The 60,948-nt window shown below is 40.0% G+C and overlaps 2 protein-coding genes across 2 annotated transcripts; both read right to left on the bottom strand.

Moving 5' to 3' along the window:
• Positions 1-1,270: 1,270 nt before the first annotated feature.
• Positions 1,271-3,105, bottom strand: LOC128744321 (uncharacterized). Its single transcript, XM_053841216.1, has 2 exons — positions 2,425-3,105; positions 1,271-2,368 (listed from the first exon to the last, which is right to left on the bottom strand). The coding sequence occupies exons 1-2, from the start codon at positions 3,103-3,105 to the stop codon at positions 1,271-1,273; spliced, it is 1,779 nt and encodes a 592-aa protein (XP_053697191.1).
• A 630-nt stretch (positions 3,106-3,735) lies between these two features.
• Positions 3,736-52,817, bottom strand: LOC128741747 (band 7 protein AGAP004871-like). The gene is made up of 4 exons (XM_053837750.1): positions 52,599-52,817; positions 17,896-18,046; positions 4,483-4,848; positions 3,736-4,413 (listed from the first exon to the last, which is right to left on the bottom strand). Exons 1-4 carry the CDS (start codon positions 52,711-52,713, stop codon positions 4,089-4,091), a joined length of 957 nt encoding a protein of 318 aa, XP_053693725.1. The 5' UTR covers positions 52,714-52,817; the 3' UTR covers positions 3,736-4,088.
• Positions 52,818-60,948: the final 8,131 nt, after the last annotated feature.

The following is a 60,948-nucleotide window of genomic DNA, read 5'->3' as shown; positions in this document are numbered from 1 at the left end:
GAGCGATCGACGATGACGGCATATTAGATGAAGGTGTGTGGGGCAGGCGCATGAATCATAAAATATACCAAGTGTACAAAGATACGGATATTGTGAAGCGGCTAAAATACGGCAGGATACAATGGGCTGGCCATGTAGCAAGGATGCCGGATGAGAGACCAGCGAAAGCAGAGTACCCGACAGAGGCCGACGACTTCGAGACAGACCCCGTACTCGTTGGATGAGCGCTGTGACGAGGAGGCTAGAACAGCGGGTGTTAGGGACGACTGAAAAGTGGCAGCCCAAAACCGAGTAATGTGGAGACGGCTCGTGAATTCGGCATGGATTCGATAAGCGGATTGTCGCCGAAAAAGTAAAATAAGTATTATTCACAATGGTTCGTATTATACTTTTCCATCACTCCTTATCAAGCAGAATTAAAAAAAATTAGGAACTGCAAAAAGAAGGATCTGCATTCAAGTATTTGAAAACAGTGTTCCCAAACTTAACGTACGCAAAAATAAAAGAAGATATAGGCGTGGGCTCACAAATTAAAGAACTGCTCAACGACCCATCACTCAATTGCGTTTTGACACCGGCTGAGGTAGAAGCGCGGAAATCATTCTTAACGAAACATTGAACCTATTGGAACTTGATGTCCTGAAAGTAAGCCGATTAAAAAAAAGAGCTCAACCTCCCCTTTTCTCATAAACTATACGTATTCCATAACGGAAATGAATGAAAGTTATATAGCTGTACTAATGGAAAGCGTGTACGTCTGATTTACATTCACTTTTCATTATTAACATAAAATTGAAAGACCTGTGAAAATCAATTGTAACAGATGGGAAGCCATAAATAAAACGTTTAAAATTTTTTGAGTGTTGTGATATTTTCCAGCATTTACATAAGCGTAAATTAGGTAGTTTAAACACATTTGGCTTTTCTCTGTAAACAAAGAAATATTTATTAGACGGTAATCACTATGCTAAAATACTACAATCGGAAAACGTGCAACAAAACCAAGAAATAGTGTGATGTAGCTATTTTGTAATAGTTTGAAAAATAAATATAATCTTAAAAACTAGCACTGAAATGAGAATTGAACTTGTCATGTACGTTGATTTTAACCAAATGGCATTAACAATAACGAAAAAGAATGCAATATAAATATCGGTAAATGCTAAAATGCTCTCGCTAAAAAGTGTTAGCAAAAAATTTGGTATCGATTTTTTTTCATGTAACTGATTTGGTGCCAATACTTTAATAAAACATATGTGAGAAAGTATACTCAATCAATCCCCTCCGCAGTCTTGTTTTTGTTGAAAACACTCTTGATCATGTGCTTTTTCATATCTTTGGTCGACCTACGCAAGCTGCTGCGTAGCGTGGTACCAACCTTATCGGTTGTCCCGTTGCCGATGGTAATCGGTGTGTACCCGTCATTCGAAGGTTGCTTAAAAACCGCCCGTGGACCTTCGGCTATGATTGACATTTCCAAAACAGATGGCTGCTGCTGATCGGCCTCATCCTCCGGTTGATCCTTTGCCTTGGTGCCTCGGTGAGTTTTGCGACGCAAACTGTGCCGAATGCTAGCCATCAGCCCACCGTGTGACTCTTCCGGCTTGGGCGGTTTTTCTGCAGCTTCTACAACCAGTTCCTGGTGCTGTTGCTTGGGATGAATCAAGCGACGGAAGCTGCGTCTGATAGCGTCTTTAACTTTGTGCGATTTAGTTGCGCTTGGGCCTATTGCCTCCGGCAATTTGAAGTCCATTTGCTCCTGTTTTGGATCCTCCTTCTTACGGTAGGCTCTTTGGAAGGGGGCCGGGTTTGCGAACAAATCCACATCTTGTTCTTCATCCTCGAAGTCGTCCACTTCTTCGAACTGTACATCCGGGTTGGTGATGTTGATACGGATTTCTTCCTTTATGGAAGTTTCCTTCACAACTGTGAACGTCGCTTGAGTTGGAGTTGATATCTCAATAACTTGAGCTTGCACTTCAGGCTGTTGTTCTGAAATTTCTTTGCTTTCGGTTTCTTTCTCATCCTCAAGCTCTTCCAGTTGTTTCAACTTTACTGACAGATTACTGATGTGTTTGCTGTCAATCAAACTGCGACGAGTCTTGTGGGTATTACTGCTTGAACCTACAGTGCCCTTTTGTTTTAGTACTTTTGCTTCGTTTATGCTGTTTTCTAACTCCAGCTGGTAGCAGTCAAGTTCCTCACCAATGTCAAGCTGTTCCTCACTAATCACCGAAAGAGATTTACGCTTTGTGATGGTGACATTCCGCTTTGGTGTAGTTAATCTTCCCTCCTTAGATGGATCAGGACTGAAAACAAGGTTTTTAGCAAGCATCTGGCATGGCGTAAGTGCTGTCGGCGGCAATTCCTAAAAAATAAATTAAGTTTAAAAATCTCAAAACTAAAACAAACCTAAAAATTTACCTGAAAATTAATTCTATGATTAACCGAAGGAGTAAATGGAACGGCCAAAGCATAGGTTGGCATTTCCAGTGCCGGATTTTCGATTCCCTTCAACACAGTAGGCTCACTTGGCTCCGCCACTTTCGTTTCCACTTGCGCTGTAGGACGAACGATCTCGAACGGATTCAATCCTTCTCCGTTATCCTTTCCCTTGATATTCAGCCCTCCGTTCACAAAGCAACTATCGTTCTCTCTTTGTGCCGTTTCTTCGCTTCGGCATACTTCGAACGGATTTACCGCAGGCTTATCAGCCGCTGCCAAATTCAGGCCCGGATTAACGAAACAACTATCCTCGAAACTGGCATGCTTTTTCTTCTTTTTCGGTGGCTTACGAATCACTTCGAATGGGTTATCACCATTTCCGACAGCAGCCAGTTCCGCAATCGATTTGACCTCCATGCAGGAGTCGGAGAAAATGTTGTAATTTTCCTTGTTGCTGCTATTATATCGGAAGCTGGGATTTTCGAACCCACTTCCATCGATCTGCTTGTTGTGAATCGGAGTCGACGATGGAATGCAAAATGTTTGATCGGAAAACGAAAGAAACGGATTGGTATCAGCGTTCCGCTTTCGTTTCTTCCCTGGGGTTTCCACTGCCGGCGGTGGCAGTTCGTGCTGATTGTTGTCCACTATCGGTGCCATCGTTGGACGATGTTGCAATTCTCGCAAACGATATCGCAAGTGCAATCAACGGTCAACCGAATGCAAAAAAAAACTTCACGGTTTTAACTCACAATCACTGTCACTTTAAATAGAAAAACAAATCACTTTGAAATAGGTTCCATCAGGAATATTTTGATCAAATTCTGTTCAATATAACACACGAATTTACCTGAAAATAATTTTAGGACTAAATTTCAGCTCCTTGCACTAGCTGCAGTTCAATTATTGTTTGTAACTGTTTTTTTGTTTTGAGCGGCACGACGATTGGCAGTTCCGATTTCAAGCGAGAATCATTTTATAGCGAACAAGATGCGGCATATATACTAGCGCACCTAGGTGTCAACAAGTGAAACTCCAAAAATTGCACGTTCAAATGTTTCTAATCAATCATTGAATTTAAATTTTGAAATTCGATAAATTAAAATTAATGTAAATTAAAACAAATTTAATTTAAAAATTAAAAACAATTTAAAAATTTTGTTTAACATTGATACTCTAAATGAGCGACCAATGATGGGTATTGAATCGAAGAAATTCTCTTTTCCGTTCATTCCACACAACCAGGAATCAATAGGTAAAAACTTTTATTTACAAAAACATCTACGGCGAACAGACGGCGTGACTATTTTTTATATATATTATATATGTGGCTTATTATTTCTCGGCAAACCATCGAATTTGGCATCGAACTTCAAGTTAGATTAATTTTACTTCCTATAATAGCATACAATTCTGTTGTAAATTGGTGTACTGTTTTGTTGCTTTTTCCTTGCATGACGCGTGGCGACGACGTGCGACGACGGTGCGGATCATATCATTATGCGGGCGAACTAACTCTGAACAACTACCATACCATACCATACCATAACGTACCATCCATCCGAGGACCCATCCATTTCCCCTGCCAGCTTAGCAAGCTAGATGGAATTGATACGGAACATTCTACAATCCAGCTGGCAGTGCTATTCAACCGGAGCAACCGGCGGTGGGCTTTGCGGTCGCGCCGGCATACAGCTGGAGGTCATATTCATCAGCGGTCCGATCAGCTCGATTGGCAGTGGGAAGATGATGGTGGAGTTCTTTTCACCGGCGATACTGCTGAGCGTTTGCAGGTAGCGCAGCTGCAGCGCGGCCGGACTCTCGCACATTATGTCGGAAGCTTCCTTCAGTGCACGGGACGACTTCATCTCACCCTCGGCGGCGATGACCTTAGCGCGGGCTTCACGAGCGGCTTCCGCTTCCGCGGCCATCGACCGTTGCAGCGATTCCGGCAGCGAGACGTCCTTACTAAAATCGACAAAACAAAAATCATCTTACAGAACTTTTCGTCATTTTGAATCACAATAAAAATCTTACATTTCCACTCGCTCAACTTGAACGCCCCACGGATCGGTGGCTTCATCCAGCGTAACCTGCATCGAGTGGGAAATGGTTTCACGTTCGGACAGCAGCTCCGACAGGTTTCTGGTACCGAGCACATTGCGCAGCGTGGTAGCGGCCAGCAGACGGGTCGAGTGACTATAGTTGGCAACCTGGACGACGGCGTTCAGCGGATCACGGATGCGATAGTAGACAACGGCATCCACCGATACGGTTACGGAGTCACGCGTCAGAACCTCCTGCGGCGGCACGTCAAACGAGACCGTACGCAGGTCCACCTTGCAGTAGTTGTCAATACAGGGCAGCACAAAGAACACACCGGGACCGCGGGCACCGCCGGATCTGCCGAGAAGAAGGAATAGATATTTTGAAGTTGTTTTTTTATACGCGGGAAAGAAATCCAGGCAATGATTTTGTTAATTTGGGTGACTTGCAGAGAATATTTGTTAATCGAGTGAAAAATGTACAAAGTGTTGAAAATAAGTTTATTATTCATATAAAGTTGTTCATAGACGAAATCTTAAAACTCGCTTTAAACTATACTGAACTATCGCCGCGCAAAACAGAACCACGAAAGCTTATTTAATTAAATTCACGCTGAATTGATTTAAAGCATCATAAAGGTAACGAAGGTAAAGGATATTGGGCGTACCTTAGTAAGGACTTCCTCCGCCTCTAACTTCGCCAGCGAGGGACCACGCTGATGAACTAACACGTGTGACTCCATAAAAAGAGTGAACAAGTAATGGGGAAATTGGATCGGCACCCGATCTGTCACAACTGTTTGTCACAAGCCAGGATAAAGGAGGAGTGTTGAGATTTGTCTTTCGGTGTGCAGTGCTGGATGGCTCCACGACAAACATGTGATGGATCCATCTAGATCTGCACACCGAGTCTCTTCCGCGGCAAATCTTGTAAAAAACTTTTGCTCCCAATGTAGCAAGCAACATTGGAGCATGCTGCATTCTGAGTAAATAGTGGAGGAGGACCCCAATCCTCGGTGTAACGCGACCCGTGCCTAAGGATGAATGCTTGGGGGGGTCTAATTAAGTTTCCCAAAATCGAACGGAGCCTGCATGGTACCAGGGCACCCCGTGCAGTAATTTGCTCCCTCTTTTCTAAGCTGGTAAGAGACAGCTGATACTTTCTCCCAGCAAATTGAGACCATCGAAACCATCGAGACCATTGAGACCATGGAAAAAATTAATGAAACTTATAATATAAATATAAATAACAAATCAAGTGGGGGATCAGCACTCAGGAGGGACCCTGACATCGATAAGACCCAAGAGGAAACTGGCGATGCTGATATAATCAGTCAAATCCCAGGACCCAGTTGTGTCAACGGTGCAGGACTAAACCCAAAACAGCCCGGTCGTACCACAAATCATATAAAATTACAAAGGAAAAATGTTAAATTTGTCCAGGTGAATCTTCACCATGCAAAGAGAGCACTCCGTTCTTCTGTACGCCGCCGAAGATCGTTCTTAGCACTCGTCGTTCGAAGACTCCGAGCACTCGCAGGTCCTCCTCGAGCATTGTCCATGTTTCATGCCCGTAGAGAACAACCGGTCTAATAAGCGTCTTGTAGGGGAACTGTGGGTAAGACGAACAGGGTGGGTAAGACGGACAGGTGGTTGATTCTACCAGTTAAGCATTAAAATTCGTAAATGTTTTGATGGGCATCCAACCATCTTGCTATCTCATGATGTCTGAACGTTTCAATCATCATTTAGAACTTTCCAATTTTGATGAAGTACAGAAAAACTAAAAATTGGACATGATTCTGCGTTTGGATGTAACTTTTTTTCCATCGGAATTAAGCTTTTTGAGTGGTTTAATTCCAAAATGTTGCCCATAGCATGAAGTATTTCGATTTAATACGTTTTCAAGTAACGTCTGCATTGAAATAATACGTAATTTCATTTGCGTATGAAAAATTGTGAACGCTTTAAAAAAATGTATAATGATGGGGTGAAATGGACAACTGCTAGTGTGGGTAAGATGGTCAGTGAACATATTATAATAAAATTGTTGATTTTGCTTCTTAGTGATATCTCAAGCATATAAATGAAAATTTAACCGGCAAACGTGAACTTCAAACAAATTAGCAGCGGCCAAGCATGAAACAGTTTTTGGAATGCTTGTTCATATTGCCGCTGCCAAACAACTTTCTATTGGCTGCCTCTAGTGGGAGGGGGTGGACTGCCCCCTTCATTTTTTGAACGCTACACCACCATATTTTACGTATTCAATTTGTTAAGGGTCAAAAATAATAATATGCGCTCAGTTGGGGCGATTTACAATACCTGTCCATCTTACCCCCACACATTGTCCGTTTCACCCGCAGCACTAAAAAAGTTCACTTTTTCGGACCATTTTTGAAACTCAAAATACACATTGAAAAACATTTTTTGATAAATATTTCACTAGCTGCTTCTGAAAACAATATGTTGAACTTAAGTAAACTGTATTTAGGTTTTATAAATCATAAGTTCTCTGTATTATATTAGCTGTTCTTCTTAACCTGTTCGTCTTACCCACAGTTCCCCTACAGGGTGCACTTTGTACGGGGACTTAGTCTGCTCGACCGCAATTGCTTGTGAAGCCCATAGTAAGCACGACTTCCGCTGATAATACGCCTCCGAATCTCACGGCTGGTATCATTGTCCGCCGTTACCAGTGAGCCAAGGTAGACAAATTCATCGACTACCTCAAACTCATCGCCGTCGATCAATATACTACTGCCCAAGCGGTGTCGTTCGGCCTCGGTTCCGCTGGCCAGCATGTACTTTGTTTTAGACGTATTTACCTTTAACCCAATCTTTTCTGCTTCGCGCTTTAGTCTGGTGTACTGTTCAGCTACCGCCACAGATGTTCTGCCGATAATATCCATGTCATCGGCAAAGCAGACGAATTGACTAGATATGTTGAATATCGTGCCCCGCGTGTTGATATCCGCTCGGTTCATAACACCTTGTAGCGCTATGTTGAACAGCAGGCATGAAAGACCATCACCTTGACGAAGCCCACTGTGTGATTCGAATGAACTTGACAATCCACCCGAAATCCGAACACAGCATTGTGTATAGAGCTGTCTAACCGGTAGTACCGGTAGTACCGAAACCGGTAATACCGACCAATTTTTGGATACCGAAATACCGGTTTTGGCAAAGCAAAAAACCGGTATTTCCGGTATTTTCTTATATCTTAGTTTTTTCAAACTCCTTATTCGAAGAAGAGCTAAGTTTGATGGAAGATTGTAAAACTCATAGAAAAACAACTTGGTGTTAATGCTGACGAGATTTTGCGACTACTAACAATGAAGAAGGTGAAATTGTGGGTCAAATAATTATAGCTCTTGAACCCGTTTAAGGCACAGTAGAGCATCTTTGCTGTAAAAAAGTTTGATTGTATGAGCTAGACGTCACGTTTCAATTTATTTTTAAACAACTTTATATTTAAAAACCACCAAATTATTCTCAATTCTCAAATAACGAATTTAGGAAACAAGATCAGGGCCCAACAACGTCACTTATAAGTAAAACACTACTCAACAATGAGTAATGAAGCTTTAGTTTCAACTGAAGCAACGCCGCTTCGTTTTAAAACTGGCTTCAATCAGCCTCAATAAAACGGTTTTCACTTCATCATGTCGACCGATTTTAAAGTTTCATTTGTCAAATCAAATGTCTATCAAATATTCAGTAGAAGGCCAGCGACTTTGAATGCAATTGAAATGAATTTAAGTAACATTTCCTACAATTTAGCGCATATTATAATTAATCTACTCAACATCGACAAATCGAGCCTGACTGTCAATCGTCGTCATTTGAAATAGTCACTAACTTCAGCTGAAGCTTGCTGAAACGTTCTGTTCATCAAATGAAGCAAATCGCTTCATGTATAAAGCGAAGGTAAGAGAAAGTCAACTTCATTTATTTGTTTCGAGGATGCCGAGCCCTAGTCATACGGGAATATTTCCGGTTTTTGGGCATTCATGCCATTAAAGGATCTGCCAGGTAAGACTTTGAAATATTTTTCAACTAGGTATTTCGAGTAATACATTGATCAAACAAGCAGATAAAATTTCCAAGCTCTGCGAGTAGTGAGATTGATAATAGAGAAGAGAAGATATCTCTGAACGATGATGAAGAGGATGACGCTATGCAAGAGTTCTGCTCTGGGGATGCAGGAAAATTCGGGAAGAGACAATAGGAGACCGGGGCATTTAATATACTGGAAGCTACAATACCGGAAAATTTAAAAATAGTTTAAAGCGGGTTTCTCTACCACAAATCTGAAGAAATGAAAGGAAAATTCCTGATGCGCTTAGAGCCGTTTGTCAGACTTCGATGAAAGCAGAAGTTTTTTCAATCGTTGGAAGCGCTGGCAATAAAATCTAGCAAGGGAAATAAATCACTAAGCGTATTATATCTGCCTTAATTCTCCTTTGCTAAGGAACTGAAATTAAAGTTTGAAAATAGAGACATTTACTGAAAAACATCGACATTTCTATTGATTCCGAATAATCTGCCAATACCGGTATTTTACCGGTACTACCGGTATTTTCTACGCCAATACCGAAATACCGGTTTTCACCAAAAGCACCCAATACCGACAGCCCTAATTGTGTACCATCCATCGTAGATTTAATCAGTTTGATGAGCTTCCTAGGGAAGCTGTTCTCGTCCATGATTTTCCATAGCTCTTTCCGGTCGATGGTATCATATGCGGCTTTAAAGTCAACGAATAAATGATGCGTGGGAACTCTGTATTCACGGCCCTGTTGGAGGATTTGCCGCAGTGTAAATATTTGATCCGTAATAGACCGACCTTCGACGAAGCCGGCTTGATAAGTTCGCACAAGTCTATTCTCAATTGGTGATAGACGGCGGAAAATGATTTACGACAGCACTTTATAGGCGGCATTGGGAACCGTGATCGCTCGATAGTTCTCACAGTCCAACTTGTCGCCCTTTTTATAGATCGGGCAGATAACCCCATCTTTTCACTCCTCCGGTAGCTGTTCCGTATCCCAAATTCTAGCAATTAGTCGGCGCAGACAAACGGCCAGCTTTTCTGGTCCCATTTTAATAAGTTCCGCTCCGATGCCATCTTTTCCAGCTGACTTGTTGTTCTTTAGCTGCATGATGGCCTCCTTAACTTCGCCTATCGTTGGGGCTAGCACCTCTTCCCCGTTTGTTGCACCGTCGAAATCGCTTTCCCCGCCGCCATGGTTCTCCGCCTGGGCGCCATTCAGGTGTTCGTCGAAGTGCTGCTTCCACCTATCGGTCACCTCACGATCGTTCGTCAGAATACTGCCAGTCTTATCCACACATTTCCGCTCGCGACACAAAGCCTTTGCGGGATCCGTTCAGTTTCCGGTAGAACTTTCGCGTTTCCTGAGAACGATGCAGCTGCTCCAACTCTGCATATTCCTGCTCTTCCAGGTAACGCTTTTTCTCCCGAAAGATTTGGTTTCGCTGCATCTTCTTCTGTTTGTGTCTTTCCACGTTCTGACGTGTAGCACTGCGCGGAATGTTATATAATCATGGCGAATATTTTAATGCTATCCGCTTCATTTTATCACACTAAGCAATGGGGGGAGTTGTTTTCTACTTTACTGTGAGGAAAATTTGTATAATAAAGCACCCATGAACTCCTCAGAAACTTGCAATACTCAACAAAGGTCATCCGAGATTCACGATTTATGTACAACACAGTTTAATTTGTGACAATACGAAGTTCGTCGGGTCAGCAAGTTTAACACTAGATATACCAGCATTTTAAATATACCTATTTATACCAAAACCAGTCAAAATGACTGGTGGATAAGACACGGTTGGTGAACGACTGAATAATGTGCAACACAGACCCTATAGTGGTCCTTAGCCTCTTATCCAACAACTTTTTTCTCGACCTCCTCGTGGTAGGGTAACCAACCTGTTTTGGACCTCATCTGCAGCTGTACATAATTTGGACACTTTCATTTGATTTTGCTGTAAGTGTCCAAATTATGTACAGCTACAGATGGGGTCCAAAATAGGTTGATTACCCTGCCAGCCGGAATACGAGCAACCTTAGCAGAGGTGTGGTAACCAACCCTGGTGGAAATTAAAGTCGTATACCGATAGGCAAGGAGGCACTGTCTTGTCTCGGCACTATACGATAACAGCCCCATCATGAGACTCGGCAGCATAGCCCTAGTAAGGCAAGCTTTTTATATCTAAAATATTACGAAAAATCAAGAAAATTTAACTCGAAACATTTAACATGGGCAGGCGATGAAACAAGGATTTGGAATGGATGCTTTCTACCTGGAATTGTAAAACCAAATTTCGTGGATGGCGACAGAATGTTGCTCGTTCAGATAGAACCGCAAAAGTTTGGCATCGTGGCACTACAGGAGACCTGTCGCAAAGGCGGAAAGGGTGATGGGCAGAATGCAGGATCGGAAGAGGATATGTGTGTTGAGGATAACAGGCCGCTTCTTCAACTACACCATCATAAACGTGCACTGGCCACACGAAAGTAGACTGGACGATGAGAAAAAAGCGTTCTATGTCCAGCTGGAGGCAACATACGATAGCTGCTCGAGCGCTCGCCACGGGATATCATCGTCATTGGGGACATGAACGATCAGATCGACAGGGAAGCAATGTATAGTGATAACGGCCAGCGATGCATCAACTTTGCAGTTTCCCGAGGCCTGGGGATCAGAAACACATTCTTTCCCCACATAGACCTACGAAACCACCAGGAGATCACCTGACCAACTAACATTGAACCTAATCGACCATATTCTCATCGAAGGTCGGGTTTTCTCGAACATCATCAACGTACGCTCCCTACGGGGTACGGATATCGACTCAGATCATTACCTAGTAGAACCTAGAACGTATGAGAGCCTAAGGGCGTTTCGACCTCCGATCTCAAAGAGATCCGGCGAGAAATCAGTCAGCTGAAGAATAGAACCGCCGAAAAGGACCGACTCTCGACAAAACTACAAAAATGGCCAAGAACCATTAGGAAGGGCATTTCACTGAATAATTTCATGCTTCGGACTCACCTTTCTCCCGAAATGCGACATTTCTTCATAGAATCTTGCACCAGTCATTTTGACTGGTGATGGTATAAATGGCAAAAACAAAAATTATATTTGTTACTAATATATATAAAGTAACATTAAGTTCATAAAATGTATTCTCTACTTATAGCTACAAAAGTCATAACATCGTTTCTAAAATCAAATGTTAGATGTAGTAGAAATTTCAAATCGAAATTGCACGACCAGTCAAAATGACTGGTTTGGTATATCTAGTGTTAAGATAAAATAAGTCTTTTTCAGGCATAATAAACCGGTTCAGGAAATGACGTCTGGGCAAATGGTATGATGTTCTGCAAGTGTTTTTCCAAGGGGAGAACCATAAAACCATCAACACTTGTGATGTTTTTATTTTCGTTTTAAGCGACTCTTGGAACTCATTATAAAGAAATGTCGATAAATGTTACAAGTAGTAACCCTAAAAACGATGCGACCAAGCTAATTGTCGCGACAAACGGTATGAACAGCTCGGTGCGTCATCGTGTATCATCGGTATCGTCTAGATTCCGACCACGTTCAACGACCTGACAGCTGATTATGGTCGGTCGTCTGCAGTTAGGTAAGACTTGGACGATTCTTTGTGGTTGTAATTTGGGCTTTGCAAATGGCGATCATGATAGGACAATTTCTGCTCTTACAGAAACCAACTAATTCATTTCTCAAGTTTTTTATTGTCTGTATTAGAGAATCGCCCTGGAAATCCTGCAGTTTAAAGGGTGTCCCACATCAAATTGCACCACGGAAGATATGCTGTAGAAAATTACCTAATTGACTGATCGTTCAAACTTTCAGACAACAAAATATAACCCATTAGTAAGCTCATGGCATATTTATTTTATTTAACTTTAATACTCTAACCGTATGGTCGAACATTACGCTTAACTCCACTCAAAAAGTTTTGTGCAACCTGGCTGCAGCTTCATCTGTATGGAAACCCACTTTTTCTTCATATCTTCCTCAGATTTGACCTCCTTGGGATGTTTCCGTAAAGTCTGCTTAATAATAGCCTGGTATTTTTCGATGGGCCTTAGATCCGGTGCCTTGGGGGGGTTTATGTCCTTGGGTACGAAAGTGACCCCGTTGGCTTCGTACCACTCCAGGACATCTTTTGAACGGTGGCACGAAGCTAGATCCGGCCAGAAGATCATAGGGCCCTCAAGTTGCATCAACAGAGAAAGCAGGCGCTTCTGTAGATACTCCTTGAACTAAATCTGCCCGTTTACAGTCCCGGTAGTCACGAACGGTGCACTCCGTTTGCCACATGAGCAGATCATTTGCCAAATGCTTATGCCAAACCTGTGCTTGCGCAAAATAAATTCGCGACGTCGCTTTTCGGGTGACGCCATTTTTTCCAATTTTCGAAAAACTGACCGCGACCAGAAAAGAGTGTAAAGAATACACTCTAAACTACTTCTACTCAAATTTTCAAGAGAAAATACCCAATGGGTAATTTTCTACAGCATGTCTTCTGTGGTGCAATTTGCTGTGGAACACCCTTTAGGAGCGATGCTTAACATTTTTCCAACCACGCCGGGTAAACTGCGGACCTAAAAATATGAGGCGTGAAAGTTAATTATTTGGATGATATAGGGTATGCTTTGTCGACTGTGAAATTCACTATTTTATTTTTATCGGCTGTCAGTCTTATTAAATCAGAAGAGATTTCATACTTTCTCCGACGTTTAGATTATATTTTGTAGTCTTTGTCAAGGATTTCTACGATACATTGGGTGTTAGATTTGATACAAATTTTGTAAATTTTTAGTTTTATACGTACAATACAATATAAAATCTGTTCTGATTTAATAAGACTGATAAAAGACTGATTAGCCGATAAAAATAAAATAATGGATATATTTCGATTATAACGCCATTGCAAATCATTTTCAAAGTTTTTGTCACCCTCTCTTGGAAATTGGCTTGAAAAATCGGGGGGGTAGAAAAACAATTTGTAGGATATGAGTCAAATTTTTTTTATAAAATCAATTGTCTGTGGGTTCTACAGTCTGAAAAACGCGAAAAACGAGTTACAAGTTGAGTTAACGCTTCTAGCACCAAACAAAAATGGAAATTCGAACAATGGAATCGTAAAAAAAAATTTCTTTCGTTTTTGTCTATTTTTCGTAAATTTTTACATAGAAAATAATAACGTATATATTATAAGCAAGAATAGATTCGGTTTTCACGTTTCAACCTTAAATAAAAATGCTTAAGGGGACATGAACGACTGAAATTTTTGAAAAATTCATTATCTTTTCCGCTTATTTTGATACTAATTTTGTAATGATCGGACCACTAGAAGTGGGTGAAAAACGATCATACACATAAGCGTTCCAGTGCGTCGCTCGCTATGTCCGAAGGCACTTATTATTTAACTTTCATGCACCTCAGATTTTTCTCAACAGGATGTTAGTATTGGTCAAAACGATTAATTTAAAAAAGGTTTTAAAATATTTTATCTTGGTAATCGATAATCGACCATCTCCAATATCAACCAAATTTGGAATAATGACTCATTCCGACCCCACTTTCAATTTCTCAAAGTTTTGTACGGATTGATCAATCCTCCTTGCAGTGTCGCTTCTCTATTTTTCTAAGATTTTCGAGAGAACTCATTTTTCACTGCATGTCACTGCCAGGGGGATGGATCAATCCGTAAAAAAAACTTAGGAAAATTAAATGTAAGGTTGGAATAAACAATAAATATCTCCTAATTTTGATTTTGATCAGTCAACTTTAAAAATTTTGAAGATTGAATCAAAAACCATAGTTAATGAGAATCCTCATAATCATAACTTGCCCTTGAACCAGTTGTATTCAAGCTTTTGAAAATCGGCTACTTTGGTTGAGTGATCGAAATTAGGATCTGATCGGAATTACCTGCGTTCACGGTACCAGAAAAGATGAGAACTTGTACTTGAATGAGTGAATTTGAAGTATTTTATCCTAATGAAGGGTGTCCACGATAAAATGGCAACAAACATTTTATTCATAAAATTCGATTCGATTGCCATCAAATTTTCAGGGTATTAAATGAATCAATTAAACTTTTGGAGACACTCTTTCAAATATACTACACCTTACCATTCATGGTATCTGTTGCCACGAAAGGTGTATTCCGCTTTTAACATAAACAAATTGCTTGCCAAATCAAAAATTTCTTGGAAAATTTCGATATCTTCGGCTTTCGGAGGTTCTCTGAGACATCAAACCGAACCTTGGTAGTGAAATATTAGTTTCCCGGAATGTAGTTGAAGTCCGCTTCTATGTAGGTCGCGTCGTCTATAACGCAGCACTGTGGTTTCGTCAGCTGTTGATTGTATAACTTCCGGGTACGGCTTTTCGTGGCCGTACTCTATTGGGGCCTTCTGAACCTTGAACGTAGGTACGTAATCCAGCTCGAGTTTTGGCCTTCTGAATGAAACTTTGGTTCCGGTTTAGTTTTTTTTGCCACATCTGGAACGGAGGTGTTTGGTTTCCCGTCGAAAGCTCCAATTACATGAGTGTGATCTTTAACAGTATACAGATGACATTTCTCTTCGCATCTTGGCTTACGATCGACAGTCGGACGTTCTTTGAACCGTTTTATGACACGAGAAAGCGTAGAATTCGGGATTCCCAACTTTTTACCGATGGCAATGGCACGATGTGATAAATTCTCCTTTACGTTGTACCTGTGCAAAATTTTTTCTCGAGTGAGCTGTTCTTTCGAAACCATTTTTCAGATCTTTCCACATCTGATGACAAAACTCACACAGTCTAAATAATGCACTTTGAACTATCTCCATGCCAAATTTCAATTATTTCATCCAACGGTTCAAAAGTTAGAGTAATTTGAGTGTGTTGCAATTTTACCGTGGACTCCCTTACGGATACGTTAAGCTGGTCGGTCGTGTAATAAAAAAACTTCGGTCTGAGCGAATAAAAGTGAAATATTTTAATACGTTCATTGTGTAATTAAATATATGGTTCGGTACAACCATGAATTATTTCAATGGTTCGGTACGATCATTGTTAAATGAACTAATTGCTTCGGTATGACCATAGATGAATTAAATGATTTGGTTCGATCATTGTTGAATGAAGTACAGTAATGTTCCGAATTGGTCAGCCCCATGTTGAATTTTGAGTTTCCCGAATTTAAATTTTGGTTAATCCCCCTAAAAGTGCAACAAAAATTTTTTTTTCAGTTTTAATATAACACATTGATGTGTTCTGCAAAGTTTTAAAGCATATTATTACAAGAAATTTTGTTGAAGACAGTAACCTCTTCAGCAAAGATAGAACAATCATATATCTTATATATGAAAAATCGTTAAAATCTGTTTTTTATTTCAGCTGTTTTTGTAGTTAATGTACGACAGTTTCATGTTTTATAAAGTTGTTCAAATAGTGAAAATACACAACGTTGCTAAACATAGTATACCTCTATCTTCGCTTGTTTAGGAATTGTAGAACTTTTAATAGAAGAAACCCAAATTTTTACACCGAATTACGCGCAAAAAACGCATCATTTCGTTCAAAAACCCTCCCCAAGGAATGAAAATAGTTTCATGCAGACTGAAAAGTTTTATAAATCATGTTTAAAAGCACAAAAGTTAAACACAATTTATAGGTTAATAAAATCGGGGGTAGACAATATCGTGGATAGACAAAATCGGGAGCTGACAATATCGGAACATTACTGTATATCGGTCGGTACGACCATTGATTGCTAAAACGGCACAATACGATCATTTATAAGTGAATTTATTCGGTGCAATTGAATGAAGCGTATTGTTCGGTACGACCATAGTTAAATGAAAATGTTTGGATCGGTAAAACCATAGACGAATGAAATAGCTTGATTCGATTTGATTGATAAATAAAATTTGTTTGTACGTAAAGTTTTGTACGATCATTGTCGAAAAGATGGCTTTATTCAGTGTTTATCAAGTACTAGATTATGTACATAAGCAGTTATACAGGTTTAAGGTATTGATTTATCTGCATTTTTAGTAGATAAAATGGTTGATCCGTTTTCAACCGATTTTTTAATACTGCATTGGACGCTGAAAAACTGCAATTGCCATCTATAGTGAATATCGTAGAACTATTTTTTTCCTTTTCTGGTATTACCGCATTCAGGATGCCACGGCAAATATGTACAGAAGTAGAGTAACATGTTAAGTGCAAATGGCCCAGAATTAGACGATCTTTTGCTAGGAAATTTAGTAGCAAAATCCTCAAGTAAAGAATACCGACTATAGTGCATCTCGGCGGGCGATGAACCTCTGAACTTTGAATGAAATTAGTTGATGATGAGTTGGAATCAACAGCTTCTGTTCCATATATACATACACTTTGCCTTCTAATGGGCTCACTATTTAATCCTGATTTAAACATTTTAATCAAATTTTAATCTACACAGCGTAGTTGTTTGGCGGCTTATACACTGAATTTCGTTCCGTTGTAATAATTTATGTACGCTAAGTAAATGTGTAATGTAGTGACTGTGTCAGTATGGTTCTCAAACTATATTTTAGGTGAAAAAACACGCCATAAATTTCTATTACCTTCTAGTTTTCCAGGTATCACAAGCAGCAAGAATAACAAAGAAAAGCCATATAAAGTTATTTTTATTTATAATTGTTTTAATTGTTTATAGTAAGAGGATGGTCAAACGTTCACTTTGAAATTTATTGCACATGTTTATCTGAACAATGCATAAAGATGCCGATATTTCTTTTCCTATTTTTTAGTCTTTAGTCTTAAGTCTTTATAGAAGAATGTAAACGTTTTTTAAGGAAGTTCTAGAAAGCTTATTAAGGTTCGTCACTTTATGCTATTAGCTATTACATTCAGCCTAAAGCTGGTTCGTCTCCTCCATACATAGCACTGCGAACTGTGAGTGTCAACAATACTACATGATACAATTCGAAAACAAAATGATCAGATATAAAAAAACTCAAAGAAGGGAGGGTCATTGAAGTAACGCTTATGAAGTTGTATACCGTTCCTTTGTATCCAAGCTGGGAAATCCGCGGATCGAACCAAGCTATAAACGAAGCCTATTAAAGCCGGATTCGAACCCACATCTCCTCCCAGGCCCTGTGGGTCGGAGGTGGTAGTGAACCTTAAACCACAGTGGACTGGACAAATGGAAGAATCCACAACCCCCTTATTAAGCGTGCGACGTATTTCAAACTTCATAAATTGTGCCTCTTTCTCCTTGTGCTTACTTCCTTTTATCAAATTCACTTAAAAAAAACATCTACAATTCCAAAGCATTTTAAAATTACCTCAAACGACCCAGCCGGAAGATGACCGCTCGTTCGTACTCCTGGACCACCTTGAAGCAGAGGAAGATAGAGATGGGCAGCGTCAGGAACATCAGAATGGTCGAACAGACCGTCGCCATCACCTCCACGCATCCTATCGATTCGGCTTCGGCTGCAAAGAAAGCACAGAACCGGTGGAAAACCGGAAAGAGACAGTTGTTTATTTTTGCACGATTAGCTGAATTAAGTTTAAAATAAGTTCGCAACTCGACAGCAAACTGGATTGGCACTGTTCCAAGGATAAATTTACTGCGGAGAGAATCCGCTTGGACCTCTATAAATTGTTAGTTGTTCTTGAAATGGATTCGAGGCGCATTTATTTGTGACTAATTTCTCAATGCATAGAAAGCCATAAAACGTATTTTGTAAATTAAATCAGCCGCAAACGTGTTTCACTAGGGACTAGTAACGTGAAACGGATGCAAGTAGTTTGAGAGCAGAATTTTAATCAGATGACCGTTCATGAGCAACTGTTCAGTAGTTAGGGATAGGATTGCGTCAATCAGATGCAGGCACTCATGTGAACGGAACCAACCAGCAGCCGTCGTTTGGCACTCTTCGTGAATATTCCGGCACTTTTTCTCGAACCGTAAGGCATCCACGAAACTAATTGAAACAGTAAAACCACTAAAACTTTTCTCGTTCGTACAAGTTTACCGAATCGAATTAGGGGCAATATAAGGGAAGGGAATAAAACATAGATCGCTACTCAACTTTCAGAAAATCACCGCCAGATGTTTTCAGCACCACCTTCATGTGGGAAAATTGGTCCGCCCGTCCGGCAACTGCCTGCCGCAGAGTTCTAACCTCAACACAAATTAGCACCACGTTTGATTATTTTCCAAATAAATTAAGGAACTGCACTGCACTGAATCTGAAACCTGCTGCTAACAAGTTGCTTCTCTGTTTCGAACACAGTTCAAAGAATCGGCCGGACAACACGTTTTTTTCCCGCGAACCCTCTTCAAACGATTCACTTAAATTAATATTATTTTTCCATTTTTTACTACCTCGGTGCGATGTTTTGCCTTCACACTTTCGATGGTAGCCTACTTAGACTGCGAGCGGTGTTTACTGTCCGGTCCGGTGTGTCTGGCTCTGGCCAGCAGCTTCTGTCTCATTTTCTCACAGGTTCTCACGCAAGTGGAGCGCTCACAGTCGGTGGTCAGCCGGTTTATAAAAGCCAAATATTGTTTATACACAGCACAAAGCTTCACTATCCATCCGCCCACATTTTTCCTAAAACGTAACGTACGTGAAGGCCAACAATTAGTTCACCTATCCTTACGCCACCCCCTCAGTTATCGTATACGTAACGTAAGCGGTTAGTTTATTTTCGCATGTTTTGTACTGATTTTCCAATTCTACACGAGCCGAATTGCGGTTCCCTCTGTTTAAGATATTTGCAGCTAACGCGATGGTCACTAAACTAAACCAAACTAAATTAAACCGTATCGCTGTACGTTGATCATAACCTCCTCGGTCAGTTCGGCTCGCTGCTGACGTGCGAACCGAACCGAGTGTGAAGGCATTCCACAGCCCGTGGGTGAAGAGGTCCAGCAGCAACGGGTCACTTTTCTTTCCACTTTCCCGGTGGTACCGCAGGCGGCGAGGGTAAATTTTCATAACCATCATTTTGGCGCGATTAGTTGGACACACGGACGGACCTGTTCGGTCGAATATGTCTGTATGCATAAATAATTGGAGGCCACAATGTGCCGGCTGCCCCTGGCGTTGCCAAACCGACCGGCCCGATCGGCCGATGACGTGACAGGAGAAGGGTTTTCTTTGTGAAACTAAATATACGGAACATATTGGACCGAAACATACTGGGACCGCATGCAGTATGTAGGCCGTGTGGCACGATGTGACGAGATGAGTATCGGTGCATAGATTCTCTGCGGTTATTATAATATAATAGAGCTCCTGCCGGCTGTCACAGGTTGAACACGGCGGAACGAGAACAATTTGGGATATTGCGGTCGGAACGTAAGCTAAATTGTATATTTTCTGCACGGCAGTTAGTTGATACTATTAATTGCTATCTAGACGATTTTCATTTCGATGCTGCTACTTTTATGAGCATGGATATTCCGAAAATAGCTGGCAGTTAAACTAATTAACAATCGAAACCACTTGGGACATTCGACTAAATGACATGCCATCATTTTGCAGGTCATTCCCGTATACGGGTATATGCATGAGCCATGTAACGTAAATGCGTGCAAAAATAAAGTTAAAACATTGCTCTATCCCAGGATAAACATTCTGGTTTAAATATTTAAAACTAAATTGACAAAATGCCTTCCATTAAACGAATTCAGATAATTCAATGCAAAATCAACGATGTTTGATTATTATGGAGAATGCTTACGATATGCGTATCTTAGCTGAAGTTTGACTGGCTAATCGTTTCACTTCAATGGCAGCTGTTTTACCGTCCATACAAACAGAATGAAATATTCATATGCGCGAAAGGGGAGTCATTGGTCGTTCTTAGCACAGTATTCCAAAATGAACATTGATGTGAAAACTGGCTTCTTCCTGAAACTATATTGAAAAGACTTGCGATGTCCAAGAAACTTTGCTAAAATGAAATGCCATTCTTTAGATGAAATTAGCAGTCCTCATTTGTTTTCAGAGTTTGTTCATAACAGAATCTCTTAATCGTTCGTCTTTCTAGGTTACGCTTAGTTCTAAAGTCTAACTTAGAATGCCTCTTTAGCTTTTAATAATACCGTGACGGCTCCTAATTCAGCGAAATGATTCAAAGTGATACTGAAAGTATTTTATGTGTCAGAAAACATCGTCGTTAGCAACAACGAGAAGATTGTCCAACAAGAAAATAAGCAAAATTTAGGATCGAAATCCATTGCAATGATCAAATTACCAAACATAGTTGGAAAGAATAATTAGTTTTAGTCAAGTTTTAGACAAAAAGAGCGATTACATGTGATGCTTGCGTTTCGAAAAATGCGATACTGTATTGCGCAGATTTGGGCACTGATTTTGTTTTCATGTTCCAAATTATACACTGTAATGTATCCTGGTAAGAAAACGTGAGAGAATACGCAACCTCACCCAAATGGTTGAGGCATAGAGGTATGAGGGTTCAAGTAGAACCTTTAACTTGCATCGATTAGAATCCTGAGCCAATCAAAGCGATAGCAATATTCCTGTAACACCTGAACAGCACAAGAACGCCGGATCATGGATTTAATTATGGTAATAGCTAATGCCCGGATTTTTGGTGTGCTTTCAGCGTTAAAAGTCATAAACAACATGACATGAGCATTTATTGTTACTTTTTAGGTGCGCAAAATTAAGAACAAACTTGGGCACACGGGTAGAAATTTGATCACCAAAACGAGCAAAATGACTCATGATTCCCGGTTTCTAGCTCATGATTTATGAAAATACACCATGAATAAAAATCATGATATCACGAGCTTCTTGTAGTACAACACAACGCAAAATCATGAACTATTATTCATGATTTTGTGATGTCTGATGTGGCAGTTCAGTCATGATTTGACATGAACTCACATTTCATGATTTTATGATTTCATTCATGGCATCGGAATCAAATTTCTTTCCGTGCAGAATTGGGATCATGCGCCAGAAAGTGTGTAAAATTAGGCACCGTGGATAAGCTTACAAAACTAAAAATAAACTCAATTGTTGGTCGACTTTTAATATCCATATTTTTTACCAGATATAGACCGTAGCTCTACACGTTGCAGCTATCAACGTTGTTAACCTTTACGTCCCCGACATCAAAAATGAAGGTACTTTCAGTTACACTGTTGGCTTTATCTCCACTGATTTTCAATCGATTTTTATGCAACAAGCACAGAACAGAAGTGGAAGTCCGAACGATTCGGCGATCAAAAGTTTTTATTTTACTTTGGGAAGGTTTTCGCGTAGAAGCAAATAACAGCAATATAAGCAGAACGCTCGCTGCCAATCGTATAGCAGCTTTCACATGCTTTCGTGTGCATTCGTATGCGTTCGTGTATTTTCGTGGAAAAAAGTGACTCGCTACCGCTAGGCTCGCTAGCCTGGAAAAATATGCTGGTAAATTATGGTTCCATTTTCCCGGAGATATTCCAGATCGCGAAGGGATTTTTTTGACGTCATAAGTAAGGCTTATACAAATTTAAAAAAAAGTTTGTCGCCCCTTCCTTCAAAAATTTTCGAAATTTGAAGGGGCAAAAAAATAAAGTGTAATATTATTATGTTGCATTCTTTATCACTAAAGAATTTTTTACAGTTCAACGCGTTTACATCTCTAAATTACAAAATAGATGCAAATTTAAAGTAATTAGCAGGTTAGTCTCGATCAACTTTCCTTCACCAACTCCTGCTACAGGTCACAGCCGACTATTGTGCTTAACCACATGCTTAACAGCTTGACCCTTCTTTATCGACAGATTTCGGAGCACAGCAAATGCGTTCCAAGTAAAAAAGTTATAGGGAACTAAATTGCCATTTTTACAAGATGATTAGTTTTATTGATACTGACTTTTTCGCGGTCAAACGTAAACTCTATTTTTTTTTTCACCTGATGGAATGCTTGGACTGGTAGGACAAAACTAGATCTGAGACTAATTAGTACATGGGTGTGGTGTAGTTTAAATGCGTAAAGCACTCGAGTACTAATCGGGAAATAGTGGGTTGGAGTCCCACTGCCACGAACTAAACCCAATATATATTTTAGCCGCAGATCGAAAACTTGCCCAGTATTCAGTCTAACATTTTTCGCACCAAACGCTTCTCTGCTTTAATCAAAATAAAGATGATTAGATTCCGATACTATTTCGTAGATACCGAGTTCTGAACTAGTAAGTGACACAGATGTGTATTATTCTAAAATGCAAAGTAACTAACCGAGTGACACGCAATTTCTAAGCAAAATTCAAATGAAAGTCAAGTTACACGCCTGCGGCTTTTTAAGGTGATGCTGTGGCACCCCATTGTTATCAAGCTGATTCATCTCTACCACAATGCTTACTTTAAGTGCTTGAATCGAAAAATTTTGAAGGTTGGTTCGGTTTGAATATGTATTAATATGGAAAAATAAACACTGGTTTCTTCTCCTTTGTTTAGTTATTGAAAGTTTGATGTTATTATTTTGTTTTTCTTGCCCCCCTCTTGAACCATATTTCGAGCCCAGGAGATAAACTTTTTTCCAAATTTATATAAGCCTAACAGATGGAATAAAATTAGAAATCTGCATAATTGACTGCGCAAAAGGCTTCGTGCACAAGTTACGTAACGCTCAAAGGGGAGGGGGGAGGACAAGCTAGCGTTACTTTTTGTTACGTAGGGGGGAGGGGAGTCTTGAGAAGAGTTACGTAACAAATTTATCAAATTGAAAAAATATGGAAAATACCGGAGTTACTGAATAAATCTGAGCAGCTGAAACCCGTTTGGCCCAACATGCAACATGGGGTGATGCCTAATTGCTGTTTCAGCTGTGTAACTCTATTTTACCCTTGATTTCCACTTGATCAAATCCATTTTGATCAAAAATTTTGTTCTGAACTCAGACTTGGTTGTGTTAAATCATACAGTTTGATCAGAATTCAGAATTGACATTCTGATCATAGTAGTTTTGATAGGAATGCAGAATCGATGCGTTTCTTGAGTTTGCAAAACTAAAAAAAATTAAACGGATTGTGCGATTTTCATGCAATGATAGGGGGGAGGTTTAGCTAACGTTACGTAAATTAAAGGGGGGGCTATGCCAAGCGTTACTTATTCTTACATAGAGGAGTTATTTGTAGTCACTAATAATGACTTTTACACTATCCTGTAAAGCGCTGACTTACGCCTCACACTCCGGAACATCCGTTGTCGGTTCTACCGGAACTCAAAAGTGGTCATTTAGTATACTCTTCGAAAATATGGCAAGTGAGGTATCAAATGGACTGGAACACGAGCTCTTTAGTGTATATTTGGATGTATTTTGAGTCGATCTGCACATTCCGGAACATCCGGCATCGGTTCTACCGGGCCTCAAAAGTGGCCATTTGGAATTCTCTTCAAAAACATGACAAATTGAAAAGTGTCTTTTATCGAAAGAAATAGCATTAGGCGCGTTTCTCGATATCGAAGGGGCCTTTGATAATGCTTCCTATTTATCAATGGCAAATGCCATGAAGAAAAGACAATTTGATGACTGTATAGTCGAATGAATCCACAGTATGCTCACACGTTGGCAAATCACCTCGGAGCTGGGAGGGATGTCAACAACGGTGACTGCAACCAAAGGTTGTCCACAAGGAGGGGTTTTTTCACCCCTGCTCTGGTCATTGGTGGCTGATGATCTTCTGAGAAGCTTAGAGGCAAAAGGTTTCGAAATTGTGGGTTTTGCTGATGGTTCGTGAAAAATTCGACGACGTGATATCGGATGGAATGCAGAGGGCCTTAAGCTTTACACTGTCTTAGTGTAGAAAAGAAGGTATGAGCATCAATCCCTCAAAAACAACAATTGTTCCTTTCACTATGGAAAAGAATCGGAAGTTACAGCCTCTACATCTTGGGGAGGATGAAATTAAATTTAGCGTCTTAGTTAAATATCTGGGAGTAATCCTAGATGCAAAAATATTTTGGAACGCACACTTAGATTCGATAATTAGCAAGGCAAACACTGTCCTATGGATATGTGCTAGAATGGTGGGAAAAACATGGGGTCTCAAACCAAAAATGGTAATGTGGATCTAGACCGCCATTGTGAGACCTTGGACAGTTTATGCCTCATTGGTATGGTGGCCAAAAACTAAAGAAGCCACAGCTATTAAAAAGTTGAACAAAATTCAACGATTAGCATACATGGCCATAACTGGAGCAATAAAAAGCACACCTTCAAAGGCTCTTGAGGCTATCCTCTGAATCAACATGTTCAGTTAGAGGCTAAGAAAAGCGCCCTAACACTTAAACGATTGAAGACAATACTCGAAGGGGATAAAACCGGTCATTTGAGTATTCTGAATCTTCTACCTGCTGGTCCAGCTGCAGAAATGAACAGCGATTGGATGGAAACTAGAGCCAACTATGACATCCCATACACGGTAAACGAATTCTCGCGTTCGGTATGGGATGGAGGGGGACCTAGTGTCCGCAGTGGTTCAATCAAGTTCTATACCGACGGATCAAAAATGGGAGTAAGAACGGGTGCTGGAGTGTACGACCCCAGAACAAGAATATCTGTAGTGATGGGAGACTGGGTAACAGTCTTCCAGTCCGAGATAACAGTTACAATAGAATGTCTACACGTCTGTCTTAAAGGAAATAGAGACATGCTAATATCTGCATTTTCTCTGACAGCCAAGCGGCACTAAAAGCCCTTAAAGCTTTTAAGTGTTCCTCAAAAATTGTCTAGGATTGCATTTGCCTCTTACGGCAACTAAGCCAGGCGAACTCAGTAAATTTGTGTTGGGTTCCTGGTCATTGCGGTATAGAGGAAATGAACTAGCAGACGAGCTAGTCAGATGTGGCTCTAACTCTCGACAGACGGGTCCAGATCCATTCTGCGGAATCTCTGACTGTGTGCTGAAGGGTGAGCTGAAACAATGGGAGAGCCGAACAGTCATGGCCAATTGGATGGCCGTACAATCGCTCAAACAATCAAAAAAATTCATAACACCGAGTATTAAGGTTACTCAAAAGTTGCTGAGTCTCAATAAGAGAGATTTTAGCACGCTTGCTGGTCTTGTGACAGGACATTGCCCGAGTATCATCTTCGGAATCTTGGTTTTGTACAAGATGATATTTGTCGCCTGTGTAATGCCGAGAGCGAAACCGCGGAACGCTTGCTCTGCAATTATGGGGCACTAATAGGATGCAGACTGCAGTATCTCAAAAAGGACCTACTAGAACCTAGAGAGACCTGGTTTGCGTCGCCGATCAGGGTAACAAGGTTCATAAACTAAGTTATTCCTGATTGGCACTTTCCTGCAACTACCAATCTATCACTTCCTCAATAAGTGATAGGTAAGCTTGAAGCGTACAGCAAAAGAAATAAACGGGGCATACCAAAATAGTTCAAAAGAATGGACGCAATGGTAAGGGTACCCAACAGAAGAGGGAAGACCATTGCGAAACAATTTCAAATTTTTGGCGATTTTTATGAAGAGTAGTCTCACAATGCCTGTCAGCAAAAACCAGGCACAGTGAAACCAATAGAGCACTTCTTGAAGCATATAGTCCCTAAGTTGATAAACATTTCCTCCAACTAACGCAAATATGTAGAGATATTGCGCCCTACGCGCTCTTAATAGAGGGAAAACGGGACATCAAAAGAGAAAAAAAAATGGAAAAAGGCAAAAAATAAAGAGACTGTAAAGAAAATAAGGGAAGAAACGAGAAGGAAAATTGATAGAAAAGGATAAAAACGGGTCAGAACGGGAGGAATAGAAAAAGAAAAATTGCGGTAGCAGGAGAAAAGAGTATATAAAAAGAAGAAAGTCGAGAACAAAAATGAAAACAGGTAAAAAACTAAAACGTGACAGTAAAGGAGGAGTAACAGACAAAAACGAAACAATAATGAAGGGGGAAAACTGAAAATGACAAAAAATAAGAAGGATAAAAAGAAAAATGAGGGGAAAATCGGAATAGAACAATAGAAAAAGAAGAGAAAGAAAGAAAGAAGAAATAGTGGACAGACTAAAGCAGAAAAAAAGGGATCGAAAAGCAGAGGAAACATGAGAGAAAAAGTGGGAAAACGAAACCAAAATGAAATCAAAACGGAACAGAATAGTAAGTGAGAAAATAGAAACCCGATAGAGGAAACGAAGAAAACGGGGAAAAATGTCAAACGGAATTTGAAAACAGTAATTTTCCAAAGAAGCAAGGAAAAAGGCAAAACGGGAGAGAAAAACAGGTGATAAAAACTGAAAACTTTTTTTAAATTTTTATTTCAATGTGGTTTTAACCATTGAAAACTGGAGAGCAAAAGCAAAAAGAGAGCCAAAAGAGAATAAACGTGACGGAAAAGAAAAAAAAATGGGGCAACTAGAAAGGAAAAACGGAAGGCGAAAAACAATAGAAAGGAAATAAGGCCATTACAAATATTTTTTAAAGTTTTTGTCCTTCCGATGCTGGACAACAGAAGGGGGGGGGGGGGGGGCGAAAAAAACAGAGCGATGTTTTTAATCACGCAAAAAAAATTAAAATGTTTAGGAATTTTTACTTGAAGTTCAATCATGAAACCCGAATCTATAGTTGCTTTTCATATAAACGATATTATTTTCCAAGCAAAAATCTTCCAAAATAGAGTCAAAATAAAAAAAAATTGTTTGCCGATTTTCGGAAATTACATTATTTTTATTCCACTTTAGTTTCGTGCTATAGAAGCGTTAACACTCTGTACACTCTTTTTTCGAGTTCTTTAGGCTGTAAAACCCACAGGTGATTGATTTTATACAAAAAAATTTTACTCAAATTTAACAAATTTTTTTTTGCCCCCCGATTTTCAGAACCAATTTCGAAGGGCGGGGGACAAAAACTTTAAAAATAATTTGCAATGACCTAAATAGGGGTAGAAAAAGGCTAAAGCTGGAAGCGATAAAAGGAATACGGAAAGTTGATAGACGGAAAATGGGAAAACATTAGAAAAAACGAGTAAAAAACAAGAGCAAAAACAGAATTTAAAATAAAAATAAATGGACATAAAACAAAGAAAAACGGAACAATTACTAAGGATATACGAGACATCGAAAGGATAAACGATAGAAAAAGAGGAAAAAAGATAGGAGAAGGAAGAAAAGTGAAAGCAAAAACTAAAAAAAAACGATACAGAAAAGGAGAAAAAATGGAACATAAACATAGAAACACGGGACTGGAAAAGAGGTGAGAGAACAAGACGAAAATTCCAGTCCTAATTTTAAGTATAACTTCGTATTTAATTTCGTCTCAATGTATAATTTCAGGGCTAGTTTAATTTACAATCCTATTTTAAGGCAAACTCTGCTTTCAGGTCCAAATTCCAGTACCTACAAGTTGAGAAATTGCAATGAGCAAAAAGCACCGCTTAACGGCAGATTGCTTTACTTCAACAGCAGACAAAAAGGGAGTCAGAAAGTTTATGTGTTGTTGTTTATCAAGTGCTGCAAATATAGGTACCAGCAATGTAATTAATTTAGCATGAATTTTTACCCTTCTGCTCTATACATTTGTGCCTGAGGTGCACAGTTGCTTAGATGGGATATAAAATTGAGATGAATTTTCAACTATTCAATCAATCAACTAGTGAACTAGTTAGTCAATTTTTGACACTTTTTTTTCAAGTTTTTCAGATCAAAAAAGGTTCTCGAAGAATTGTGGGGGGGTAAGAATTGTGAGCGATGGCTAAGCTGTGGTGCCACTAGCGCCGGAGGAGGTTAAGAATACAATTAGTGAGCTGTAAAACGGCAAGTATGCAGGGAAGGACGGTATCTCGGCTAAATTTCTAAAAGCGGAGAGCGAGCGGCTATACGAAGCAATCCACCGGAGCATTGCCAGAATTGGCGAGAAAGAACGAATGCCAGAGGAGTGATTGAATGACCTGGTTTGTTCTATTTTTAAAAAGTACTTGCAGACTCTTGGCAGCTGTTCGTAGACTTTAAGGCGGCGTACGATTCAGTCAAACTAAATGAGCTGTGGCAGATAATGCTAGAACATGTTTTTCCAACGAAACTAGTTAAGCTGATTCGTGCGTGGGTCAAAAGCATGGGTCAGAATAGCGGGTGAGACCTCAACCGCTTTCGTGACGCTGGATGGACTGAAGCAAGAGGATGCACTCTCTAACCTGCTATTAAGGTGCCATACGAAGAGCAAAGAACACGGGACTATTATCACGAAATCTCACATACTTGCCATCGGAATCGGAACCGTAGAGTGGTGGAAGAGGCCTTTAGGCCTTTTAAATGGAAAGCAGCGAAACTGGGACTTACCATTAACATCGCCAAAACGAAGTTCATGATTGCTGGCAGGGAACGTGGGAGTCAAACTGGTGTTGGTATCGAGCTGAAGCTAGATGGGGAAAAATATGGAATTATATGCCTGTACGTTCGTGACATATAACAATAAAATTAGCCGCGAAGTGAAACGACGAATTGCAGCCACGGAACTGGCGCTCCTCAGAGCACTAATCCTCCCGGTGGCCCTTTACGGACATGAATCATGGACGCTAATCGACAAGTTCTTGCGATTTTTGAGCGTAAAGTTCTGCGATAACATAACATGGTGGTAAAATGGAAAATGGAGTGTGGCGCAGACGCATGAACCACGAGCTGTGGCAAGTATACAAATAAAATGTGGCAGGCTGTGGTGGGCTGGGCACGTGGCCAGAATGCTCGACGAAAGAGCAGCCAAAACTATTTTCATTTCGGTGCTGGATCGATAACGGATCGTCGCCAGCAAAGTAAAGTAAGTACTACTTCACTGCTCTTAATATTTATGGTGTAGAAACTGAACGATGGTGTTGAGTTAACCTAATGACAGGTCAAGCTTTTTTTAGAACGACGATCTATTTAGTTTCACTGTTTAATATTTGTTCCGAGCATTGGATATCGTTTGAAGAAAATATTTCAATTCTTTAATGCATCATTAAAACATTAGGTGTTTCCCAAAACAAATTCAGAAAAATCAAATCGAGTCGAGTCATTTGGAAACTCGCGTAATTAAATATTGCCCTTCTTTTGGCAATTTCAAATGGAATATTTAACTTCTTGAAATTTAATCTGAAATTAATATAAAAAATGCAACTATAGGAATTTGACAATAAATTATGAACGGTAAGAACAGTATTTTCTTCTCTGACAACATTACAGCTTCTATAATAACACGTCATCAACATTTGAATTGCAAGAAAATCTGCCACAGAAAGTGTGCAATTTGTTTCAGCCGTCAGAATTCCTGCGTTGATGTTGACGTGCATATTTAATCATTTCAGCTTCCCTGACTTCCCTGAAATCGCAACAGAATTTCACTTACGCACATTCACGTAGCACTCACAACCACCGGAGTCGGTGGTTAGACAGTCGGTGTTCATCTTCGGCAGTCCCGGGCAGGCACATAACTTCTTCAGCTTCTGGCCGTGTAACTTTCGACGAAATTATTCGGGCGCGCTCGATGTCACTTCACCATTCGACCGGGACAGAAGCGTTTGTCACTTCGTGGCACCACAAGAAGACGACCGTTAGTTTAGGGTTTACTAGTGTTTAGCACGTGGTGGTGAATTTTTCCATAAATTCACTAGCTGCTTAGCATTAAATGACAATGAAAAACGACGACGCACTTCGATGGAGACGCTCGGTGAATCACGCGATGTCAGCTTGATGTCGTACAGATTTTACCGCTGCTGCTGATGCTGCGTAAAGTTACAAACCACAACAGATTGTGCGAACTTTAATGGGGCATCACATCGATGCAAACAACACGTTTTGATGGTTGGGGAATGACCGAAACGCCAGTTGATCATAACTACACACAGCGGCGGTGGCGGCGAGCTGCTGGTTGGCGCGAAGTACGAGCGATGATTGAGATCTTTAAAGAAAAAGTGCTATCTACCGTCAAACCGAACCGCTGCTGGCTGCACTGCGCGCTGTTCCCGATAGAATTTCGCAGGTCCTGTTCGGTCGGTTGGCAAACCGATCCCACTTGTACTCGCTGGCAAACTGATGAGCGCGCGTGGTGTTGTTGATTTTTATTTTTCCTTTTGCCCCTAGCCGAAGGAAAGCCGGAGTAGTGGGCCAGCAGCGCTATCTCGTTTCTTTCTTACAACCATAACCGACAACGACGGCGACGACGTGGGAAAGCGAACTCGGTAAACCACAGTTCTGCGATTAGATGTGATGGTGGAAATGGAAAAGCTTCGCTTTTACCGTGTGGCGATCGGGAAAAACTAGCCCGTGAGATATGTTTTGATTGAGAATTTGCTTCAAAGTATACAGCTATGGATAGATCGATTTCTTGCGCGTATAGGATGAGTAACTTGGCACTCAACGGTTCATGGCAAAATAATATATGACTTTCATACGAAATAAATTATGTTGCTTTTAAGTGAAATTTGTAGTGATTATTTTGTATGTAATCAAACACGTTGCTACTGTAACATGTTAGTAAAAATAAAACACCCCTACTTTCCACGTACCTACGCAGTGAAAAGTAATTTGTTTATAATTAAGAGAAAGGTTTTTTTTTCTATCCTCCACTTTTAAGAGCAAGTTGAGTGGAGGAAAAACAAATCTGCCGGGAAAATCAGTGGAACGTGTAACGAAATGCATGCCACCATTGGATCGTCAGCAAATTTGATTTAATTTCTGCTTTGCGCATCATGCATTGGTGAAATTTTTCCCCGAAGCTTCCGCGGCTTCTTCAATTTTTTTTTTCCTCTCCGGCACATTCAGCCCGGCACACTCGGGGTATCGACACAGGATGGGTCGAAAGGCGGAAAATAGTTCACGTTCTGCTGGCTGGCTGGCTGGTTGGCTGCCGTTTCGATGTCGTCTATTTATGTTATGGATTTATTTTCAGCCTCCGGCTGACGGCAATTGGCCGCATTACCCCCATTCGCAATCGCACACTGCCACACTGACGGGTGTTTATGTGGCAAAAGGTTTGGATTTGAAATATTGGCTGTAAATAAATCGACGCTGATAGTTACCAGGTACCCTGGACAGGGTCGAGATTGCTGTCTGCGCTATGCTAGACTGGATAATTGTGGGAGATATTTACCTGGAAAGAGAAGGAAAATGTTTACTTATTAGATGATTGATTGTTGTGGGCGGTAAAAGTTGTTTTCCGAAGGAAATGATTCTGTTTGCAACAAATATTGGCAACTGTCTGTTGGCGAGTAAAAACTATTTGGGGATTTTACACCGAAATTGATTTAATCACCGATAAATTGAGCTCGCCTTCATTTTAAACGTAATAAGCTGGAATCAAGTCGATGTTTAATATCATGGAATGGTTAGAAAATTTTCCAATCTGTCCGAATGCCAACAGGAAACAGCTGCTAGTTCTCACTGTATGGGAATGCGAATTTTCCACTTTACAAGCATCGAGTGTTGTTTTTTTCTTCCTTCATTCGAATAGGGTAAACAAACAACGAGTGAAGTTGCAGCAGACGTTTGTTGCCGGTGGAGCCGGGTTTTTTGGTACATTATATTGCGGTGATTTAAGTCTGGCTAATAATGCTCTCTCTCTTTTGGATGAGATTGATGATGTCTTCGATGAGTTGGCAAGAGTTTGTTTTGCCAGCAGCAGTTGGCCTGGTGAAACATATACGAAGATGGTTTCCTGCTAAGTGGTTCATTAACTAGATTAGATGAAAAGCATGCTCAACTTGAGCGGTCGAAGTGAGGAAAAACACGCCCTAATTTTCGAGTGATAGTTGCCTGATTTTACTGCTGCCAGCGAGAAACGGCATAAGTGGTTTCTATTTCTATAACGCATTGAAATCGGTGAGCTGAACGAGTGGATTAAGTCGAAAATCGAAAATGACACGTTCGTTAAATGCGAACGAGAAACATTAATCGAAAAATTATATCATGATATAAACCCTTTTTTTAATCACCTTGTATCCAATTTCAAATGCTTATGTTTTTTCAGTCGGAAAATGTGATAGGTATTGGGAAATTTCCTCACAGAAAATGTTTCTTATACGATCAATGGCCCAATGAAAAGCGAATAAAATGCAAGCATGCAATTTTATGTTCAATCTGGGACACTTCAACCTGGTGCACACCTGGTTTGGTCTGTTTTGACGCTTAGAAACATGAAGCGTGTGGCACACGAAGAGAACATAATTAATTTTCCAACGTTCGTGGACAAGCACAGGCCAAGGCAATGTCGCTGTAGTTTTACATGTTACATTCATTTTTCTTAGTGTTTACAATGAACGTAACGAATAGTTTCCAATTCAAAGGGGATGACATTGTGGTTTGACAAATTGATTACTAGATATTACTAACAAATTTTTGGGAGGTTTTTTGGGACACATAAAATATACTACTCCCGAATGCAATAAAGGATAGCCATTTCGTCATTCATGATGATTCGTCATTTCGGAAACAGGTGTGACACTAAAAGCAAATGAGGATTGCACCGTCAAAGCCGACCTTTATTCTGGTTATATTTGGTTTGGTTTTTATGTGATTTAAAATAAAACTATCATCTTTGATTAATTATAACGATTTTTCATGACTATACTATAGCTCTTTGTTGATATTTGTGTAATCCAAAATATTCTTCAGCATATTTAAGACATCATCGGAGGCACGATGTCGATGACCGGTGGCGTGCCCACAATGGGCACGTGCCCCCCCTTCTCTTTAAAATTTAATAAACAAAAAATTAATTTCTGTAACCCAGACTTCCGCAGTTTTTAATTTAATCTACCACTATTTTGCACAATTAAATTTCAAGTTTAATTTCAAACCTAATTTGAGCTTAGTTTTAGGCCCAAGTTCAATTCTACTGTCGTGTCCAATTTCAACACTGATTTCAAGTCCAATTTTGAGTCCAGTAATTCAAATCCAATGCAATTTCAAGTGCAAGTGGACCTTCTTACAACGTTTACGTGAAAGTTGCTCAGTGAACAATATCGATTCTACAGTTATTACTTCTTGCATACAAAGGTAAATCCTTGAACTGATGGCGGTTTTGCCCTACATACATACATACATACATACATACATACAACTGAAAGTACAATTTCAAATCTGATTTAATGCCAAATTTAAAATGTTTTCAATGCAGTTCAACTGCAGCACAAGTTCTTGTTTGTCAATTTCTAATTTTTTATTGATACAATGTTCATGATTGATTGTTTGGATTGTTTGTTGTTCCTGAGCTGTGACCGAAAAACACGGTGAACCAAACAGCACACTGTATGAACGAGCGAACAATTTCTTATAAAAATGGAAGTAATCAAAGATTGGTCTGAAGGTAGTCCGTCTTATCTTGGTGCTCCTGGCGCAAACACGAAAATGAGTACGAGGGAAAACGCGACAAAAGCTGGACAAACGGGATAGAAAACGAGGAAAAACGCACAGAGAGGCAAAAAAGAAAAACTGGCATAAACAAATGGAAAACATAACCTTATTGAACATAACCTCTGTATAGACGTGGCTCTGGGTGACGAAGTATCCAAAATTAAAAAACTGTTGGAATACCTTAAAGACACAAAATTACTATACGAAATATATATAAGATTTTATTAGACTTACTTAGATTTAAACGTATTGTAAATATTCTTTTATAGACGCGAATAACCAATATCTGGTTAAAACGTCTTAAAAATAAAAAAAAAATGGAAGAAAAATCGTGACACAATGGAAAGAGAACAAAATGGAAAAAGAAAATGAAAACAGAAAAAAAGGAGGACGGAAGAGAAAGAAGGAAAAACGATTAAGGAAATGAGAAAATAATGAGGACAAACTGGACTGAAAAGGATAATATATGGCACAAAAAAGGAAAAGAACGTGAAAGAAAAGTATGCAAAGAAGACTAGAAAACACGGCAGTGTTGAAAAATTCATAGCAGCAAAAAACTCAATGAGATTTCAAGCACCATGAAATTTCAACCTTGATCAGAAGCGCTGAACTCACATATGAATTTCTCTCGCTATTATACGCGATGTCTCTGTTGCTATGCAATGTGAACCAAATTCAGCTGCGAGCATTTTACTTAATTCTTCCACAGCTGGCATATTTCATACCAGAGAACGAAAGAGAATTAACCGCCAGAGAAAACATCAGCTGCGAAAAAAGCTAGAATACATTCATGAATTAAGATGGCAAACATATCGGCGTAATTTACATTTCTCCTTCGCAAGAATCGACATTTTCTTAACTAGAAAGTAAAAAGCCTAATAAGAATTAGATAAACATGTAGTTTGAATGTGTGTTTTAGTTAAACTTTACGAATTATTTAGAGATTCATTCTCTCACGCTCACTCACAGTTACGTATCGCACGAGAGAATGCCTATGCTGTACAACAACGAATTTGTATGCATATGTGTATAGCTCCGGGTAGCAGTTGAAGCAAAACAGAATGTGATCATGCGGGAAGAAATATGTGTGAGCTTTGTGCTTTTTGCTTTGAAAACAGAAAAACTCACGCGTGAGTTTTTACTGCATAGGATCAAGTTCTCATCATTCACAGTTGATTTTGATTTTTGATGAGTTTTGAGATTTTGAGTTTTTAACATCACTGATACACGGTAACAAGAAAATTGAGAAACAAGAACAGAAAAAGAGAAAAATGGAGAAAAAATGAAAATGTAAGATAAAGGGAATAGAGGAAGAACGGAGCAGTCGAAAACAAAATACAGGGTGTTCAATAAGTTCGAATACAACTTTTCATCATTGTGAAAGTGCGCATCATGTGCATTCCGTGTGTTAGTATTGGTGTCAGGTTTAGCCTTATATAGGCTAACCGACGCGCAGGTGTCGACTTGATGTCATTTGTTACCGTGTTTACCGCGCAGGATGAAGGAGTACCGCAACGTCATAGTGAAGTTGTTTGCGAGAAGTGAGCGACCCGCCGGCATATTTCGGCGGTTGAAATACCACGGGGTGAAGCGGAATTGCATCTATAACACCATCCGTCGGTAGTGAGGGAGCGGGTTCGTCGAAAAATGAACCGCTCGATCGGGAAAACCGCTGTTGACCTGAATGTGTCGATCGGGACTGCCCACACCATCATGGCGAAGGACCTGGGATGCAAGCCGTACAAGAAACGCAAGTTTCATGGGGTAACGGAGGCTACATAGAAGAAGAGGCAGGACAGAGCAAAACTGTACTTTCGCGGCACGCTGGTCATGAGTTCGTGTTTTCTGATGAAAAACTCTTCATCTTGCAACAGCCGCACAATATCCAAACTGATCGGCTGCGGGCGCCGACGTTGACCCGTTCCACATAAACATCCCGCGGTTCCAGAGCGCCGCGTCGGTGGTGGTTTGAGGGGCCGTATCCAAGCGTGGGAAGCTTCCACTGGTATTTATAGAGAAAAACGCCGCGTACTATAAGACCGAGGTTCTGGAGAAGGTTGTGGCCCCGGCACTTCGTGATCTCTACGGGACAGATCATTACGTCTTTCAACAGGACGGCGCACCAGGCCACACGCCAAATATCATCCAAGCGTGGTGTCGGGAGAATTTGACTGATTTTTTCGATAAGACTTTGTGGTCTTCCAGCTCCCCGGATCTTAATCCCTGGACTTTTGGTCGTACATGCTGACCAAGCAGAGCGAACATAAAGTAAGCACTATGGATCAATTTAAGAAGCTCATTTCCAAGATCTGGGACGAGATTTCCATGGACCAGGTGCGTGCCGCGTATGATTCTTTTGAGAAACATCTCAAGCTTGTCATAAAGCACAAAGGGGGGGGGGCTTGCTTCCACCAAATATGTCGTAAAGGTTCTCAATAAACACTGCTTCAATAAAAATTGACTCAGAAAAGAATAAAAGAATATCTTGTATTTTCATTTTTAGACACATTTTTAAAGTGTATTCGAACTTTTTGAACACCCTGTAATAGAAAAGGAATTAACGGAAAAGAAAACCAATAAACGAAACTGGAAAAGAGCAAAAACGGGCCTGAAAAAAGACGAAAAAAGTAACTAGGAAGAGAAAAAACAGACTGAAAGGGCGAAAAACGGGACAGGAAAGCAAGAGCAGGTGGAAACATGAGGCATAAAAAACGGAAAAAAGAGGGAAATCAAGACAAGTAGCGAGAAGACGAGTCAGAAAAGAAAAAAAACGTGATAGAATAGCTGGGAAACGGAAAAGAAGAAGAGAGGACACGAGACAAACAAGGGAAAACGGACTAGAGAACAGAAAACTTGAGAAATCCATAGGAAAAGAATAATTGCGAGAGAGAAAAAAGAAAACCGGTAGAGTGAACGAGGAGTGTGGGAACAACAAGTCAAACGGAATATCAAAGGAAGAGAATAGGATAAAATAGGAAATATAGAATGTAAAAATGGGCCAGAAGAAGAAGAAAAATAAAATAGGTAAAACGGACTCAAGAAAAACGAAAAACTGGAGACAAAAAGACGAAAAACGGGAAATAAAAAAGGAAAACTGGAAGGCAAAACGAAAAACGGGAGCCAAAACCAGAAAAAAGGGACAGACAAGAAAAACAAAGGGGGCTAAAAAGAGAAAAAAATGAAACACACGAAAACGAAAAGCATAAGCGTTTAAAAAGACGAAAAATGGAAACGAAAAAAGGAAAAAGGAAAGTGATAAGACAGAAAACGGGAGGAAAATTTACAAAAAATGAGTGAAAAACAAGAGGAAAAATAGAACTGAAAATAAGAAAAAATTGAACAGGAAAGACGAAAAACGAAACAATAAAACAAGGCACAGAAAGAGAGAGAGATATGAGCAAACATGAGGAAAAACGGAACAAATAAGAAAAATTGGGAATGCCAAGAAAACGGTACAGAAAAGAATAAAAAAACCTTTCCTTTAAAATAATTAGACTCGTAATTTTTCATATGGCGTTTAGAGTGGCTATCTTTGAGTTAGGGAGGTCCCAAAAAACCCAATCTTTGCATACCTTCTTAGCTCATTATTTGTTTTAGAAAGCCCATTAAAATACCTTTCATTTGCCGCGTCAATGCTACAAATCGGACCACTGGTTGACCGGAAGTCATGAAGTAATAATTGCATTTTTTTAATACCACCCTAATTCAGAAAACGCTAACCTAGGGCCCAAATAAAAGATACCGGTCTAATTAGTTTCAAAAAAGAAAAAGTAAAGCGAATTTCAACTCGCTAATTGAGTTTGAATCGAGTCGTACCTGTAGGGGAACTGTGGGTAAGACGAACAGGTTAAGTAGAAGAGCTAATATAATACAGAGAACTTATGATTTATAAAACCTAAATACAGTTTACTTCAGTTCAACATATTGTTTTCAAAAGGAGCTAGTGAAATATTTAACAAAAAATGTTTTTTAATGTGTATTTTGAGTTTTAAAAATGGTCCGAAAAAGTGAACTTTTTTAGTGCTGCGGGTGAAACGAACAATGTGTGGGGGTAAGATGGACAGGTATTGTGAATCGCCCCAACTGAGCGCATATTATTATTTTTGACCCTTAACAAATTGAATACGTAAAATATGGTGGTGTAGCGTGCAAAAAATGAAGGGAGCAGTCCACCCCATCCCACTAGAGCCAGCCAATAGAAAGTTGTTTGGCAGCGGCAATATGAACAAGCATTCCAAAAACTGTTTCATGCCTGGCCGCTGCTGATTTGTTTGAAGTTAACGTTTACCGCTTAAATTTTCATTTATATGCTTGAGATATCACTAAGAAGCAAAATCAACAATTTTGTTAAATTATGTTCACTGACCATTTTACCCACACTAGCAGTTGTCCATTTCACCCCATCATTATACATGTTTTTAAAGCGTTCACAATTTTTCATACGCAAATGAAATTACGTATCATTTCAATGCAGACGTTACTTGAAAAGGTCTTAAATCGAAATACTTCATGCTATGGGCAACATTTTGGAATTGAACCAATCAAAAAGCTTAATTCCGATGGAAAAAAAGTTACATCCAAAGGCAGAATCATGTCCAATTTTTAGTTTTTTTGTGCTTTATCAAAATTGGAAAGTTTTAAATGATGATTGAAACGTTCAGACATCATGAGATAGGAAGATGGTTGGATGCCCATCAAAACATTTACGTATTTTAATGCTTAACTGGTAGAATCAACCACCTGTCCGTCTTACCCGCCCTGTTCGTCTTACCCACAGTTCCCCTACTAGCCCCGCAATTGTCCTGTACTCTAATAACCGGCTGCGAAGTCTGTCTATAAAGAAGGGTCAAGTCTTAAAGACGTTTATAACCCAAGGTTTTGCTTTGCTTTGCAAGTTTAATTTAATGTCCTATATAAAGTCCGATTTCAACTCAAAAATGAGAAATGAGAAATGAGAAATGAGAAATGAGAAATGAGAAATGAGAAATGAGAAATGAGAAATGAGAAATGAGAAATGAGAAATGAGAAATGAGAAATGAGAAATGAGAAATGAGAAATGAGAAATGAGAAATGAGAAATGAGAAATGAGAAATGAGAAATGAGAAATGAGAAATGAGAAATGAGAAATGAGAAATGAGAAATTAGAAATGAGAAATGAGAAATGAAAAATGAGAAATGAGAAATGAGACTAGACACTAGACACAATCGCGGACAAGATAACACTTATAACTCTTACAAAATGCCAAAAATAAAACAAATTACTTTCAACTTACACGTCTACCGGTTTCTGGCATCATATGCTCGTATCCTACAAATTATTTTTTTGCCCCCCGATTTTTCAATCCAATTTTGAAGGGCGAGGGGACAACAACTTTAAAAATAATTTGCAATGGCCTAATTAGTGTTCAAAGTTTCAGCAGAAGAGAGGTGATGATTCAGTAGCTGAAAAAATTCATTTTTTTTGACAACAATTTTTAATTTATTATATTTTTCGTCAAAAACACAGTAAATTGTGTTTGTATGAATTACAACTATGATCAAGTGATTAAAGATGATCAAAGGATTCTGTAAGTATGAACAAAATATTGTATTTCATGCTCATTTATTTTCAACTGATTAATCCGTTCCTCACCCTCGTTATAGAATATTGTGAGAGATAATATTTTTATTGCCGTAGAACTACGTCTTGCCACAAGGTTTTAAGAGCTTGCTTGCATCGATCGGACAGCTCTTGCCGGACTGTTAAAATATAAAATGGTTGCATTCATGGGAAAATAGTTCATCAGTGATAGTTGGTCAATTTTTTCTTATTAAAAAGTGGGACTCGACTTTGACATGATTTTTGCATTTGTTGCATATTCATTGAGCCTCCCAGTTGGCTTCGAGGTATGACGCTGGCCTAATAAGCCAGTCATTGTATGTTCGAATCTCGGCTGGGTGAGGCTGTTACAGTCAATAGGATCGTAGCAACTGACCCTGCAATAGTCCTGTACTCTAACAGTTGGCTGCGAAGTCTGTCGTATAAAAACAGAAGGTCAAGTTTCGATAATGGAATGTAGCACCTTGGCTTTGCTTTTTGCCAATTACATAATCCTACTGTAGTTCCAAAACTTGAAGCGCATGGTGGAATATTATCTTATGAATCTAAAACTTGTGTGGTGAATGACCTTCTGGGTTAAAACCACTCTAATAAAAAATTTAAAACTTATTTATTGTTCACTAGCTGACCCGACAAACTTTGTATTGCCACAAATTAACCTGTGTTGTACATAAATCATGAATCTCGGATGATCTTTGTCACAATCTCGAGTTTTGCAAGCCCCCCAGTGGGCGGCGCTTCCGACGGCGGGTCACCGGCAACACTCGCGACCGTCTCGTCCTGATTGATCTAGTGTTACTATAGATAGTTTTTGTGGTCTTGTATTGACTAATGTTGTATGGAAGAGTCTCGAATTTCTCGAGTTTGATTAGTTTCTGAGTTTCGCGAAAATTTCTGTTTTAATTGTATGAGAGTCCATATCCCCCTACCACAGGGGTGAGAGGTCTCTAACTATCGTAAAATAAATTCAAGACTCAAAAATCTCCCACATGCCAAATTTGGTTCCATTTTCTTGATTAGTTCTCAAGTTATAAGGAAATTTGAATTTCATTTGTATGGGAGCTCCCCTCTTAAAAGGGGAAGGGGTCGTAATTCACCATAGAAAAAATTTCTGCCATCTAAAACTCCCACATGCCAAATTTGGTTCCATTTGATTGATTAGTTCTCGAGATAAGAGGAAATTTGCATTTCATTTGTATGGAAGCCCACCCTCTTAAAGGGGAGATGGGCCATAACTCGCTTTCTAAAGAAGAGAGGGGTCTCAATTCACCATAGAAAAAAAATCTTGCGTCCAAACCCACTTACATGTCAAATTTGGTTCCATTTGCTTGATCAGTTCTCGAGTTATGAGGAAATTTGTTTTTCATTTGTATAGGAGCCCCCCCCCCCCTCTTAAAGTGGGGAAATCCATAGAAAATATACCATAGAAAATATTCTTGCCTACAAAAACACCCACATGATATATTTGGTTCCATTTGCTTGATTAGTTCTAGAGTTATGAGGAAATTTGTATTTCGTTTGTATGAGAGCCCCCTCTTAAGAAGGTAAGGGGTCCTAATTCATCATAGAAAAAATGGTTGCCTCCAAAAACACCCACATGCCAAATATGGTTCCATTTGCTTGATTAGTTCTCGAATTATGAGGAAATTTGTGTTTTATTTGTGTAGAAGCACCCCCTCTTAAAGTTGGGAGGGGTCCCAGTTCATCATAGAAAAAAATTTTGTCTCCAAAAACACCCACGTGTCAAATTTGGTTCCATTTGCTTGATTAGTTCTCGAGTTATGAGGAAATTTGTATTTCGTTTGTATAGGAGCCCCCCCTCTTAAAGTGGGGAGGGGTCCTTATTCACCATAGAAAATATTCATGCCCTCGAAAACTTTCACGTGCCAAATTTTGTTCCATTTGCTTGATTAGTTCTTCAGTAATGAGGAAATTTGTATATCATGTGTATAGGATCCCCCCCTCCTAAAACGGGGAGGGGTCCGAATTCATCATAGAAAAAATTTTTGTCTCCAAAAACACCCACATGCCAAATTTGGTTCCATTTGCTTAATTACTTCTCGAGTTATGAGGCAAATTGTGTTTCTTTGGTACAGGAGCCCCCCCTCTTAGAGTGGGGAGGGGTCCTAGTTTACTATAGAAAATATTCTTGCCCTCGAAAACCTTCACATGCCAAATTTGGTTCCATTTGCTTGATTAGTTCTCGAGTTATGAGGAAATTTGTATGGAAGCCCCTCCTTTTAAAAAGGAGAGGAGTTATAATTCCCCTAATAAAGAGGGGAGGGGTCTCAATTTACCATAGAATAAATTCTTGTCACCGAAAACACCCACATGCCAAATTTTGTTCTATTTGCTTGATTAGTTGTCGAGTTATGCAGAAATTTGTGTTTCATTTGTATGGGAACCTCCCCTCTTAGTGGGGGGAGGGGTTTCTAACCATCACTAAAACCTTTCCTGGCCCCAAAAAACCTCTACATGCATATTTTCATGCCGATTGGTTCAGTAGTTTTCGATTCTATAAGGAACATACGGACAGACAGACAGACAGACAGACAGAAATCCTTCTTTATAGGTATAGATTTGTTACAACATGGCCCGAGAGGGCTAGGAATTTCACAAAAATTTAGTACACGAGCATAGTTGATTGACTTATTAATGAAAACAATATTTAAAAAATGCTAAGTCTCTTATTTTCTTAGATAACTGACCTGACAACTCTTGACAAAAAATTCACGATAACGTTATGTTCTGACCCTGGTCTATGACCACAAATCCGAATGAATGGTGTTGGTGCTTAGTTACGCACCTTGCCGATTGCATGCAACGAAGAGAATTGTGTGATATTTTTCTAGTATAACTGATATCGTTCGTATTCATGAATATATTCACCGACCTGCAATCTTGTTACCGGGAGTTTCGTGCATGACAAAAGCATCAAAGGGCCATTATGTCAAAGGTAAATTTTGCTTATTAACGCAAGCAGTGCACATACAAGCACAAAAACAAGTTGTAGTGATCCTGCCAGTAATACACAAATGAAATAAATACTTATCTCTGATTCTTCTGTTAGATCATTAATTTTAACTACAAAACTCATAAACTAGCGAAGATCAAAAATTGCGCAAACTGATTGGGAACATTCAAATGAAAGCCAAGAAATGTTCGCTGTATTTGTCGAGATAAAAAGAGACCTGTCCATCAGGAATTACTGAAAGAAAGTTAAACCACTACGGAAGAGTTGTACTGACAAAAATGGATTCGTTTAAAGCGCTGGTAATGTCGAAAGACTGCTCAAATATGAAACCAGACACAAATCTGTAATTTTCCATCATGACAATGCTCGATCGCATGTTGCTACATGGTAGTCAAGAAATTCTTGCCTGTCTGCCTACTCTTTATTCCGATCGAGTCAAAACATTTTTATTGAAATACGATTTAATTTTTCGCAATATACCAAAAATTTATTTGAATTGTTCTGCTTCTCAAAGAATGATGCAAATTCGCTTCCAGAGAGATGGGGAAAATGTATTCGCCAGTGACGGATCATTTTATTTTAGTTAAATAAGCTGTATATAACTGTTACGTATAAATCAGAATTTTAGGAGAATTTGTATTTGAACATTAAACATTAGAATTATATTTTCATTCTAAGATTTTTTCGAAAACAATTTCGACAAAAACCCCTTGAGGGCAAATAAATCAACACCAATTAATTCTCAATTTGCTCTACACTTAACTACAAACCCTCATCATCTTCTCACTATTATTTATGGCCTTTTTCAACCAGGCACCGGCTGCAACATTGCCACTTCAAACTACCCTGTCTGTCGGTAGCGCACAGACCAGTAGTAAATCGACGCTCATTTTGTAACTCATGCTCGAGCTCTGGTTGCCACTGTGATTCGCCACTTGTTGCACCCTCTCCGTGCGTCGACGGTTCCTTCGCATCCCTGCTGGTTGTACTGTCTGTCTTTCGAAGGGAAACACTAGCGCTGTCAGTCCAATTGGACATGAAAAACAATCTCTTTTCCCAACCCACTTTACATAGCTACTGTTGATCTTCGGTGTCAAATGCGACGCACGCACTTTTAAATCCTACCATCGGAGGATTGAAGCTTCCATCAATCATATTCTGAAGCACGCGTTCACCGTAGACCGGCTGGCGATTGTTTGACTTTGTGTCATAATTTCATTCGAACTGTTTTGCAAACAAATTGCGTGGTTATCGTGCTGCGTGATTGACACTGGGTTAGAATCCTCGGTGAACCCACTTCCAATGTTTCCCGCTCGCAAATATTGACCTCGTTCGTTTACTCTTCACCCAGCGACTCTGTTTACATTGGATTGAAGAAGTTTCCGCCCGAAAGGGCGGAAAAACGAGGCAAAATCTGGCGATATTTTTAGACGCTCTAAGATTTTTCTCTTTGGAACAAATTATTAATAGCCGCTCATTCATTTCGCTACACAGAAACAAACTGCTTCTTTGCGGCCAAAGAAAGAGCGTAACACACGAAATTAAGTGCAAGGGGATTCTGTTTTGTGAACACCGCTAAACAGTCCTTTTTCGGGTGGTGGCTCATTAAGTTGATTTATAAATATGACGGTTAGTTATGAACCCGCTCAGGTCGACCGACGGCCATAAACAAACGGTTGTGGACAGAATGTTATCGCATGCAGTGCCAACCCCAAATTCTACTTCCAGAGGACTATCTCCCTTCGCCTTTTTTTTTTCTTTCTTCAACTGTTTTTCCAGTCCAGTTAAGTAGACAAAAATAATTTGTTCTCAGAGGTACTTTAAAATATTTCATCTATAAGGTTCATGCCGCAAAGCGAAAGCAACCAGCAAATGGCCAATAAATTCAGCCTAAACGAGCTTTAATCCTTTCGAAAACAACCAAATAACCATTCCTGCTTGACACGCCGGCCGGTATAATTGCCAACAATTACCGGAACCATCTTCGCCATTAGCACTGAAACTCTACTACCGGCCCCTGCCCGAAGCTCTGCTTATGCCATCTGGTGCCGGTGGCCTAAGCAAACCAGAATCCGAACCGAAGAATGTCAAATTTCTTCCGCAGAAAATCTCTTCGCCTTCGTCAAGTCGTCCCCGTGCTCCAGACGGCGGAACCACCAGACACATAACGAAAGCAAGACAGTCTCATTGCCCGGCAAAATGTGGATCTTTATACCATAAGGAAAAATATGTAATAAATTTGCTCAACCGGAACGGGAAATCATGTGCTAGAATTCCTAATTAGCACGAGAAGCCAAGTCGCGCATTCTTCCCGGCGATTGGCTACGGCCAATCTTAATGGGAGTGTTTTTCTGCTTTTCTGCCCGACTCTGCCCGGCTGCACCACAGCGGAAAATGGGTAAGCCATTTGACCGGCTGCTAATCTCTCAATCTCAGTCCGCGCGACGAACGGCGACGATTGCTTCTGCTGCTGATCGCCTGATGGTAATAAAACTGTGACTGCTTTTGCAAGATAGTCAGCGCTCTATGGTCGTTAACCCCTTAAGGTCCAAACGGTTGCCGAGCAAAACTAGTTCGAGCAAAAATTGGTTAATAACAGTTATTTCCAACCAAAACGAAATTCGGTGGTTGGAGCTTATTGGGTTAAATAGTCAAGCAATCTTCGAGATTCCAACACACAAACCAATGGCACTCGTTCATTTGGCTATTCATTCACTTGCCAATTCAGAAAGATTAGGTATGGAATTGCTAGACGATCACGGAAAATAAACATCTTGTCATCGTCGTCGACTGCGGCTATTTTAGGACAGCCGACAGACTTGTCAAGGGAATTGGTTTTTCTTTCGTTCTTGGCAGCGTTTGTGAATTTGTAGGTACGTAGCTCCATTGACGCGTTCCAGAAAATGCAAATAGCATTTTTCGACATTCCTCGACCTGTTAGCATCAATTAGTCGATGGTAAGTTTCTCTGGAAGATTGGCTATTGAAACAATACGGAGGCAACGCGTGGAGGCAGACCTAACCGGGTATGGCAGAATGCCTTTTCGGACTCATTTCTACCAACAAATCAAAGGGGAACACATGGGCAATTCCTTCTCGGCGAGCTGTTCATGACGAATGTCTGATACAACTTTGTCACAAAAATTTCGACAGAACTATGTTAGCCTTGAAATTGCATTTGAAAGTAAGTTTGAAATTAGAATTAAATTTGACTTGAAATTGGACTGGACTGAAATATGAATATAGACTTGGGATTAGGATTGGCCTTAATATGGAACACATTGGACTTGAAATTGAGCCGCATTTGAACATCAAATTGTGTATTAAATTGGGCGTGAAATTGCCCGTAGTCTTGGTATTTGACTTCAATTCGGACATGAAATTGCACTTCAAATCAGACATTTTATTGAACTTAAAACTGGACTTAAATTGAACTTGAAAACGGAAGTGAAATTGGAATTCATTTATATATTTATTTCGTCAACCGATGTAGACTAGTATAATATATACAATTATCTCATATAAAAGTCTTATAATTAAATGAAGATTGAAAAGTTTACTTATTCTTTTGTATCGTTTGCTACGCGTAACGATTACGTGTTGACTGAAAGTAATGTTTAAGTCTATGCCGAGACATTGTAAAGTCAATGGTTTCGCAGTATTGATTGTACGAGGCCATCATACGATTCAATAGACCGAATTTTCCATAATTTGTGGGATAATGGCTTATGGCAAATAAATTTCGATTACGAAGTTGCCGAGTATGTGTATAAAAGTTCAGTTTTGATCGTTTACAAATAAGACCACTGCATATTTACGACGCTCTTTTGCCCCATCCGTGAATCGAACTTTCACCCCGCTAGGCGTTTGACGGGGTTAGATTAAATTACGGAAAAGCAAAATATATTTTGATTTTTTAATCATACATTAACTCTTAAAAGATTAAGCTATTTTTATAAACCACTTTTTACTTTCAACACGCTTTTCATTTTTATTTTGAGTTTGTGTGATGTCCAAAGAGGTAGGGGAGGTTGAGTTTTGTGACACAATCGGACAGAGGGGGGATGGGGGGGGGGTCTAAAAAAGCAGAATTTTGGTGGACGTCATATTCGAATCGTCCCTTACTATCCTTCATGACTTTTGAACCAGTGGACCGATTTGAAGCATTGACGCAGCAAATGAAAAGTATTTTAATGGGATTTCTAAAACAAATAATGAGCTAGGGAGGTAAGCAAAGATCGGGGTTTTTGGAAAGACTTGCAAGTTTCGTTTCAAATTTAACTGGAAATATAGACTGGAAATGGACCCAAAATAACACCTGAAATTAGGATTGACATAATTCGTCTTACTCTCTCTCACGTTTTACGTGTATTATTCTTTTTTTCTTCTTTTCTGTACCGTTTTCTTGGCATTCCCAATTTTTCTTATTTCTTCTGATTACCCTCATTTTTTCACATTGTCCTCTCTTTCTGTCCCGTGAATGATTGTTTGGTTTTTTCCTGTTCAATTTTTCCTTATTTTCAGTCCTATTTTTCCTCTTGTTTTTCAATCATTTTTTGTAATTTTTCTTCCCGTTTTCTTTCATGTCATATTCCTCTTTCCTTTTTTCGTTTCCAGTTTTCGTCTGTTTGAACGCTTCTGCTTCTCGTTTTTCGTTTTCGTTTGCTTTATTTTTCCTCTTTTAGATGCTCCGTTGTTTTCTTTTCTGTAGTGTTTTTTCTGTTTTTGGCTCCTGTTTTTCGTTTTTCTTACCGATTTTCCTTTTTATCTTCCGTTTTTGGTCGTTTTTCTCTAGATTAACCTTTTTCCTTAGCCCATTTTTCCTGTTTTGGTTTCCTTCTTTTTCTGGCTCATTTTCCCATCCCATTTCCTATTTTGTGCTACCTTTTTCCTTTTATGTCCCGTTTGACTTGTTTCTGTCGCTTTCCTTGTTTCCGTTCCGGGTTTTCCCTCGCTTGTCTCGCTGTCCCTCTTCTTCTTTTCCGTTTCTCAACTTTTCTATCACGTATCCTATATTTGCCTCTATTTGTTTGACGAAGAACAGTCCAGAAGCTCCGGAGCTATGGTGGAACATACATTCATACTCACGTTCCTCGTACCCTTACATGCCGGTTCCTTCCCAGTCAGGTCCCCCTTCTATCACGTAGCTAATTATCCATCGGTATGCTCAATGAAAATCATTATAATGGAAATGAATCCAAGGTTTTTTTTTTTGTTATATTATAGTCATTTTAACAGCTTAGGTCATTCGTGACTTCTGCGGGGTTGGGATTTGAACCCGGGGTCCTCGGCGTGAGAGGCGTGAATGCTAACCACTACACCGGGACTGACCCGGGGAATCAAAGGTTTATATATTCCTCCTCGGTGGAATCCTCCTCTTTTCTCAAAGTCAGTTGCACAACTGCAATCGATTTAAATGCAAGAGAAACGCAACCCCTTTTACTTATTTAGATCTCTTCCCCCCCCCCCTTGTTAGGCATTCCCCCTTTTATCAACTTCCCAGTGCTGGTTCCCTAATGTCAAGGAACATTTGTGCCAAGTTTGATGAAGAATTGTCCAGGCATTTCGGAGTTATGGCGTTCCCCCGGTTATGAGTCACCCTCCCTTGTTATGACCCCCTTCCTGTTATTTACCCCCCTCTTTAGTCAACCCCCTGAGTTCTGATTCCCTTATGCCAAGAAACATGTGTGCCAAGTTTGATGAAGAACCGTACTGGTGTTTCGCAGTTATGGCCTCCCCCTGTTATGAATCACCACCCCCCCCCCCAGCTCCTCTTCTTGTCCACCCTTCAGTGCTGATTCCCTTATGTCAAGAAACATGTATGCCAAGTCGGAGTTATGGCCTCCCCTGTTACGTCCCCCCGCATATCAACCTCGCAGTGCTGATTCTCTTATATCAAGGAACATGTGTGCCAAGTTTGGTGGAGATCGGTCAAGGCGTTCTGGAGTTATGGTGGAACATACAAACATACTCACGCTCACTATTATATATATAGATTAAAATTGTTCTTTGTTTCAATTGAACTTGCATTTTTTTTTTCCTGTATGGACTCATCACTGCGACCAGTATCGTTGATCTATTGTGATATCGTCCGGGTGTTTGCTGTATAGCATGCACTGCATTTTTTTGCTGCAATCGCTATTGAATGAGCGATATGCTTATTAAATTTTATGCGTGCTTGCGTGTAGTTGGGTTTAGCCTTCCTTCAGTGCTAGATCTACTATACCCACCTTGCTCCTCAATGCCAGTACTGTCTCCAATTACAGCCATCCCTGGCGAGGGTGACCAGTACATTTAACTATAAGAGTAACTTTTTGCACTGTCAAGAGCGCCTTTAAGGGGGGCCATATAGAATTCAGTATGGAGGAAAGGTAATGAGGGGCCTGAGAATAAGCCCATGCTAAAGTCACTTGACAACGAATGGCCTGATCCTACTAAGATTCGAACCCACGACCATTCGCTTGTCAAAGCAGACTCGGTAACCTTGCGGCTACGGAGCCCCCCTGTGGTGTGATTTTACACAGATGCTAGTTAAACAATCTCAGACAACTAAAATCCCATCCACTCATCTGGCATACTCAAATAACAACCTTTTCCAAAACCTAGATCATCCTATATCATTTCACACAACCCGATTCAGCACCATAAGTCTTGAGCAATACCAAGCCAAGCCGGGTGGCATCACCGAAAGGCTAACCACCTGCCAACCTAAATAAATCCATTGCAACATCGCTTAACAGAACCCACAATCGTCCACACATCATAAATAACCATAAGCAATTCAAGCGGATTGCGCAACGCGCAATCTGACACCTTGTTTTGTTCTTTCCTTTACGAAACTCAGTACAGTCCACTTTAACCTATATATAACAGAACGAAGCCGACTTACGACAACGTGACGATGCGCGTCACGCGTAGTCAGTTTAGTCCGCTTTGTCTCTTTCCTTCCACACACACACACCGACCCAAAATCAATCCACGATAGGCACCGCCCATAGTATTATGTAAATAAGTAAACCAATTTATGTAACAAAAATCCTGTGTAGACTTTCCATCAAATAAAACTGTTTGGAAGCAGTTCAATAAAGATGAATTCAATTGTTGACACGACAGTGAACGGAGCTTAAACACAAGTGTTTCAATGTGTCTCTCGAACATCCCACACCCCAATTTTCTCTCCATTTTGCCTCTTTTTCTGTTCTCGTTCCTCAATTTTTCTGTTCCCGTATTTTCTCTCTTATTTTCCTCCTTTCCTATTTTGTTTTTTCCTTTTTTGTACCGTTTATCTCCTTTTCTATTCAGTTTATCCATTTTCTTTCTGATTTTTCTTGTTTTCGTCACCGTTTTTCATTTTTTTCATTTTTCTTCTTTTCCTTTTTCCTCGTTTTTTCGCCTCCCGTTTTCCGCCACATTTTGTCACACACACAGTGCACTGTGTACCCAGTGAAATTCTTTCGTTTTTTCCATGGCAGTTTTTCTTTTTTTTTCTCTCGCGTTTTCTCCCAATTGGACATGAAATTGGGTTTGAAATTGAAGTTGCAAATTTTATTGAAGGTTTAGTATATTTTGTGACTGTAAGAGTCGGACAGAGTAACAGATGGGACAGACGGAACAAATAGGCCAGATGAGATAGACGGGACAAATGGGACAGACAATACAGATAGCACACGGGACAAAGAGACAGAACGCGGGACAAATAGATAGACAGACCGTCTGGCAAATGGAACCGACTAGACAGACAGTACAAACAGACAGGGTAGGGCAGATGGGCAGTTGAGACAAACAGACAGCACAAACGGGACAGTGTGTTTTTTCTGTTCGTCTCATCTGTCCTGTCTATTCTTAAAAAACGGGACAGTCTAAGGGAACCCTGTAGCCACAAGGTTACCGAATCTGCCTTGACAAGCGATTGGTCTTGGGTTCGAATCTTAGTAAAATCAGGCCATTCGATGTTAAGCGACTTTAGCATGGGTTTATTCTCAGGCTCCTTCACAACCTTCCTACTGAATTCTGTATTTACTAACAGTGAAGCCTCTTGCCAGGGCAAGTTATAAGAGTGGTACTTGCTCGGGGTAAGGCCTCTCAGTTGGCTTTGAAGTATGATGCTGGCCTAATAAGCCAGTCGACGTATGTTCGCATCTCGTCTGGGAAAGGCTTTTAGAGTCAATAGGATCGTAGCAACTGGCCCTGCAATTGTCTTGTACTCTAACAGCTGACTGCGAAGTCTGTCGTCTAAGAACAGAAGGTCAAGTTTCGATAACAGAATGTAGCACCTAGGCTAAGCTTTGCTTTTTGGAACCAAGTTTGGCATGTGGGAATTTTAGGCGGCAGCAATTTTTTCTATTGTGAATTAGGACCACTCCTTCCATACAAATAAAATACTGCCAAAATGAATCATCCAAGGTTGAGCTCCTCAGAAACTCGCAAAACTCGAAATTGTGACAGAACAGTTTAATTTGTAGCTATACGAAGTTTGTCGGGTCAGCTAGTATCCATATAAAAAGAAACGGGACAGTCTGATGGTACAGAAGACAGGACAAACGGGACAGACCAACCAGGTGGCTCAAACAGACGGGACAAATTAGGACGGACAGACCGAAAATTTTCTCTCCATTCTCCTCTTTTTTTGCTCTCGGGTCTCAATTATCCTGCTACCCGTATTTTCGCCCTTTCTTTTCCGCCTTTTCTATTCCGTTTTTACCTTTTTTGATTCGATTTTCTAGTTTTATGTTCAGTTTTACTTAATTTTCTCTTTGGTTTTCCTTGTTTTCTACAACGTTTTACTTCTTTCGCTCATTTTTCTTCTTCTCTCCTCCATTCTTCTTCTTCGTTTCCTATTTTTTGCCTTCTTACCCACTTCCCACTGTGTCATACTGTGTCACCCAGTGTGGTTCTTCCGTTTATTTTTATGCCAGTTTTTCTTCTTCTTTTCTCTCGCGTTTTCTTTCAAATTGGAACTTGTTGAAGCTGAAATTGCAAATTTTCTTGACGGTTTAGTATATTTTGTGACTGTAAGAGCCGGACAAAATGGACAGGACAGACTGAAAGCTCATGTTTAGCGATCGGCTCAATTTGTTTTGAGTCTAGACATGCGGACTAGATAGGACAGATTGGGTAATAGATGAGACAAACGTAACAGATCGGCCAGATGAGATACGCGCTACAAATGGGACAGACAATACAGACCGAACACACGAAACAAATAGACAGGTAAGAGGTGAACCAGCCGCAGACTGAAAATCTCTGAATTTTGTGTTTTCTTTTTTTCCGTTACCATTTTCGTTTCGCTCCGTATTTAATTTTTAATCAGCTTTTTATTTTTAGAGGGGCTTCGTAGCCACAACTTGCGCACAAGGTTATAAAGTCGGCATTGGCGAGTGAATAATCGTGGTTTCGAATCTATAATAAAATCATGGCCGTTTCAAGTTAAGTACACTCTTGAGTTCTGAATTAGCCCGATGAAGCCTTTTGAGAGTACAAAAATGTCACTCCTATAGTTGGTGTACTGGTCAGTGCAATTTAATGAGTCCTCGCTACTCGACAAATAATAATAATATTAAGATTTTTAATAATATAATATTTTTGAATATGCCCAAATAATTCGCGTGAGTTTTTCTGAATTATTTCCTTAGTATGAGATTTATCCCATTTTTCAGTTTTTTCAGAAATTAAGAAAACATCCAAAATAACTTTTTTAGCTGAGTCTAACGACTACCCCACGGCGCAGCAATTGAACTTGATAACCCAGGTAATTGCTCTCGACTGTAATCTCAAAATTTAGATAAGTTGAATTTGCTTCTCTACTTTATTTAGTAAACATCTGCCTTTTTAGACGTATTTCATAATCAACTTCACCGCGTGTGAGGTAATGACGTTTGATTATACTTTCATTTATGGTTGAAGTACTGATAAGAAAGCAAATAAAAACAACGATAATTGCCACAAATAAGTAGCTCGAATAGAAGAATATGGTTGAAGTCATAAATACCTCAGAGTAACAAGCGCTTAATTACATCAATTCTCAAACAAAACCGGTGTCTGGCACCATTTAGTTGTAGTATTCACTTTCTATTTTTTTCAGTCAATAGGCTGCATTCGATAGCACTTACATCCAATTCGAACTGCCGGTGTAGGATCAGCAGGAATTCTCACCGAAGTACCGCTTGCCCCGGCACCGGTCGCTCCTGGCGCAGCATTGCTGTTGTTCCCTGATTGAGCGGTCATTGCGGTCCCCACAACTATTTCACTTAATCCTTACTTGATTGCTTTGCTAGTACAATTGTTGAATTTTGCGTCGCCGAATCACAAACCACTGTTTATCATAAACACGTTTGTCGCGCCCCGTACGTGAAATCACACTGTCGGTCGTCGGCTTCGAACCCGGCCTCAAGTGCTACTGCAACGCAAAAGTCATCGCAGATAACGATAGATAGCTTTAGGTATTGTTCGTTGTTTGTTCCAGTCAATGGAAGCTACGCAATTTAGCGAAAACCCCTTCGTATTGGTAGTTTATAACCGCGGACAGAGTAATGGTGGGTTGGGAATCCCACCTTACTGAAAGTGCATTCCTGATAGAATAACCTGTTTAGAATTCAGTGCCAACTGTAAACATGAGTCATTGCAACCGGATGATTGCAAATAATAACAATCTCATAAACCCCGTTTTATCTTCTTGCGTGTCTTGGTTGACGTCGAACGATCGTACGTTATCAGCTCGTTACCAAAATACGAATAGTGATAATCCTAAACGATTGGTTTGCGTTGCCGATAAAGTTTTGCGCACGTGAGAGGATAACACCGGAAGCCGCTAAGCTGAATTGATAAACGTGATTTTCACTAATCTCAGCTTAAAAGTTGAGCAGACAGACTCGCTACTCGGCTGAATAGAGTATTATCTAGTAGGAAAGTGAACCAGTTTCAGCTCGTGTTGCACTGAAATGGTGATTGTCTTTCCCCTCTTGCATACGGAGTGCTGCGCTGCTGGGGCTGCGACTATTTTACCGTGTACAGCGGAAATTCTTTCTCTTCTGATATCGCGTCATCCTTTGTTTCCTGGCATCGTCATAATAGGAGAAATAATAATTGTTGTGCAACATCATTTGTTCATAAATATTTAACAGCTGCTCATTAGCACAGCAAGTTTCGTGAAATTGCCAGCTGCTCCCTGGCGGTTGGTCTAATGGATAGAACAATATGATAGAGTGTTTAATGAGAAATATTTAACACAGTTTCTGGACTGGTTGGTTAGGGTCACCATTTCGATACGCCCGCCCGGTTTAACATGACACTATTGACCTGCACTGCTGACCTATCTAGTAGCAGTGCAGAAGGATGCATGGCAGAAACAAATTCGTCGTTTCATTTGTATCAAATTAAAAAACCGACAGAAACAACGCAACACAATCAAATTCAATTTCAGAAATATGAGATAAAATTTAGCCAATATTGATTCCAATTATTAGTCTCAGTTATCGTTAGTGGCGCAGAAATGTTCGGGTTTTGAGAATTTTTTGGGGTCAGGGATCAGCATCGCTTGCTTTCATGCCTCGTTCGTTGCAAAAACTCTGACAACAATCTTTTTCTTTTCACTATTTTTCTTTAGTTTTACTTTGAACTTTATTAATATAGTTTTAGTTTCAGAAATTGATTTTCGTTTATCTTTCATTTTAATTTACTTTCGATTCAATTAATTTTGGGTTCATTTTTATGTTAATTTTATTATTTTATACATTTTTATTCTAATTTTTCTTTTGATCATAATTTAACTTTTAATTTTTCTCAATCTCATTTGTAACATTGCCTCTAATTTTTTCGAATATTCAAACTTTTTTCATATATTTCATTAATATTTTTGCACTTATTTTCATTGTTTCGTTTGGTTTATTTTTAGTGTTCGAATGTTAAAAAGGTAGTTTGTATTATTGAGCAGTTACCGGGTTGCGTTTTCCTTTAACCACTGCTGTGCCCAGGCTAGGGGACGTGCCCCGCCTTCTCTGTATTTTTTAATGTACAACAAAATAATTTCTGTAACTCAGAAGTCCGCAGTTTTTTATTTAATCAAGTTCCATTATAGATTAAATTTAAAGTTTGGTTTTAAGCTCTATTTCAAGTTCAAATTGAAATCCAATGCTGTTAAGATCGACTGAAGTACATATATTGTGTTGCGAATTTTCGGCTTTCCAGTCAGTTTTATATTGAAAACGGCTTTTTTATACTGCCTGACGTTTCGGCCTTTGGTGCACTATATTCAAAAGGTGTAGATGTGTACATTATTTTGTCACCAAACCAATGCAATTGGAGCTGTTTAAATTCGAACTTTCTTCCGTTGGCAATCAACGATTAGACAAGAAAACGTAACCGTATTACCTTTGAAAAAGTCCAAAGGCCGAAACGTCAGGCAGTATAAAAAAGCCGTTTTCAATATAAAACTGACTGGAAAGCCGAAAATCCGCAATATTGAAATCCAATTTCATGACCATTCTCAACAGCGATTTTCAGTTCATTTTTTTGCCTGGTTTCGAGTCCAATTCCAAATATAATTTCAAGTGCAATTTTGATTATTTCAGTCCAATTTAAGCGATGGTGGAAAACTCGAAACAAAAGTCGGAAAACTGTGTTTCATCACATAGAATTTCTTTCGAAATATCTAAAAATTGTTTTAAAACGGTGGTTCTACAATTGATGAAGGGACGGTAGGGGAAAAAATGAAAATTTTTTGGTGAAGGAGGGGAAAGAGCGGAAAGGTGAGGAGGGGGAGGAGGGTATTGGTAGCTACGCTTAACATGTAGTCGTTTTGACTCCTACCTTTTGTTCAATGCTAGAAGGTGCATGGGTCGAACTAAGCTATAATCTGAGATTATAGTCACATTCGAACCCACAACACCCGCCTGGGCATGTGGCTCGCTGGTACTTGTACCTTTGAACCATAGAGGCGCTGGACAAAAGGATACTGCAAAACCCACTTATTAAGGTAGCAACGCGTCTGGTTGGGTTTTAGACACAAATTGTGCCTCTTCGTCCGTCTACTGAAGATAACCACCGACCGAGAAGTTTAAATCTAACTTGTTTTTACTGGCAGAACGGCGACACTATGCAGTTCCTTACGACTTGCAAGGTACTATACAAGACGTTGCTCGTCTGTCAGCGTGTTAGCCGCGATTCTCAGCGCGGGTTTTTGGGGGAAAGGCCCCGTTCCTATGAAATAGACTAATCTCATGTTTTCAATCTTGACCTTGAAATGCGGTCATACATATATATATTCAATATTTTTTTGAAGCGGAGGTTCTACAATTGTTGAGATTAGTCTATTTCATAGGAGCGGAGCCTTTCCCCGAAAACCCGCGCTGAGAATCACGGCTAACACGCTGACAGATGAACAACGTCACGTGTAGTCGTAAGGGTCTGCATAGTGTCGTCGTCCTGCAAGTAAAAACATGTTAGATTTAAACTTCTCGGTCGGTGGTTATTTCAATGTTAGAAAATGTTAGTAATATTTTTTGCTTATTTACAGATGGATTACCGATGTATCTAGAGGTAGTTCGTCTGTTACTGATTCCCAGAAAAAGAAGCAAAAAAGAAAAAGAAAAAAAGGAGATAGAAGGAGAAGAAATGGTAAAGATGGAAAACGTGACAAAAACTGAACAAACAACCAATCTCAATAATATTTTAGTAGTAGTAGGTAGGGAAAATTAATGAAAATTTTCTTGGAAGGGTAGGAGCGGAAAAGTGAGGGGGGAGGGGGTTTTTGGTAGCTACGCTTAACAAGTAGTAGTAGTAGTCCAATGCTGGAATGTGCGTGGGTCGAACTAAGCTATAATCTGAGATTATAACCGGATCGAACCTCCAACACCCGCCAGGGCATATAGCTCACATTTTCGCTCTTTCCCCTCTATTCCAAAAAAAAATTTCATTACTTTCCCCTACCGTCCCTTCTTCGATTGTAGAATCACCGTTTCAAAAAATATTAATATATATGTTTGACCGCATTTCAAGGTCAAGACTAAAACACGAGGTTGGTCTATAACAAATCTACATTGAAAATGAAATGTTCTCGAATTGTAAATTCCTGATTGCCCGATCTTACTCGAGGCTCCTTTGTCTCTCAGCCACTTGTACATCAGGTATCAGTAACGAAAATTCTCATATTAATGCAAGAAACAAAACCCTTTTTCTCATTTGAATGTGTCTACCGTTTGTTAGCATCCCTCTCCTGTTGTCCTCATCGACTTGTAAATCTGTTTCCTTTTCGATAATTCCTATAAAGCGAGACAAAGCCTTTTTAATTTTGATCCTCATCCTTGTCAGTGGCCACCATATTTCCCCATTTCAGAAATCCCCTCCTGTCATCCAGTCACTTGTACAACTGCTATCGTCTCAAATGCAAGAGAAGCGCATCGCTTTACTCCTTTGAATCGTTCTCCTCTTATAAAAGATCGCTTCCCTCTTTTGTCAACCTCCCTGCGCGGTTTTTTTATGTCAAACAACATGTGTGCCAAGTTTGATGAAGAACCCAGGTGTTGCGAAATTATGGCGGAATAAACATTCATGCTCACGGTCCGCGTCGCTCCTGCCACGCCCCAAGCAAAGAAAACATAGTTTCTTATTCCTTCCGGCGTACCCCAAGGAAGCGTACTCGGACCATTGCTCTTCAACCTTCGTCAGCATTGTCGTCGGCACCGCAATCCTCAATCGTACCAAGAACTACATATCCATCTACCAGCACGGATTCATGTCAGTCCGGTCGGTTTAAACACTACTTCTTGCATCGCGCAACTCGAGGAAAACGAACAAGTGGACGCAGTATACACGGATTTGAAGGCTGCATTCGATCGCAACGACTATTCTGTTAGCTTGATGGCTCATATTTACGTGATGGAGTCTTGTAAGTCAAGTTGGAATCTACCGTTTCATCTGTGTTAGCTAACAAATCTGTCGTTCCCCATGGAAGCAATATGGGGCCTTTACTCTTCATCCTATTCTTCAACGATGTAACGTTATTACATGAAGCCGGTTGCATACTTGTTTACGCCGAAGATCTCAAACTGTATCTTAATGTGGGCTCTGTCGACGATTGTCATTTATTTATTTATAACTTTACCAACAGGCAACAATGCCCTAATGGCTCTTAATACCTAATACAGCAAACATCGAAACATTGAGACAAATTTAGAACGTAACACTTGCTTAGACAGATGAAAGTCAAACGCTGTTGAAACACGATTGAATGCACGTTGCAGACCAGTGATGGCGCCATTAGCACTGTAGTTGGTGCGATGAAAAGGCAGGTTACGCAGAGGATTAATGGTGCATTCAGATTGATCTGGCGAAGAATGTCGGGGCAATCGATGTTGGAAGTCAGGATATCGGAAACTACCATGGCGCGCGCTGTTTCTCGGCGCAATTCGAGGGTGTCTAATCGGATGAGCTGGCAGCGATCCTCGTATCATGTATTCCTCGTGGGCTGTCTCCAAGGCATCATTCGAAGCGCGTAGCGTACGAATCGGCGCTGGATGCTTTCGATGCGTTGAATGGCATTGTTGTAGTGCGGAATCCATACAGCAGAGCAATATTCTAATGAAGACCGAACAAGCGACCCGTAAAGCGTTACTAAGCACTCGATACTGCGGAAGTCACGAGTCATTCGCATAATTAAGCCTAACTGCCTAGAGGCTTTGGCAACAATGAGCGATATATGCTGTTTGAAGGTTAATTTAACATCCAATAGCACACCGAGATCTTTTACATGGTCGACTCGTTGAACTGGAATTCCGTTGATATTATAGTCGAAACGTAACGGCTGATTTTTCCTCGTAAACGTAATCATAGAGCACTTAACTGGGTTGAGCAGCATACGATTCACTTCGCACCAGTTAGCAAACATATCAAGTTGTTCTTGAAGAAATAGCGCGTCGGTAGTGCTATGGATCCTATTGAAAAGCTTCAAATCATCCGCAAAGGCGAGTCTTGGACATTTTATTGAGCAGATTATGTCGTTGAAATACAGAACGAACACTAGTGGACCCAGATGACTACCTTGCGCAATCCCGGAAGTAGCGGGGAACGAATCGGAGATCTCGTCACCAATTTTTACGCTCAGGGTTCGTCCAGTTAAGTAAGATTCTAGCCAGCTTAACAGATTGCCGCAAAAACCGTACCGATCCAATTTAGCGACTGCGATGCGGTGATTAACTTTATCGAAGGCTGCGGACAGGTATGTATATACCGCATCTGTTTGGGATCGTCCAATAAAGCTGTCCGTCACATAACTTGTAAAACACAGTAGATTCGTGGTGCAGGACCGTTTAGAGATAAAACCGTGTTGCTCGTCTGCAATGGCTTGTTGGCAATGCGAAAATATTGATTTAATGACGACCAGCTCGAATAGTTTTGACGCAGCACACAGTGCAGAAATTCCCCGGTAGTTGTCGACATTCGCTAGATCGCCCTTTTTGTGAACAGGGAACATAAATGCCTGTTTCCAAGCAACTGGAAATCTTCCAGTGAAAGAGATAGGCGAAACAAATGAGTGAGAGGTTGGAGCAAGCCAGAGATGCACCTTTAATCAGCGTTGCCGGAATCCCATCCGGACCTGGAGAACACGAATGCTTCAGTTTGGCGGCAGCTGCCAAAATCATGTGGTTATCGATGTCATCGGTTGCAAGAATTACTAGATGCCTCTGTGAACTGGTGCAAGTTCTACTACTTGATTGTGAGTATAGCCAAATGTGAGGAAATCACGTTCCATTGTATTCACAGCCCGATTGTGTTTGACTATTCACCACATTGACGGAAGTATCCTCCGGAGGGTTGATTAAGTTATTGACTTCAGCATTTTACTCAACTCTAAACTTACGTTCAATGCTCACCGTTCTAATATCCAAAGCATCCCGACAGCTCGGATTCATTGCTAAAATTGGAAGAGATTTCAAGGACTCTCATTGCCTAAAATCCTTGTATTGCGCATTAGTCAGTCCAGTACTTGAAAATTCAAGTGTAATTTGGCTACCTCATCAGCTCATGTGGACGTTAAGAATCGAACGCATCCAAAGAAGGTCCATTCGTGTGGCTCTTGGGGGTTTGCCTTGGCAAGATCCTGATCCTGATCCTGGCGAGATCTTCCACCTTATCCTGCACGTTGTCTAAAAGTGGCTAGTGGCTAAATCTTTAAACAACGACATCGATTCACCGATGTTACTTACAAAAGTCAATTTCCGTGCTTCGCAAAGATCTTCACGCACTACATCATTGTTGCTTGCCATTTTTCATTGTACCACATTTGGATTCCACGAACCGCTGACTGCATGTGTCCGGACTTTCACTCGGGTTGAAGAACTCTTCGAGTTTGGAGAGTCGACTGGAAAATTCACGCAGCGACTACGGACTTTCGTTCGCCCGTACTCCCGTACTTTCGTTCGCCGATGATCTGAAACTTTTTCGAGCAATAATGTCGGTTTTGGATTGCAAGAGGTTTCAAACAATCCTTCAATTTGGTGCGGCAATTAAGGGATGCGCATCAACTTAAAAAATGAACTCGATGTAACAACGCTCTCCACCAGCAATACTCACTGGGGTTAGATATTGGTTCAATTAGCATATTGAAATTATTTCCGCGAAGACCTTCTCCACACTGGGATTCCTCCGCCGTCATGCCTCCAGCTGTACCTACATTTACGCACTCAAAACGCTGCGCTGAGAACTGCTCTTTGGTGCGTAGCATCAGGTTACGCAAACCCTTGTAAACGATCGAGTACAGAACAAGTTTTTACGTTTTGCTCTGCGCATTCTGCCTAGGAACGATCCATCCAAACTTCCTGATTGTCAAGCTCACTGTCAATTGATTAAACTCGATCTACTGTCGAAACCTATCAACAAAGGATGTTCGTGTTTGACCTAATGCAGGGAAACATTGACTGCCCGGCGTTACTAGAACAAGTGCCAATCAATGTACTTCCTCGCTGGCTTTGCAATACTTGCATATATGTAATACCTCTCTACCGAACGTTGTTCGGTCCAAACAACGTTCTAAACTCGTGTTTTCGGGCCTTCAACGATGTGTGTGACATTTTTGACTTCGACATGTCACAAACAGTTTTTTAAAAACGAATTAATGAAATATCATAGTACAACATAGTTTATAAGTATATTCAGTCTGTACGATTTTGTCGAAGGCAGTGTAAAATAAAAATAAAATTGAATGAAACAATAAGGAAAAACGCAAGCGAGAAAAAGAATAGAATCTGGCATAAAAAAAAGAAAACGAATCAAAAAACGTGACAGAATGGGAGGATAAACGGAACGTAAAAAGTGAAAAGGAAGAAAACGGGAGAGAAAAGGGGGAAAACGAGGCAAAAAACGAAGAGGCTGGACAGAAAAAGATGAAGAACGCAAAAGAAAAGTGGAAAAAAGAGTGAAAAAGGAAAAGCGAAGAAGAAAACGTAGAAAACGAGAAAGAAAATCAGT

This window comes from Sabethes cyaneus, chromosome 3, assembly GCF_943734655.1.
Source record: "Sabethes cyaneus chromosome 3, idSabCyanKW18_F2, whole genome shotgun sequence".
NCBI lineage: Eukaryota > Metazoa > Arthropoda > Insecta > Diptera > Culicidae > Sabethes > Sabethes cyaneus.
The sequence above is the reverse complement of the archived record's forward strand: the minus strand, read 5'-3'. Positions and strand labels throughout refer to the sequence as shown.

Coding starts and splice junctions, on each gene's coding strand:
- LOC128741747 (XM_053837750.1), bottom strand. CDS start 52,713: ATGACCGCTCAATCAGGGAACAACAGCAATGCTGCGCCAGGAGCGACC. Junction 18,047..52,598: donor ACCGGCAGTTCGAATTGGAT/GTAAGTGCTATC, acceptor CTTTCTTTGCAG/CCGAAGCCGAATCGATAGGA. Junction 4,414..4,482: donor CAAGTTGAGCGAGTGGAAAT/GTAAGATTTTTA, acceptor TGTCGATTTTAG/TAAGGACGTCTCGCTGCCGG.
- LOC128744321 (XM_053841216.1), bottom strand. CDS start 3,105: ATGGCACCGATAGTGGACAACAATCAGCACGAACTGCCACCGCCGGCA. Junction 2,369..2,424: donor ATCATAGAATTAATTTTCAG/GTAAATTTTTAG, acceptor TTTATTTTTTAG/GAATTGCCGCCGACAGCACT.